Below are 58,992 nucleotides of genomic sequence, written 5' to 3' on the forward strand. Positions count from 1 at the left end.
TAAGTGTATTTTTAATGGCACTAAAATATATACAAAACTGAATCTGAATATCATTCAGCCTTAAGAAGGAATGAAATTCTGGCGTGTGCTATGATATGGGTTAAATGTGAAGATATTATGCTAAGTGAGATAAGCCAGACCCAGAAGATCAAATATTTAATAGTCCTGCTTATATGAAGTACCTATAGCAGTCAAATTTGTGGAGCTAAAATGTGGTTTTGTCTATCAGAACAGTGTTGTCAGGGGCTGAGGGGAATGGGGATTTGTTGCTCAACAGATACAGTTTCAGTATTTGTTGTTGTTGTTCAGCCGCTCAGCTGACTCTTTGTGACCCCATGGACTGCAGCATGCCAGGCTTCCCTGTCCATCACCATCTCCCGGAGCTTGCTCAAAGTCATGTTCATTGAGTCAGTGATGCCATCCAACCGTCTCCTCTGTTGACCCCTTCTCCTCCAGCTTCAATCTTTCCCAGCATCAGGGTCTTTTCTAGTGAGTCAACTCTTTGCATCAGGTGGCCAAGTATTGGAACTTCAGCATTAGTCCTTCCAATGAATGTTTAGGATTGATATCCTGTAAGATTGACTGCGTTGATCTTCTTGCTGTCTAAGGGACTCTCAAGAGTCTTCTCCAACATCGCAGTTCAAAAGCATCAGTTCTTTGGAGCCCAGCCTTCTTTATGGTCCAACACTCGCATCCATCCTTGACTACTGGAAAAACCATAGCTTTGACTAGACAGACCTTTGTTGGCAAAGTAATGTCTCTGCTTTTTAATATGCTGTCTAGGTTTGTCATAGCTTTTAGTTCTAGAGATGAGCAGTGGTGATAGTTTCACAATAATGTGAGTTTACTCAATGCCACTGAACCTTACACTTAAAAATGATTAAAGTGCTAATTTTTATGTAATATAGATTTTTCCACAGGGAAAAAAATTTAACCTGCATGTTTCCATATTTGTATTTTTTTCTACCCTCAAAAAGTTTCCTTACTTTTGTTTCTCATGGCTTTCCAGAGAGTTTACATCTCTTGTTGAACTCTCAACAAGAGGCACAACCCTCTGTCTCTAAAATCCTAATGTGTTCCAGTGGCTCACAAAAAAATGGGCATCAAAATATTCAGTCTTGAGATTTGATGAAATAAAGTTCCTATTTTAAGACAAGAAAACTGCTTGGGAATTCCCCGATGGTACAGTGGTTAGGATTGTGTGCTTTCACTGCCAAGGACCTGGGTTTAATCCCTGGCCTAGGAACTAAGATCCCGAAAGTATTTTTTTGTCCACATCTCATGGCTTGCCAGATTTTAGTTCCCTGTTAGTGTTGTTACTCAGTCATTCTTTGTGACTCCATGGTCTAAAGCACAGGCTCCTCTGTCCTTCACTATTTCCTGGAATTTGCTCAAATTCATGTCCATTGAGTTGGTGATGCTATTTAACCATCTCATCTTCTGCCGCCCCCTTCTCCTTTTGTGTTCAGTCTTTTTCAGCATCAGGATCTTGTCCAATGAGTTAGCTCTTTGCATCAGGCAGCCAAAGTATTGGAGCTTTGATTTTAGCATCAGTCCTTACAATGAATATTCAAGGTTGATTTCCTTTAGGATGGACTGGTTTGATCTCTTTGCAGTCTAAAGGACTCTCAGGAGTCTTTTCCAGTACTACAATTACAAAACATCTTTTCTTCAGCACTCAACCTTCTTTATGGTCCAACTCTTACAGCCATGTGCTTCCCATGTGCTGCTGCTGCTGCTGCTGCTAAGTCGTTTCAGTCGTGTCCGACTCTGTGCTACCCTATAGACGGCAGCCCACCAGGCTCCCCCGTCCCTGGGATTCTCCAGGCGAGGACACTGGAGTGGGTTTCCATTTCCTTCTCCAATGCATGAAAGTGAAAAGTGAAAGTGAAGTTGCTCAGTTGTGTCCTACTCTTAGCGACCCCATGGACTGCAGCCCACCAAGCTCCTCCGTCCATGCGAGTACTGGAGTGGGGTGCCATTGCCTTCTCCCCCAGGTGGTGCTAGTGGTAAAGAATCTGCCTGCCAATACAGGAGATGTAGGATCCATGGGTTTGATCCCTGGGTCAAGAAGATCCCTGGAGGAGGGAATGACTACCCACTCCAGTATTCTTGACTGGAGAATTCCATGGACATAGAGGAGCCTGGCAGGCTACAGTCCATGGGGTTCTAAAGAGTTGGACATGACTGAGCAACTAACACTTTCACTTTAGTTCTCTGACCAGGGATCAAACCTGTACCCTCTGCAGTGGAAGCACAAAGTCTTAACTGCAGGACACCAGGGAAGTCCCGGGGGCCTCTTCTCTTCCCTCTTGTGTTCAGTGTGTGTCTGCATTATGAGTTAACCAGATCATTCCAATGTCAGAAATAGCTGCTCAACCATAAATTTTTCTTCTTCTGACACCAGCCTTGTAACTCCTTACAAGATTACATTTCTTTCTCATTTCTGTAAGGCATCAGATGACTCACCACTCACCTTGTACGTGCAGATATCTTTGGTAAACTTTATGTACAATACCAATATATCATTCCCTTGAAGATAGCAATTGCTGCAGGACAGACTAAGTCAGATGACCTGTAGAGATACCTAATGAAAGTTCTTAGCTTAAATGCTTACTTATGACCTAATTAATATTACTAGCTATCTTACTTGTATTCTGCCTATTTTACAAGATTACTGTTTCTTCCATTACCAAATGTGTGACTAAGCTGCCAATAAAAATAGTGACAACTAAAAACAAAAAAATAGTGACAATTGGGCAACTTGAAGCAATTGACCAAATGTATAGTTCTATAAGATAAAAAATTATAAAAAATAAATAAATAAAAAATTGTATAGCATAACTCTAGATATGAAAGAAACAAGAGGGAAACATTATCCAGGCCATAACAGACTAGTAAGACAGGTGGTCCAGAGGCTTTGGATACTGTTAACAGGGGCCTAGTCCAGTAACAGCTTCTTGAATGGCCCATCAATGAATTCCTTGCCTGACCTGGGAATGAATAGCCTTCTTTATGGTCCGACTCTAACATCCATACATGACTACTGAAAAACCATAACTATACGCACCTTTATAGAGGACTGGAAAATAAAGGATGTTGCCCACTACCCAGTTCTATAAGAATCAAGTCATTAGCCACTGTGGTCAGTGATCTACAGTACATCCAGAAAGGAATTCAGGATAAGGATGAGGTATTTTGTGCTCTGGGAAAACTGGGAGAACTGCTCCTTAGTTCCATATTTTTCAGGAGAAAATTTTATGAACTCAGTTTCTTGCATCTTCCCATAGTTAGACAAGCACTAAAACTGTACCCCTTTGTCAAAAATCACATAAGTTCAAGCCTTCCCCCTGAGCTTTTTGGAACAGTCCTCAGAGCTTTCTGAAAGACTGTCTCCAGCTTACAATTCCTAGAGAGGTTCGAATAAAATTTTCCCGTTCTTTCTTGGATTGACCATTGATTAATTTTTTTCACTGACAACTTCATCCTCAGGAATAAAGGTGTTTAAATCATTGTGGGAGAGTGGTGGTCAGCAGCTACAAACCTGAGACCCAAACCATGGCAACTTTTAAAACCTAGTACACTTTTTGTTGTTCTTTGCGTTTGTTTCTCTGTATTGTTCCCTTTAGTGGTTAGAGGTAAAACTCTCAGGAGAGGCTGGGGTCTTATTTTGGGAGTAAGCGGCAAAGAAGTGGGTAGCTAGGGCAACAGCCGGCTTTCAGTAAAGGAAGCCCAGGGGATAAAGCAGTGTGTGTGTTGAAGAGGAAAGGAAAAAAGGTCAAGTCCTTGGGTCCTGTGCTGGGGACAGAGAACAGGGACTGGCCTTGGCTGGAAAAGAGGTGGATGGCCCATGTCTAGACAGGAAGCCCCCAAATTAGGCCACAGTCCTTTCAGCTACCTCTTCAAAGTAATGTCGCCAGATTTAGAAAACAAAACAAAAAACTCTGGGACACTAGGTAAATTAGAATTTCAGATAAACAACAAATAAATTTTTTAATATAACTATCTTATCTAGTAATTCTACTTCAAAGGCTGGTTCTCTGAGGAAAATCACTCTGTATTTTGTTTTTATGCTTTCTTTTTCACTCCTTATCTCTTGAGTTAGCAATTTTTTTTTTTTTTTTCAGTTAGCTCTTATATCTCATGAGGACATTGTATCAGCCTCCTGACTGATCTTCTTGCTTCTAGTCTCTCTATCTTCTAGGTCAGCCTGCATTCTAAAATATCAGTCAGATTACATAATAACCCTGCTCAGAGAAAATAAGTGCTGAAAGGGACTTGAGAATCCATGTTTTCTTGATTCCTTGGACAGCTCTGTGAAGGAGACTGGGCAAGGGTCTTCCAGAAACCCTGAAGTTTGATAACAGGTTGAAAGCTGGTGCTGGTTCAATTATTCATCCTCTAAACACTTGTCAGATTCCAGGGATAGTGGCACACAGCTCTCACCACAAACCCCACTCCTCCCCGCCTGTGCCCATATCACAGAGCGGTGATCTCCTAGTCCTTGGCTTTCCCCCAGAGGCTGAAGGAAATGAGAGTCATAAAAACTCCCTGTTTCTTCTGTTCCTGAGCTCCCCAGCCCCTTGTTGTTTTTCAGTTGCTTAGTCGTGTCTGACTCTTTGTGACCCCATGGACTGCAGCACACCAGGCTTCCTGTCCTTCACCATCTCCTGGAGCTTGCTCAGATTCATGTCCATTGAGTCAGTGATGCTATCTAACCATCTCATCCTTTGTTGTCCCCTTCTCCTCCTGTCTTCAATCTTTCCCAGCATCAGGGTCTTTTCCAATGAGTCAGCTCTTTGCATCAGGTGGCCAAAGTATTGGAGTGTCCATTTCAGCATCAGTCCTTCCAATGAATATTCAGGGTTGATTTCCTTTAGGATTGGCTTGAATCCTAAAGAACTGACTTTCCTTTAGGATTGGTTTGAACTTGCATCCCTGGACAGTGCTTAGGTTGACTTGTCCCCTCTTGCCGGATACCTGCAGATGGTTCTGGGGGTACGTCCACGAGAAATCTCTGCACCGGGCTATGCTGGGTGCCGCTGTGGCTCAGGCAGCACAGCTGTGGTCAAATCCAAGTTTCTGTGCCTGATGAAGAGTGAGGCTGAAACTTCACACATTTGGGAGCAGAGAAAGGTTTACTTCAGGGCCATGCAAGAAGAATGGGATGTTCATTTCAGTTCAGTTCAGTCGCTCAGCTGTGTCCGACTCTTTGTGATCCCATGAATCGCAGCACGCCAGGCCTCCATGTCCATCACCAACTCCCGGAGTTCACTCAAACTCATGTCATTCTCAAAAGACCTGAACTCCCCAAAGGGTCTCAGGGAAGAGTTTTTAAGGAGAAAGTGAGTGAGGGGAGTTGCAGGTTGTGCACAGTTCTCTGACTGGTTGATCATAAGGTAATAGGGTAGTGTCTCAGGGGTTAACATATCAAGTCATCATGGTCTAGTTGGTCTGGCGACTACAGTCTCATAGTCATCAAGTAATTAATTTTTTCCATTTGGTGGGAATTTTGGCATCTGTAAAACAGCTCAGGAAATTTCCATCAGATACTTTTATCTAGGCATTTTAGGGGGAAACTTAAGATTCTGTGATTACCATATGGCTGATTTACTGTTTAAATTCTTACCAGCTCTCCTGGCCCAGCTCCCGTATTTTGTCCCTACATGTTCACATCTTTTCACTCTTTTTTTTTTTTTTTAATGTTTAGAGTTGTTGTACTGTTTATTTATTTACTTTGGCCATGCTACATGGATTGCAAGATCTTAGTTCCCTCACCAGGGATTGAACTTGTGCCCTTGTCATTAAAAGCACAGAGTCCTAAGGAATTGCCTGCCAGGAAATTCCTTCACTCAATTCTTGAGCCAGGATTTTGTGACCCAGAGGAGGCCTGGGAGACTACAACTTTTACAAGGAAGAGGCAGGCAGAGGAACTAGGGGGAGGGGTATGTCAGGAGCAGATCCTACAGGCAGGGTCTTGTTTTTTTGTTCAGTACAGTGTCCTCTTCTGGCAGGCTCAGGCTTCAGTAGCTGTGGAACCTGGGCTATAGAACCCAGGACACCTGCATGTAAATCAAATGTTTTTCTATCATAGGCATTGTGGTATGCTAGTTTTAAAAATCAATCCAGTTGTTGGGTGGGTGGTCAGTTACCTTCCCAGGTGGTTCAGTAGGTAAGGAATCCGCCTGCAATGCAGTAGGCTTGGGTTCAATCCCTGGGTCAGGGAAGATTCCCAGGAGGAGGGCATGGCAACCCATTCCAGTATTCTTGCCTGGAGAATCCCATGGAGCGAGGAGCCTGGCAGAATACAACCCAGAGGGATGCAAAGAATCACACATGAGTGGTGACTGAGCACAAGCATGGGCTCCAGAGCACAGGCTCAGTAGCTGTCATCTGCACGGGCTTAGTTGCCCTGCAGCAGGTGGGATCTTCTTGGACCAGGGATCGAACCTGTGTCTCCTGCATTGGCAGGCGGATTCTTTACTACTGAGCCACCAGGGAAGCCCTAGCACTTTTCTGTGTATGGGAAGAAGCAAGAGTCTGGGCTTATTGAAATAATTCCTTTGAGGGACTTTCCAGCAGTCTAGTGGCTAAGACTCTGCACTTCCACTGCGGGGAGCGTGGGTTCCATTCCTGGTGGGGAACTAAGATACCACAGGGCAGGAGGGCAGTCAAAAAACAAAAAAAAGGTGGAAACTACTCCCATGCTCCTTAGTTATCAAAGGATAGGGCAGATATCCTGTTTTTCTCCATCCCGAATCCCCTCACAGTGCATCCTTGGGGCAGCTGAAGTGGCTGAGAGATGCTTGATGGCTAGCCTCACCATCACTTGCTTACTGAAAAGGCAGGGCATTCTTGGTCCACAGCAGGTTAAGGGCTGTCCTATAACTGCCACCAGCAACCCCCACCCAAATCTTTCCACTTTAGACACCAGCCTCTAGGCTAGCTCAGGTTTACCTGTACTTTTGACAGACTGGCTCTAAGAGATTCCCACGACCCCCTCCTGGCGGAACTCAGGTTTGGCTGCTTGCCACTCAAAAGCCAATATTGGAGACAAATGATGGTAGGAACGGAAGGCTTGCTTTATTTTGGTGGCTGGCAGCATGGGGAGATGGTGAACTCGCATCCAAAAACTAACTCTGAGGATTCTGGTTTGACCATGAAGGTTTTTAAAGGGAGAATCATTTGGGGAGGTGTTCGGAGTCTACATTCTGCTGTGTGCAGACTTTCTTCTAATCGCTTGGTGGTGATAGTGCGGTGTTCCTAGAATCTTGTGCTCAGCCTGAAGTCCCCATTCTCCACTTGGGTGGGGGCCTTAGTTCCTGTCGAAGAACTCAAGCGTATTTTGTTGGAAAGAGTGTGACGCTTCCATGCCCTCTTCAGGCATGACATTCTCCCCAAATCTCCATGTGCTCATCAGCTGTAAACTCTTAGAACCAAGAGCGCTTCTGGTTTTTAGGAAATTTTCAGTACATACACATGAATCATCGCCCTTTGGTGATGAATAGGCAACCTCCAGCCCTTTTCCCCTCCATGGAGGTTGGGGAGTGGGACTGAAAGTTCCATCCCTCTAATTACCAGGCTGGTTCTCCTGGCAACCAATCACTATCCTTTCGTTGTTGTTGTTCAGTCGCTCAGTTGTATCTGGCTCTTTTCTACCTCATGGACTGCAGCACGTCTGGCTTCCCTGTCCAGTCCAAACCACTTCATTAACAAAACTCAATCTCCAAATCGGGAAAGAAGTACATCAAGGCTATATACTCTCACCCTGTTTATTTAACTTATATGCAGAGTACATCATGTGAAATGCCGGGCTGGATGAAGCACAAGCTGGAATCAAGGTTGCTTGGAAAAATATCAATAACCTCAGATATGCAGGGGGCTTCCCTGGTAGCTCAGATGGTAAAGCATCTGCCTACAATGCTGGAGACCCGGGTTCGATCCCTGCGTCGGGAACATCCCCTGGAGAAGGAAATGGCAACCCACTCCAGTATTCTTGCCTGGAAAATCCCATGGGCTGAGGAGCCTTGTAGGCTACAGTCCATGGGGTTGCAAAGATTTGGACACAACTGAGCAACTTCACTTCACTTCATTTCAGATATGAAGATGACACCACCCTTATGGCAGAAATTGAAGAAGAACTAAAGAACCTCTTGATGAAAGTGAAAGAGGAGAGTGAAAAAGTTGGCTTAAAACTCAATATTTAAAAAACGAAGATCATGGCCTCTGGTTCATGGCTAATAGTTGTGGAAAAAATAGAAACAGTGAGAGACTTTATTTTCTTAGGCTCCAAAATCACTGCAGATGGTAACTGCAGCCATGAAATTAAAAGACACTGGCTCCTTGGAAGAAAAGCTGTGACCTACCTAGACAGCCTATTAAAAAGCAGAGACATCACTTTGCTGACAAAGGTCCATCTAGTCAAAGCTATGGTTTTTCCAGTAGTCATGTATGGATGTGAGATTTGGACTATACTTGAGAGTCCATTGGACAGCAAGTAGATCCAACCAGTCAATCCTAAAGGAAATCAGTCCTGAATATTCATTGGAAGGACTGATGCTGAAGCTGAAACTCCAATACTTTGACCACCTGTTGTGAAGAACTGACTCATTGGAAAAGACCTTGATGCTGGGATAAGATTGAAGGCAGGAGAAGGGGATGACAGAGGAAGAGATGTTTGGATGGTATCACTGATTCAATGGACATGAGTTTGAGCAAGCTCCGGGAGTTGGTGATGGACAAGGGAGGCCTGGCATGCTGCAGTCCTTGGGGTCGCAGAGTTGGACAGGACTGAGCGACTGAACTGAAGGTCAAATTATGTCTCTAGGAGCCAAACAAAGGCCCTTTAGTACAGTCAGGCAGAAGGGCAGGGTCCTTTGAGGCAAGCTATTACGTATGATTGTGACAACAAAAGCAATGGAAAGGAAGTCAAAGAAGCACTTCCCAACTTGGAGTCAGAATTGGCTTTCTCTCTGCAGCACCCCCTACCATACCACCTGTTTCAAAGGATCAATTCTGACTCCATGTTGCAACTATTTCTTTGACTTGCTTTTTGTTTCTGTTGTCATTATAGTCATACACAGGGTCATGCCTCAGAGGATCCTGCTCCTCTGCCTGTTAAAAGTGCCTTTGTTCAGCTCATAGAGAGATAATCTGACCCTGCTCACCTGTGAATGGCTAAAAAAAGAAGAGATTAACACACCCCTTCCAAAGCCTGGCCCTTCTGGGAGATGCTTTGCAAGACTGAAGACCTGTCTTACTTTACTTCCTCAGTGCCTCTCCCTCTCTATTCTGCCTTTTGACTTTAGCTCCTCACAACTTCCATCTTTGGTTCTGTAAAAGCCTGGCATCCAGACCCTGACAAGATGATCATTTTGAGACATTAATCTACCATTTTCTTGGTCGGCCAACTTTCTGATTGAAGTAATACTCCTTGCCTCAACACCTTGTCTCTTGGATTTGTTGGCTTGTTGTGTGGCGAGCAGAGTGAGTTTGGACTTGGTAACACATAGATGTTTTTAAATCTTAAACTGATAATCACCTTACACTAAAAGGTAAAGAAATCAAACCAAGACTAAATGGGGAATCAAGAGAATCCTTTAAAGAGGTTTCCTGGTGCCATAGATACCCCAGGTCTACTGGTCTGCTCACACAGTAAGAGGCCCTGTCTGGTGGTTGGTGGTAGATTGCTGCCACTATCACAAGTCCCAGAACCATCCTGGGTCTCAGACTCTACCCTTGGCGGGGGATGCGGGGGATCATCCTGCCTGGGTGAGTCACTAAAATGGGTGTGGTGAGGTCAGAAAGCCCTTTTAGGCAAGAGTGTAGGGCATCCAGCAGCCCCTGGAACACCTCTCCCCTTGGCGCTACCAGCTAAAAGTTAGAAACAGAACATGAGTTTAGAGATATGGAGATTTCCTAATTAAGAGGCTGGAGGTGTTGCCTGGAGAAGGTCCAGGATTAGAAAGGAGATGATATGCCCCTACTGTGACACCTGTGTCTATAGGTGAGTGTTTGGGGGGGAAGGAGAGGGAGCAAGAGGTGAGTTCTTAAAGGTCCCCAGGGATCTGGAAGATTGGGTGCCCTTGGCCTTCTTCACATTGCCTGGAGAATCAGTGGGAGAGGTAGTGGGAGGCCTGGGGTTACAAGTAGGGTGGACAGGAGAGGGGACACAGAGGCCAGGCCAGGCCAGACAAGCTCTCCTCCCAGGTCCCAGCCTCTCTGGGCCCCTTGTCCCCTTCTAGGAGTCGCCCACCAGGCCTGCCCCACTTACAGAGCTGGTCTGGGTGCTATTCACTGCTGATGGGTGAGTATTGCTGCCAAAAGCTCGGCCTCCCTCTACACTGGTGCCAGTGAATCAAATCCCAGTGTTTTGGGTGAAGCAGAAAAGGATAGCTTTATTGCTTTGCCAGGTAAAGTGGCCAGTGGGCTTCTGTGTCTCCCCTTGAGAGACCTTGATGAGGGGTTTAATAACTGGTTCAAAGGTAGGGCCTCTGACAATATTAGAGTGTGTGTAGGGCTTGTACTCTCAGGTGGTCGTCTAATCTTGAGTTTTTCTGGTCCCTTTAATCTTGTGCGCGCTCAGTCGGGCTCAGTCTCTTTTTGTGACCCCATGGACTATAGCCTGCTAGGCTCTTTCTAGCCATTGGATTATTCCAGCAAGAATACTGGAGTGGGTTGCCATGTCCTCCTCCAGGTCTTCCTGACCCAGGGATTGAACTCGTGTCTCCTGCCTTGGCAGGTGGATCCTTTACCACTGAGCCACCTGGAAAGCCCCTCTCCCCTCAACTTTAATTACGACTCAGGTGATTTCTTGGCTGTTCCTCCCTTCGTTAACTGTTCGAATATGCCCTTTGGAACGCAAGGGAGGTCATGGAGTCTTGCCTGTGGAATGGACAGAAATGCCTCCATGCCTGGGAGCCCCACAGGTCCCTACTTCAGTACACCTGATAAGGCTCCAGGGGACCTGGGGACAGGAGAAAGGGGCTGCCACTTGGGCTTATGGGGGCTGGAGCCCTGTCCTCTGCTAGCCCCTCTTGCCTGAATGCTTAGTTCTTTCCAGGGTATGAGGCCAAGGGGAGTGGGTACCTGTGGTGAAGCTTGGGTTGGGCAGCAGCGCTTCCACTGGCTTTACATCAGGCATGGTGTCACCACATGAGGGCGCTAGGGAGACAGAGCAAGAGCAGGCCAGGGAGACGAGTTACGTCTCATTCCTACCCTCTGTGGTAGCTCAGGTCACCCCTGACTCCTCTCTCATGTGACAGGAATCCCAGACATCAGATGGCGAGATAACTGCTGAGGACGTGGCTGGTCCAGCTTCAGGCCAGCTTTTTTTTTCTGACTAACCCATCAGTTCCCTAGACTTCATGGTCTTCCTCCCTTTAGCCCATTTTCCTGTTCCACCATTCTGTGTAAATCACCCCATGGCACTCTCCTGCTTAAACTCAATGACTCCCCATCACCCAAATCATAAAGCCAAAGGTATTCAGCAAGACAATTAGGCTCCAAGCTACTCAATCTGGTCAGTTGTGTCTCCCATCCTAATATGAAGGACTGCTGAATGCTTTCCGCGGCATACATCTGAGACCTCTGTACCTTTTCGTATTGTTCTCTCCTTCAAATATTCTTCCCCCTTCTCTGTAAAACTTTCCCTTGACTTTAATGATCCATCATCAATCTCTTCTCTGTACTCCCAATGCCTGACAAATGATGTGTTTGTGTCTGTAAGTCCTTGGCAGATGGTGGATGAATGAGTAAAAGGCTGACCCGGGAGCTAGGCTGACTCTTTATCACACTCCACTCCACCTGGGCACTCATTAAAGACTGAGTCTGGCAGAAGTGGGACTAAGTCTCAAGGAGATTTGGAACTGCAGAGAGCAACAGGTGGGACTGCAGGGCCCATGACTGGTGGGGAAGTTCCTTTGCTCACACTGGAAATTCTTTCAAGGGGTAAGAGAAAAAATGGGGTGGTGGTGGTCAGAGGGATATAGAGGAAGAGAGGGAAGGGGGCTTAAGATCCAGTGGTCACCTCACTGCCCAGCTTCACTGGGACCCACAAAGCAGCCCTTCACCCCCGGGATGCCTCTGTGCCTCTTTCACCCCTTTTCTTACAGAAGATCTCAGTGGCTCACAGAGGACGGCACCCAAGATACACACTTAAAAATATCCTGAAGAACACATACCTGTTAGTCATCTTCTGCTAAGTTCAAAGTATTTGGGAAGGACAGTGGTGAGGGATCTGAGAGATTGGGTCATACCAAACTGCGTGGCTGAAGAGGGTAAAGGAACCCACTCACCCTGCAGCTCCCTCCTCCTCCCAAACATGTCCAGGAAGCCCTGAATGTGAAGATCTCAAGGGGTAGCCTGCCCACTGCCAATCAGTACCTCTGCAACAAAACAGTCTTGGGGGAGTCAGAGTTCTAATGAGCTATCTTTAAGATTAGCCTTGCCCACACAAACATCTTTTTTACTCTTTCCAATTTAAGGTTATTAACATTTGTCTGGGCTAAATATCTTTAGTCCCACGTTCCATTTAGTTGTAACACTGGGTCAGGTTGGTTATGTCAACATGACTCTCTCCCAACCCCATGTGGTCTTTAAAAACTCTCCCTTTCTACCACTAGACTACTTGCTTCCCCACCTAGAGGTTAAATAGGCAAGGTCATATAGAAAGGATTCAAATTCAGGACTTCCCAAACAAAATTTCCTTCCCAGTCTGCAAGGACACACAACCTCCCCAACAGCTTAGGGTACTAAGTAGCTCAAAGGTAACTGGTTTGGTTGGAGGTGGTTAGGTTCTTCTTTTCCCTTAAACAGCACTGGGGAAAAGGGAAACCAGTTCTGGAGTACCAGATACTGCCTTTTGAGACTTTAATGCCTTTGAGCTTTCTATGCACCAAATGAGTTAGTACTTTACTTCATATGGTTAATCTTGCCTTGGGGATTATTCAAAAGAGGAGAAATTGTTCACTTTCTGCCCCAAACTCACACCCTCCCCACCCTGAATTTTAGTACAACTATGAAAGACTCACAACTCTACAGGGGTATACTGAAATATTGTTATAGTGGCCATAGCATTTCAAAGAGCCCAACAAATAAAGAGAAAGTCCTGGCTGATTTGAGAGAACAATTTCTTGTTATGATGAACCAGAAACAAAAGATTCTACTGAAACTGAAGAGCTGACAGACTATGGCTGAACTTAAACCTTCATAGGGAGTAAGAAGAGGGTCAACAAAGTCAACGAATGGAGAAGCCCAAGATTGGTCTGGGGTAAACAAACAGCACTTTAGCAAGGTTATCTTCTGACCTCTTCCACCAGGTATCGGTCATCAATTTTCAGCCCTTTCCCTTCAGCCAAACCAAAAGGCTTTCTCCTCTTTTGTAGGATGTTAAGCCAACCCAAAAACATCCCTTAGAGCAGGATGCAAAACCAAGAGGAAAAGTTTATCTCATTCCAGGGTAGAAAGTGCACATATCCAACTCAGCACGATGGTTATGTGGTACAAATGTACACGGTAATAACTTTAATTAAATCAGAACTGCTAGCACATGTAACGTGTTAAGTGGCCCTGTAGCTATGTCAATGTTCCCAATTTACTAAAATATCAATGTGGCAGAATGCATTTATGAGCTCCAGATTTTCCGAACATTTTAAAGAGGCTATTAAAAATGACGTAAAACAGAATTCTACCTCAGAAACTTAGACATTAAGGTGAACACTGGTGGGCTTTCTGGGACTTTTTCATGGGGCACCAAAATGAGCAGAGGAAATGTTGAGACTGTCAAAGCATGTGACAGATGAGTGGAGGCAGATGGGGGAAGAAGGTGTACTAGCCACAAGGCCAACACATTCATGTTCAAAGAAAAGTCTGGGTGAAGGAAACCCCTCCCCACCAAATAACAAACCAAAACCCCACTCAGAGGGGAAAAAAAGGGTTTCATACAACATAGTATCAAAAAGTAAAAGGAACACACTAAACACACAAACTTGTGGCAAGTCAGTCCACAGCCTATTATGATAGGTCCTTTCAGTATCCTTCAGCTTTCTTCTCATCTGTTATCTTAAGGTTATTTACAGATGTGTGACTTGAACAAGAGTCTTGAACAAGAGGGTGGGCAGGCTTCAATCATTGGTTTCTGGATCTGTCTGAGCCATGTAAGCATCCAACTCAGCATCCAGGTGTCCTTTTGTTTTCGACATGTACGCATCCAACTGGTTGTCCAGCTGCTCCTTGGTCAGTACCGGGCGAGCAAGGGCACCTCTCCCTCGTCCACGGCCTCGGCCTCTGCCGCCAAAGCCCCCTCTTCCCCGACCTATCATACCCCGACCTGGCCCAAAGGAAAAAGAAGAAAACAGTTACAAGTATGTTTAATGGGTACTATAGTAAATGCCCCTCAGAGCAGCGGGGCCTAGCTGAGAAAGGCTGAAGGGCAGGGCAAAGAGGAGAAATCTGGAAAAACAGGAAACACACTGGGTAGAAAGCAACACATGGAAAGCACACATAATGAATCCCTTCTTACATGCTCATTTCTATATGCTAATTTTTTTATTCTATCAAAGGGAAAATAACTGATAATTAAAAATTTTTTAATCTCTCTCAAAATGGAGAAACTAAAAAATTTGAGACTCACTATAAGTTTATAATTAAAATGCAAATAATTATAGATAACTCCATTTAGTAAGATAGGGAGGAAGTAAAAAGGGCACAGAGAAACAGGGATGTGAAGCTAGACAGTTTTAAAATTAAACTTTATTGGCGATCCTTCAGAAAAATTAGCTCATCTCTCCTCAAATTTATCAAACCTAAGGAGCTGGCTGATCCTATGTCAGGAGACTGAGGAGTTATTCTGACATAGGAACAATTAAGGGAGTTGGGAAAAAACACTTGGAGTAGTTCCAGCCATTTCTGTCTCCTGATTCTATTCACGTTGTAACAATTATGGTTATCTGAGAGGTGGTTTCAACTCACTTAACAAAACATACCCAGCTTTCTAAAAAGCTACTTTAGACTCCTCCCCACAAAATCCTTGTGATGTCTCTCTCAGAAACCAAGTCAAGATAATTTGAACATGCTATTTCATCCTGAAACCCAAACTAGCTTGCACTTCACTCAATAAGCCAAGCAACATATAATGCGAGAGAAGAAAACAAGCCATCAAGTTATCAAATGTCCTTTCTCAACAGTTATTATCCCCTGACTACTTCAAGGTCATAAATTATGGAAGACCCACCACACACTTTAAAAGGACCAAAGCAAATATACACAGGGGCTACAAGAATGTATGTATTTTTTCCTGGACAGGTGTTGTTGGGAGTTTTCCACTAAGCTCTAAGCCAGAAAACTCCCATGAGATTTGTTATTAACAGCAGCAACACCATTAAAAATTCTTTTCCAATCTGGGCCATGAGGTCACAAGACAAGTATCACTAAGTCTCGAGGTAAGATTATCAACAAGAGTCAGTTAATTAACTGACACAATAACATCTTGCTTTTTCTACTTTGATGGAAAAATCTCTGGTTTTGCATAGACACAAACTGAGTCAATACCTAGCTTCAAGTCTACCATCTTCTTTAACTCTGCTTTACTTTTGTTCATCCCCCTCTTCTCAATTATTAGACTCAAAGTGGGGTTTTGAGCTATGAGGTGGGCTGTGTGGTGGTGGGGTAGGGACAGAAAAAGATAAACCCTTAACTGACCATCTTGTCATTTTAATAATGCAATTTAAATTTGCAAGAGCCTGAAAGAAGACTGCATATAATCTGGTTCTGTAACACATATCTGACTATTCGTGGAAAACCCATGACAGACTTTCACACTACCAGCATGTATATTTAGAAAATAAGCCAGTTTCATAAAACAAACAAGACAAACAAATAAGCCTGCCTATGACTTGAAGCTGTGCAGAAAGGTGGCTCTGAGTTTTGAAGGGAGAGAAATAAGGGGAAGCTAGTCTCTGAAGTTGGTAGCTGACTAACCTCTACCACCGATTCCGCCACGACCCATAGCTCCACGCCCTAGGCCCCCTCTCCCAGGACCTCCACGACCTCGAACACCACCTCTTCTTAAGCCCATTCGGGGAGCTACGGCTCGTCCACCTCGGAGCAGGTTTTGACCTTGGAGAGGAGGCATACAATGTATATGCAGGTAAATCCAAGAGAGACAAAGTAGATTCTAACCAAAGGAAGGCGGTGAGGGTTAAATGAGAGTTAATTCAGTTAATTTTTAGGTTGGGTGGGGCAAGCTGCACACTGAGTATGAACAGATTAAGCTGCTCTTTATTCAATCAATGCAACAAGTCTGACCACAAATCCATTTTTGGAAGTTGGCAGTTAAGTCAATTAGTAAGTATACACATTAATAAGTATCTACTGAATAATCACAGAGAGGTGCCTAGCATTATGATAAGATTTAAAAATAAATGATATGATTCCTGCTCTCAGTACATTTTTGCAGGGGACAAGAACTATACAGGGAACAGTATAACAGTGCCCAAAATGTAACATATAATTAAGACCTATGGGTCAACTTGCCCTCTTTTTTTTCCCCCCAGGTTTAACAGTGTTTCACTAGAATAGAACCAGGAACAAATGATTAGTTAAGATATAGGCCAAAAGACCCATAGACTTCTTAATTTGACTTATTTCTAGAACTTGAATGTGCTCTGATTCAAGCAGCAGCAGGGTGTTTTAAGATGGAATGGAGATGACATGAATTACCTGTTGTTACGCAGGTCATAGCCTCTCACCATTGCACATTATCAGAAAAGGAATGGTATCGATAAAAGACATGCAGCACTATTAAAAATACGTGATTTCAAAAGTTATTAATTATATTAATACAAATTCAGGCTTAAAGATGTTAAACAAATGTGTCCATAGCAGCCCAAGAGAAAAGGGAAGGGGGTGGGTCCCGAACAATTGTCAGGTACTCAGCACTGACCTCGGAGCGACATCCCGCCCCTAAGCAGGGTTCTTGTGGCACGTCCCCCACGAAGTCCTCCTCTGGGCAAGCCTCTCTGGATAATGGGCAGGCCTCTTCCTCCGATTGCTCCCCTGGCCAAGGCCCCTATGGGTCGGCCTAACCGTGCCTGGATGTTACTCTTACCCAGGCGCTGCTTTAAGCTCTTCTGGAAGAAAAGGTGTTAGGGAATTGAGATCAAAAAAGCAATCCAATGGGATTTAGCAACTAAAAGTGCAGAGAAAAAGAAGCAAGATGTCTGTGTGGTGGGAAATAAACCTGCACTTGCTGTCAAGGATCCCAAACCAGAAGCAAGCCTTTGCCTCAGAACACAGTATAAGAAAAGCAGAATTTTGATCCAGAGCTTCTAAGAAGCTTGAGTATGGTTCCATGAAATTGGCATCACCACAAATTATCTCACTAGTTTGACTATAGAAGTCATATACCACTACTTGGAATGTAAATTTTAATAAGAACACTACATTTCAGATCGTGGATTCTGCGGATTTTGAACCACCAGTTGACAATGATATGACTTGATTCATACCTGCCCAAGGACTACCACTCTCTTCAAAGGCTTACTCAAACACCAAAGAAGTTCATCACACTCTGGGCAAAATTTAAATTATAAGTTCATTTGAATTCTTGTGACACAAGAACAAGTTTGATTTCTCAGTCAAAGAGGCCAGTGTGTCCATTTTTCCTCTGAGTATCTATCTCCAGACGGTCCACTTTTTACCTTAAGATGTAAATAAACACAAAAAAGTCAAATCTCCTTTCCTTACATATCTTAAATAGTGATAATTCCTTTGCAAACAGCTCCATTAAGTCAGTATAATGACCTTTAATTTATAATAAACATATAACTCAAATATATCTCCATAGAAATCCAGCCAAACCTGCATTAGAATTGAGTTGAGCTATAATCATAAAACTCAGGGTCACATGTGAGAACAAGGATAGACCATAGAGATTTTTCAATAATCTGTCCCTCAAAGAGAAACCATGAAAACGAGATCTCAATTAAATTCCTTCAAAGGAATGGGTGACTGTGTAGCCGTGAACACCAAAGCCCTAGCAAACCTGCTCTCCTAAAAAGCCATAAGTCAATATGAATGAAAATAAATTATGTATTCTCAGGCTTCACACACAAGTTACTACAAATGATTTTCACTGCAACCATGTGCTGTGAATTATTATTATTAGCATGAGATTATAAACTGCTTATCAGAGGGATAGGCTCTGAATGACACAAGGTCAAGACTTCATTCTACATGTCTGTTGTGTTTGGTCATTCCAAGTATATCCTCTCAAGATCTGTGCTTTAAGGGGAGACTATACAGTACTTAGAAGTTCTTCTCCCTTCCCAGTCCTGACTTGCCACCAACCCTATTCTCTAACTTAACAAGAGGCTGAAGTATGTCAGCTGTACCATCCAGTTTCCACTCTAGAGCTGTGCTTGCTATAGGCTAAGGTATCCACTAGCCACATGTGGCTATTAAATTACAAGTAAAAAAAAGTTAATAAATAAATAAAAAATTTAAGCCCCTCAATCACACTAGTCATATTTTGAGTGCTCAACAGTCATGTGGCTACTGTATTGGAGAGCACAGATATAGATAGAGCATTTCCATCATCGCAGAAAGTTCTACGGGACACCACTGCTCTAGAGGCTACTTTCTGCACGGACTGTATTTAAAGCTTGTTAAAATGTCCTTTGGAATATGTCAGACTTGTCTTCAGCAATTTTTAATATTTACTCTTAGAGAACAGTGGTGCCTTGTACTGCTTTCCTGAGTCAGGGATGAATGCAGCCACTCCAAGGCTTAAGGTAGCTGAAGCAGAAGGCCTTGTTTATTTTTGGTCAATGAGCCCAATGGTTCAGGGTGGGGGTGGAAGGGTGTTATATTTAACTGCTGATTTTATGCACAGCCATGCAGTGCTACCAGTTAAAGTCCTTACAGTTGCATGGCACCGCCCTCCAGACGCCCAGCCACAGCTTGGACATATCCTTCCACAGCCACTGTCCGGACTTGCATATAAAGTCTATGAATAATAAAGAGCAGGTTTTATTTCAGATCTGAATAGGATTATTTCTTAATGGAAATTTGAAAGAGAACCCACTAACTCTTAAATTACTCAGTGCTGTTCTATTTTACTGACAAGACTTTAGGTGCTGTGGAGATGAGGGTCACCCTACTCTTTCCACTGTTTAGCACTGAAAACCTTTGACTAAGAGGACTTTCAGATTCCCTGTACTAGGGAAGAAAGAATATAGTCATTTTCCTAAATTGTAAATAATTTAATGGGGACTATAGGACTTTTGAAGATCATCTAACACAGAAACTAAAATTCTCTGTGGAAAAGCCAGTGGATCTATTCTTAAGGGCAAAGGATCAGAAAACAAGAGATTAATACTCATTGATAACATAGAAACAGGCCACATTGATGGCAAACTCCCTAAAAGAGAAAGACAACAAAAAGTTACTTATTGGTACCTGCCCAAAGGGGAATCCTCTGAGCTTCTCTCTCCTCCAGAGAAGTTCAGCTTTTGCCCTGAGCCACCTCATCATTATCCATCATGTCCTGACAGCCTCAGAGGACTGCCTGACAGAGATCAGCTGCTTCTGGAGCATTAAGACTCATTCTCTCACCTGCTTAAGTTTTAATGCTGCCTGGACAGAGGGTCTATTCTCCATCTGCTGGGCCAGTCTTCTGTTTCTGGCACTGGCTAGCTGCTGCTGTTGCTGCATCGAAGCCCGAATATTCACTGGCATCGGCTGTTTGTTCTTCAGCATATTAGTAAAGCTTCAAGGTCGAACAAAATGGATGTTTAAATAAAAGCTTTATTACAAAACATTTATTGGCATTTTCATGGCTTGCTAGACCAGGAGCTCCAGATCCCACGAACTTAAAAGTGGTACACTTAGATCAATGCTGATGTGGGTTCAAGACTCCTCTGCTTCCACAAACTTGCAAGAATCAGAAACTCAGAAATGCAGCTAAGTGTAGCACATTCAATCAAAAGTGATAACAAGGGCTCAGGTAACTGCTTTTAGAGGTGGAAAGCATGAGAAACACGCAATAAGCAGATATGATGACAAGAGACAGAAGATGTAGTTTCAAAGACAGACAAAGCAAGCCAAAACCTCAGGAGACCGGAGGGTGCTATTTTACGGGCAAATACATGGAAGGACAAGAGCACCTTCAAAGCCCATGGAAATGATATATCCACATAAACTGTAAAAGCATATCACATTTTCTCATGTATTTGGTCACTTAGTAATATGCAAATATGGAGAATCAGAGTAACATACCCTAAGAGATAAAGAGAAGTACATATGCTTCAGAAAAGACAAACAAACATAAGTAAATCATTTAGTGGTCTAATACCAACTTAATAAAGTCACTAGTCAAAGGCACTCAATGAACAAAGCTCTCAGACAAAAAGTGCCTTTAAATACTGTAACTTTTTTTAGTATCAAATGATTTTTTTCCGATTCCAAGTGATAACTTCTGAAAAGGTTAGTTCAATCATCTAAGAGCTTGTGAAGACACTCTTCTATTACTCCTGTTAAGTTTAATGGGATGAAAGAGAACACTCAACTGTAAAAGAACTGAAAACAAAAACAAACTAAAAGCAGAATGGAAAGAAAGTGAAATGGAGCAAAGCAAGTGCCTCTTACAAGGCCCAAGAATGACATTCAAGGGCCTTTGGACATATTCTTAGCTTGCTACCTGCCTCTTACAGGCCAGACACAACACTGCTGGCCTTGGACTGGGCAGCAAGCCTACTGCAGCCAGGGTCATGCTACCGAGCTGCACCATCCCTGTATCAACGTAAAAATATGTGAAGAAAAGGGAGGGTGTGAGGAGTCTTTTCAAAATACATCCCACCAGACAAATATTTCAGATAGCATAATATAAAAATCTACTGAAAAGGTGTTTTGAAACAACCGCCCAATTTGTTTTGTGTACCACATACGATGCAACTAAGAACAGAGGTCTGTAGCCTTCTGTTGGTATTTAGTTTAAAACAGACTTTTGTGCATTGGACCCTAGCGCCAATTTAAGTAATGTTTTCTTATGAACGAGCTGAAGTTGCTGTTGGCTGCCTCACCGCTCATTTAGAGACATCTTGGTGGTGCTTTTTAGCACAACTTTCGGCGCAGACTGTGCAGCCATCTTCAAATCCCGAGAATCTACAAAGGACAATGGGCAGAATGAGCAAACCAGAATGACGACTATCTCTTTTCAACAAAACCCAAAGACCCAAAAATGAATGAAGAGGCTTGTATCGATGATTCTCAACCATCACACCAAAACTCATTTCAGGTATTTAAACAGAAGGTAGTTACTTCAGACTAATAAACTCTTGGGTCTTCCCAAATGGCACAGTAGTAGAGAATTCTCCTGCCAATGCAGGAGACACGGGTTCTATCCCAGGGTCGGGAGAATCTCCTAAAGTAGGAAAATGGCAACCCTCTCCAGTATTCTTGCCTGAAAAATTCCATGGACAGAGGAGCCTGGCCGGCTACAGTCTATGGGGTCGCCAAGAGTAGGACACAACTGAGCACCTACACGGTTAAGTTTCAAGGCCGCAGGACAGAAAATACCTGCCCAAGCCTCCAAAAGGGCAGACCCAAAGCAAGTGTCGTTAAGAGTCTGGTTTTTCATCTACAGCCGTCCTTCTCAACCTTGGCGGCAAGGAGCTTTAAAAAAACAACAAAAAGCACTCAGAAGCCTGAGCCCACCCCATTTGAAGCACAATCTCTGATGGTGAGGTCTGGGGATGAGCCATTTATAGCAGGGGAAAATAGGTCTGCCTCGCTGCTTCTCACGTGCAGCTAAAACTGAGAACTACTGATCTAAAGAGATGACACAGGTATACCAATTTCGCAATCATTAGCAAGGGCCTGGCGACCTGGGGTAAGAAGGGAATAGGAAAGATTTCCTACACCGGCATTCCCTTGGGAGTGCGCTCTCGGAGAGCGCGCCACAAAATTTAACCCTAAAATCGCCATTACTTTCCAACGTTCCTTGAAGTCGTGTAATCCTCCTTTCATCTCAAACCTTTGTCAGGACCGCCAACGTAGCTCAACTCGCCAACGTTCCTTTTTCATCCCTATCAAATTCCAACCTTTTCCATCCATCCCGCGAGTTTTCCAGTTCGGGGTCTCCCCCGCCTCCCTCTCATGGGCTCCGCCCCCTTCGGGGCCTCCAGCTCCCTATTTGCTTCCACATCCCACCAGCTCCTGTTCCGCGTCCGCCGGGCCCCTCGGTTCCCCCAAACTCTTGCCCTCCTCACCACAGACACGTACCGAAGGAAACGGACGCCAGTGCTCCTCCCGGGGCTGCCACCACGGCTGCGGCAGGTGGGCCGGGGGCCGGCCGAACCTGAGTTGACGGTGGAGGGGCTCGGGTTAACTTGGTGGGCGGTTGGTTAGATGTGTTAAGCGGTAGATTGCTAAGTTGGTTCGTGGCTCTTGGCTGGTCGTCCGGTCGGCCGGTCCGCCTGCTCACCCGGCCTGCCCTTTCCTTCCTTTCACCACGGCCGCTGCCGTCAACTCCCGCTCCGTGTGGAAAACAAAATGGCCGCCACGCCCAGGGCGGAATGGGACCGGCTAAAATGGCGTCGACGCAGTTACGTCAAACGTCAGATCCGCCGCATCCCTAGAGGGGCGGGAAAATTTGTGCCACGCCCGTGCGGAGATTAGGGCGGAGCCCCAGGGAGAAGGCGGGACTTTAGCAAAGGCCTCGTCTGTATTACGCGCAGCGCCCCGCCCGGGGAAGGGCGTGGCCAAATGGTTTTGCTCTTGGGTTTTAAGGGGGCTTGCGGATGATTAATTGATTTGCGTCTCGGGGGCTGATTTGGTCTCCGTGAAGGAGTTGTCCGTATTTCTTCGCGCGTTCCTCTACCCCTGAAACTAAGACAGACCAACTAAAATTCTTTATGCGGATGTGCCTCGGTCTCTTGCGGACCACCGGGCTCGGGTAGTTTGCACTCGAGTAGTTGCACTCCCCTTATTTACACCCCGGACCCCTGTCAGAGAATCGTGGATTATAGCAAAAGCCCCAACGGAGGCCAGAGGGCCAGTGCTCAGGCTGGGTTCTGCGCCAGTCACCACCGTCCGTCCATATTTTACTTTTCACTTCTCTCCCCAGCTTGGCCTGATATTGTTAAATCCGTATTTTGTGGGGCGTTTGCGTCTCCCCTCCCGTTTTCGTGTCCGCTCTCGCCATTTTCCATTCATGTGGATTTTGATGCAGATCTATACGAGATTTTTATTATGCCTTGCCACACAATAAAGGGCTCAAATGTTTGAAGAATGAGTGAATGAACACATCTTCACCCCTGCCCCCAATATAGGCGCATCAGATCCTTTCATTTTCCTTCCTAGCATATATCTGTGAGTTTAATGTTTTGGTATCCTTGTTGGGCTTTACCTATGTGACTTTGAGGTTGTGTGTTGTTAGGCTCACTGCTCTGTCCCCAGCTCCCATACGATGTCTAGCACATGGTAGGTCTTCAGTAAATATTCTTTGAAGGTTGAAGGGAAATTCTTCTGCCTTTATAGCTGAGATGCTGGTACACGTATCAGTTTCATACATCCTCCACTTCTAGCTGGAATCTTGAATCCCAGCCTTCCTGGGCCTTCAGCATTCCTTAAACAGGAAGATGCAACAGTCCCTTGACCTATCTCCAAAAACATCTCTCCTCAAATAAGGCAAGTTGTGAGTGAGCAGCCTTCATTTCCCCACCTACTCTATACTGCCCACCTACTCTATGCCGTTACCAAAGGAGACAGACAGCAACTGGCGGCTGGTGAGACAGAAGCCTTTAATGAAAGAGGAGTTGCAGGCCTGGCCCACTAATCTTGCACCCTTGTTGGTGGGGAGGGAAAATTAAAGTGAGGGGGAAGCAGGGTGAAGGAGCAGGTATGGCAGGGTAGAGGGGAAGGGCGCTGCCCGCTGGGGCCGTCTCCTCAACTGTTCTCCCAGAAGAAGTTGTTGCACGCCACTGTGAGGGCAGCCACCAGTACCACATACTCCTGGAAGTCCACCTCTCCATCTCCATTCTCATCTAGCTCCTTCATCACCTTGTCCACAGCATCTGCATCCTTCTGGGCCTGTGGAGGGAGGAGATGGAGAGATAGGTATATAGGGAGATGAATAGCACTGGATCAGGGGCATGGCGGGGAGGGGTGATTGGGGAGAAAAAGGCAGAGATGAGCAAGAGGAAAACTACTTATAATTATGGGACTCTTGTTTCCCTCCTTAAAACTAACAAAACATTTGTGGCTTCCGTTTGCCTACAGAATTAGCTCCCTAACAAGGCAGAATAATTAAAAACAATTACCATATGTTGAGTGCCTACAATGTGACAAGCTCTACACTAGGAGCTTTACAAGCATTCTCATTTAATTCTAGCACAGTTAGTATGAAGTGGGTTTCATTATTACCATTCTAGAGAAGAAACAAATTGACAGTGGTTAAAGAATATGCCCAAAGTCACACAGCTAGAAAGTAGTAGCATCAGAATTTGACCCCAGGTCTCATAAAATCTAAAAGCTGGTACACTTTCTACTGACTTATTTTCTGCATCCTTCAGTTCAGTCAGAACTGCTGAACATATTCCATCTTCTTTCTCCCGTCCTCTTGTTCAGATACTGTGGGTGTGAGGTTGCTTCTGTCGTGTCCAACTTTTTGTGACCCTATGGACTGTAGCCTGTCAGGCTGCTCTGTCCATGGGATTCTCCAGGCAAGAATACTAGAGTGCGTTTCCGTGCCCTCCTCCAGGGGATCTTCCTGACCCAGGGTTGTCTCCTGCGGCTCCTGTATTGAAGTGGATTCTGAGGCTGAGCCACCTGGGAAAGCTTCAGATACTGAACCTCCTCCTAAAATGTCTTTACTTACTCTTAATACTCTTCCAGGGGCTTGAGTGCCACCTCTTTGGAGAGGCTCTCCTGCTTCAGTTAGGTTAATATTTTCCCATAATCCTTTCTGACACCTCTGTTAAGGCCCTGGGTGCTTCCTGGGGTTCAAGGTTTGCTTTCAAGTGTCAGTCTTTTCCTTCTAGACTGTGTGTTTTGTTATTGATGCCTAGCCCTTAACAGGTGATCAGTAAATCAGGGCATTTTGACTTGAACCCAGACGGGTGGGGGTGCGGGTGGGGGTGGAGGAGACTGAAGGTTGGGCTGAGCTGGGGTGGGGAGCTGGCAGAGAGGTGCCTCCTTTGCCCCGCCCCGCCATCCCTCCCGCACTCCACCCTGCGCCCCAGCCCACGCTCACGTCCAGGAAGCCGGAGAGCTCCGTCTGCAGCAGCTCCTTCAGCTCCTTCTTGCTCAGCTTGTACTTGTCGCCCTCTTTGCCCGAGTGGGCGTGGAACACATTGATGAGCGTCTCCATTGCCGTCTCCAGCTCAGAGCCCATCGCGAAGCTCACCTACCCACGTCCCGTCATGGAAGTGAGCTTGGGACCATGCTTAGGGTACCTGGGGTTGGGGTAGGGTCCCACAGCTCAAAGAGCCATGAGATCGGCTCCCCACCACAATTCATCCTTCCTGAGATTTTACACAAGCAGAACTTCTAGACTCATTCTCTGTGCCCTTCAATCCATACCCTAGCCAGAGGGAGTCAGGGCTTTGGGCATGGAGGTAGAGCTCCTGGACCTGGGCTGACTCTCGAGGCCTGCGGTGGACTCTGCTTGGCTCCTGGCTGCCTGGACAGACGCTGAGGAGGGTGGGGCAGGCGGGCAGGCGGGGGTGGTCACAGGACCCAGTCTGGCTTCCTCTGACTCTATTTTTACCCTTGGATTGCCTGCTTCGCACAGCCAGGCTCTGCTATTGGGAATGGTGGGCTGGGCTCCCCTCTATAACCTTGACTCTGCGGCCCACCGTAAACCAGGAGTCAGCCCAGAGCCCTTGGTCAGCTTGGTGGAGAGGGTGGCGGTCCGAGCGGGTGGTCCAAGACTCATGGGGAGGGAGCCTGAACATGTCACTTGGCTTCCCTCTGTTACCTCTGGTTTGGTTCCTCTTACTTCTCTGCAGAATCAGCCCTTCTTCTGGGTAGTAGTGGGAAGGGAGAGAGGGATGTCTGAGTCTCTTCCCTGGAGCCAGGCTCCCAAGGAAGGGGAGAAGATACCTGTGGGATCTTGTCTCTGCTGTTGGCCACTCCTGCCCCCAGGCCAACTTGGGTGATGTTGGGACAGTGGCGGCAGGGAGGATGGGGCTGGTATGTGTTTGGGGAGATAAAGGCTGAACGCATGAGGTTTTCTGAATTCAAGGGGCTGGGAGAGAGGAGGGGAAAAATGGAGGGGTCTGTTGACGAGAGGGGACTACCAAGCCAGGGGGCCTCTTTCCCTTGGCCTTGGGACAGTTGGCCCCTCCACCACCTCCGGGGGCAGCTCAGGTGTCTCAGATCAGGTATCCCCATCCTTCCCCAGGCCTGAGGGGTCAGACAATGGGCCCTGATCAGGTGACATCCTAGCTCTTCAATGGAGCCCTTGTATGTGTCATCTGAACTCCGGACATGAGAAGCGGTTGTCACAGAGACCTGGGGGAGATGGAACCCAAGCTGGGGCTGATAGAGGGGATAAGGAGGAAGAGGGAGGGGTGCTGGTGGCTCAGTTACCAGCCCCATCCAGGAAGGGCACCTAGAGGTTGCCTGGAGACCTCGAGCAGCCTGGGATTGTGCAGAGGGGCCATTCTGAAAGGACCTTGGCAGGGAGGGAGTAGACAGAAAAACAAAGGGAAAGAATGAGAGGAAAGAGGAGCCGAGCAATGGGACAAGAGGAGGAGGAGAGAGGGAGGTCATATGAAAGGATGGTGGGAGTGGGTATAGTTCCCTAGTGCCCCCTCTTCTTGGTATCACATGGTCCATGCTCTGGGAGGGAACCCGGGCAAGGCTGGGTGGGGGGGGGGGGGGGGGCAGATAGACCAAGGCTGCCAGTGGGTGGGTGGGCAGAAGGAGCGGTTCCATCTGCTTTCTTATTCTTATGCCACTGGAAGCAAGGCAAGAGCTGAGTCTGTCCCCCAGCACCTGGGAGATGGAGGGAGCTTTGTGGGGGCTCTTGAGGGCTCTGTGGTAGGAGGGCAGGGTCTCCTGGAAGCTCAGTGGCTGGGATTCCCACTGGCTTCCTCATTCCCCGAGCTCCCAGATTTCTCTCGGACCTTCACTTGCCTCCCCCCCAGCACCTTCCAAACAATGTTTCCCCCAAATCCCAAACTCCTCTCAGACCCCCAGGGCACTGCCATCCTCCTCGGTCTCCTGGAGCCCTGCTGAAGTCCCCCCTTCCCCAGGCTGGCCAGGGCAGGGAGCAGGGCAGATAGGGCAGGATACTCACTGTCAGCCTGGGAGCAGGTTCTGGACAGGCAGACGAGGCTGCAAATGTGGCTCCCGGAGCTGTGCGGGGAGACCTGTCTTCAGTTGTCCTTCCCCCATGACCCCCCCTCTGCACCGGCTCCACCCCTTCACAGACAGACACCCAGTGGGGCGAGGGGCCAGGAGTGGACAGAGGCGCCCTCTGTCTCCTGGGCTGAAACAGGCTGCCCTGTGTCCTCTTCTCCAGCCTTGGATGCCACCCCCACGCGGGGGCCCCAAAAGGCAGGGCCCAGGAGGAAGGGAGGTGGGAAAGGTCCTGGGAAGAAGGAACGCTGAGAGGCCTTCTGGGATCGTCCTCCCACGCTACCCCCCCCCCCCCCCCCCCCCAGTAATGATGGGTGTGCAGCTGGGCAGAGAGGAGGTGCGTGCACCTGACTGAGGGGGCCCATCTTGGAGGGGACTCCTCAGTGAATAATTTAGTCTTGGGAGTCTCCATGAGGGGTTTCAGCCTGACAACCCCACTGAGAGATTTCAATCCAGGGTCTCCTCTGTGTGGGGCACTCAGCCTGGGTCCCCCTCTGTTTGTCGGGCCTCAGTCTGGATCCTCTGAGGAGGTCTTGGGCTGCAGGGTCCTTAGTGGGGGTCTCATTTTGAGAGGCCCTCTGGGGTGTTTCTTAGATGGGCGCTTTCAGTGCTGAGCTCCCCCGGTTGGTTTTTTCAATCTGCAGTGCCTTCTCCCAATGGCAATATGCTGCTGCTGCTGCTAAGTCGCTTCAGTCGTGTCTGACTCTGGGCGACCCCATAGACGGCAGCCCACCAGGCTCCCCCGTCCCTGGGATTCTCCAGGCAAGAACACTGGAGTGAGTTGCCGTTTCCTTCTCCAATGCATGAAAGTGAAAAGTGAAAGTGAAGTCTCCCAGTCCGACTCCCAGAGACCCCATGGACTGCAGCCTACCAGGCTCCTCCATCCATGGGATTTTCCAGGCAAGAGTACTGGAGTGGGGTGCCATTGCCTTCTCCCCAGTGGCAGTGTAATACACCTGATTAGAGAAGGGGGTATGGTGGGCCAGCAGGCTCCCTGTATTGGGAGTGATGGGACGCCAGAATGCCTGCTGAGTGGGATCTGGCCAGGCAGCTCCAGGCGAGTCCCCTCCCTCACCAATTGGAGGCAGGTGGGCTGGGTTGGGGGGGCCAGGGTTCCTGGCCAGATTGCTGGAGTGGGGGTGGGATGCAGTAGGCGTGATTGGGCGGGTCTCCTCTCCACAATCTACGACGGAAACTTGACACCTCCAGGCTTGGGAGGGGCTCTCTCCTCCCTCCTGGACATTTATAAACCACAGCCCTGGGGCTCCTGCTTGCTGCACCCCATCTCCTTGCCCCGGTGAGTCTTTGCCTTTAACCCTGGAGGGAGCCTGGGGAGCATTTTTTTCCGCCTTGGGCTCCCAAGTCCCTCCCCTGGACCTGGCTTAGACTGGGATTCAGGAAATGGCTTTGGGAAATCCAGCAACAATCCTCGCAGAGGGGAGGGGGTGGGCTGGAAAAGGGAGAATGAGTGGGCATGGCCCCAGCCGTCACCCCCCCTCGCCCCCCTCCACCACTGCCTCCGGCTGTGAGTGCCAGTACCAAGCCCAGACTGCCGTTTCTGGGAGACGAGGGCGGGGAGGGCTCTGGGGTCCTGAGCTCCACACTCTGCCCAGCTGCCCCCGAGGGGAGATGCGAGTGGGGCGACAGAGAGGCGGGTTCTGTCCAGACTGAGCCAGCCCTGACCACAGCTGGGCATCTGCCAGACCCCGGCTTCTCTGCTGGGAAGAGCGGCCAGTGTGTGTGTGTGTGTGTGTGGGCGGGTGCAGCGCAGGCGGGTGGAGACCCAGGTCCTTGCACAAACAAGCTTTGGAGACAAACAACCCCATGACCCTTTGAGGCTGGTGAAACTCCAAGAAAGGGTCCTTGGAACTAAACCCCACAGGGGGGCCACACGGGACTGAGAGGAGTCCAAACAAAGACCCCAGTCCGAACGCCTCCTCCCAGACAGAGGGGTCTCCAGATTGAGGGACCAACACACAGGGGTCCCTGAGACACGGACCCAGCGAAAGGATCCCCAGACTTGTGAGACCTAGAGAGGAAGGGGTTTCTGGAAGGGAACATCCCTGCCTCCTCACACTGAGGTACCGTTGCCTGGTCCCTTGCCCCAAGCTCCATCCCCTCATCCCTGTCCCTTCTCTTCTTCCCTGTGAGGCTTCCTCAGGCAGAGGCTTGAGGTGGCCGCGCCAGGGCAGGGGTCCCCTGGCCTGCCCTGACTCCCCCTTCCTCTCCTCCCCCCTCCTGCAGGCCAGCCCCGTGAGCACGTCAGCTCCAGCTGCGGGGTCCTGATGGCGGCCGAGCCACTCACGGAGCTGGAGGCGGCCATTGAGACAGTGGTCACCACCTTCTTCACCTTTGCAGGGCGGGAAGGCCGGAAGGGCAGCCTCAGCGTCAACGAGTTTAAGGAACTGGTCACTCAGCAGTTGCCTCACCTGCTCAAGGTAGGTGGGGGTCTCTGGGCACGCCAGGGACTGTGGGACACCGTGTCTGTGAGGAGACGTTGCTGAGCGTAAGGTGTACTGAGAAGGAGGACGTGGCAGCTGCACGTGTAGATGGTTCTGGGTATTCTTGCCTGGCGTGCGTGTGTGTGTGTGTGTGTGTGTGTGTGTGTGTAACTAGGTAATACTATAAGTGCATATGTGTTGCTGCAAAGGGCTTTGCGCTCCTGTCAGACGATGCTGTTTGGTTCTTGTTGGGTCTCTCTGTGCCTCTCTGGTTTCATCTTCCCAGCACAGGACTGAACCCAGAGCTGGTTTCCGGAAGATTCATAGTCCATCAGAGCTGAAAGGAGATCAAGGGAAAATATGGTCCAAAGTCCTCACTTCACGTGTATAGAAACCGAGGCCCAGCTATGGGAAAGGGTTTGTTAAAAATAAAAACACAGCCAAACTCATAGAGTCGCAGAATCTCAAAGCAGGAGGTTCCTGTAAATGGTTTGTGGTTATTCCCCACACTCTTTGGGACTCCCCTCCGTAATGCAACTGACCGCATCATTCTTTCTGTCCGACTTACAGGATGGGGTAGGGATTTATGTTTCATCTGCATTGGGTTGGCACATCATCCCAGGCTGTTCACAGTTTCATTTACATCCATTCTGAAAATTCACAGGCACACGAAAGTGTGTGAATATGGATTAAAAAAAAAAAATCCCTACAAACTAGTCTCTGAAATTCATAGTCTATCATTTGCAATATCTCCTACATCCTTAAACTTCTCCCTTCCTCTTCTCACAGGAAACGTCAGGCTCTCCCTGAAAATACAGCATTCCCTATAGCCCTGTCAGATAATGACTGGTTTTTCTTCCAAATCTAATTCCTTCTGGGGCTGGAGATGCTTTTCCTTACAACTTCCAAATGATAGTTTCTTCTCCTTCTCCTCCCCCACTCTCCTTCTCCCATCCCTGCTCCCCCCATCTCTTCTTCTTCTTTTTGGCTGCACCTGTGCATCTTGTGGGATTTTTTTTAGTTCCCTGACCAGGGGTCAAACCCAGGCCCTTGGCAGTGAGAGCACAGAGTCCTTACCACTGCACTGCCAGGAAATTCCATCTTCATCAGGAGACACTCAGCTCCTTGGAAGCTCATACATATGCCTGCCATTCTTCTAATTGTACACCTTATAGCTCTCCAGCTTCTGGCTTACTGTTTTTCTTCTCATCATTGCCACTGTCAGAATCCACACAGACAACTCATTCAACACCTGGGCCTTTCGATTTCTTGAATTCCTTACTTTCACAGATGCTGTCTTCCTGCATCTCAGCGTTCTTGCCTCTCTGCCCCACTGCCCTGTTCAAGATCTTCAGATCTTGTCATTACCAGTGCGTCATCTCCACAACCTCAGTCTCAGGCCTCTCTTTATCTACCACCTCCTGTCCTTCCAGTTCTATTCCTCTATCTCATTCCTCCACTCCACCATTCTGACTCCACTGGGACCTTCAGTCTCTTGACCTTAATTAACACTTTTCCATCTTCCATCACCATCCCTCGAGACCTCATTTCCCTTCTTATTCTGCTGGGTTCTAAGGCTCACCACTATAATCACTTGCTCAGCTCCCCTTGATTCTCTTTCTTTCTGTCCTAGTTATTTGGTAAAATCTCAACCCACGTTGGAGAAGGCAATGGCACCCCACTCCAGTACTCTCGCCTGGAAAATCCCATGGACGGAGGAGCCTGATAGGCTGCAGTCCATGGGGTCGCTAAGAGTCGGACACGACTGAGTGACTTCACTTTCACTTTTCCTTTCATGCATCAGAGAAGGAAATGGCAACCCACTCCAATGTTCTTGCCTGGAGAATCCCAGGGACGGGGAAGCCTGGTGGGCTGCTGTCTATGGGGTCGCACAGAGTCGGACACGACTGAAGCAACTTAGCAGCAGCAGCAACCCAAGTTAAATCCAACATTTCAGCTCCATTAGCTTGCTGGTGAAACCCACCATTCTGAGTCCACACAGCTGAATTTGGCTGGAGAAAAACATGCTTCCATGTTGACTTGTCTCACTTTAAATCTATGACCGTTGGCAATGCCTGGTCATTCTCCATTTCCCTACTTGATTCATTCATCAGCCCTTTCAGATGATTATTTCACAACTTTTCCTTTCTCCTCAAACTCCAGTACCTCTTCTCATAGTCTCCTTGTCACTGAGAACTTTTCTCACTGAGAAAATAAAAGCCATCAGGAAACTTCTATGTGCTTCCTCCTCCAAATTTACTAACTGATCAGCACATTTCCTGTCTTCCTTCCTGTTACGGGAATGATCCATCTCTGCTGCTAAGGCCAGTCCCTCTGCTGGTGCGCTAAGTCCTATCCCTTCCCACCTTCTGAAAGACGTTACTCTCCCAATTCTTCCTCTCTTCTCTTGCATCATCAAAACTTCCCTCTGTAGGGACTTCCCTGGTGGTCCAGTGGTTGAGACTTTGCCTTTCAATGCAGGGGACACGGGTTCAATCCCTTGTCAGGGAGCTAAGATCCCATATACCTTGTGGCCAAAAAATCAAAACATAAAGCAGAAGCAATACTGTAACAAATTTAATAAAGCCTTTTAAAATGGTCCACATAAAAAATCTTAAAACTTCCCTCTCTACTAGATTGTTCTAATCAGTTTGCGAACCCACTGTGCTACCTCCCTTCTTAAAAGAAAACCGCCCTTGACCGTGTAATTCCCTCCAGCTATGCCTTACACCTCTGCTCCCCTTTGTAGTAAAACTCCTCAGAAGCAGTGAGTTATTTATACTTACCTTCTCTGCTTTTCCTCTCCTGGTTCAGAATGCTCATCCCCCAGGTATCTGCTCGGCTTATTCCTCATTTGACTCCATGGCAAATCCTCAGCGTGACCTTCCTTAAGCACTGAGTACAGAGATCACCTCTTGGGCTCTGTTCCTTTGTTGTTGTTGAGTCACTCAGCTGTGTTGACACTTTTATGACCTCATGGACTGTGTCCTGCCAGGTTCCTTTGTCCATGGGATTTTCTAGGCAAGAATACTGGAGTGGGTTGCCATTTCCTTCTCCAGGGGAATCTTCCCGACCCAGGGATTGAACTGTCATCTCTGCATCTTCTGCATTGCAGGTGGGTTCTTTACTGCTGAGATACCAGGGAAGCCTAAGACATTAGGACTGATGTGTGCTTAGTCGCTCAGTCGTGTCTGACTCTTTGTGACCCCATGGACTGTAGCCTGCCAGGCTCCTCTGTCCATGGGATTTCCCAGGCAAGAATACTGGAGCCGGTTGCCATTTCCTGCTCCGGGGGATCTTCCCAACCCAGAGATCCAACCTGCGTCTCTTGCGTCTTCTGCAATGGCAGGCGGATTCTTTACCACTGCGCCACCGGGATAGCCTTCGGTCCCTTTACCCTAGAGCTGTTTCGTTTCAGGATAGTTTCTTCACAACAGCCTCCATTACATAATTTTATTTTATTTATTTTTAAGATGTTTATTTACTTATTTGACCGCGCCAAGTCTTAGTTGCAGCATGTGGGATCTAGTTCTCTGCCCAGGGATTGAATCCAGGCCTCCTGCATTGCGGGTGTGGAGTCTTAGCCGTTGGACCACCGGGGAAGTTCCTCCATTATATAATTTTATGTTACCAAGAAGTAACATGTAATTTCCTTCCTTTCCATTGTAGGAAACATTCTTATTTTCATAAAGGTAAGGGATCTGCTCACTGTTTTATTTTCAGCACTTAGAGTAGTGTCTCACTCTTAGTTGTTGTTTAGTTGCTCAGTCTTGTCTGACTTTTTGTGACTTTATAGACTGCAGCATGCCAGGCTTCCCTGCCCGTCACTGTCTCCTAGAGTTTGTTCAAACTCATGTTCATTGAATCAATGATGCCATCCAACCATCTCATCCTCTGTTGCCCCCTTCTCCTCCTGCCCTCAATCTTATCCATGTTTTCTTTCATATCCTTCAGTTCAGTTTTCTTCATAAAAGTTTAATATAGTTCCACATTTTTCCTGAGTGCTTTATTTTTTACTATTTTAAGTGGAACCTTTCATATAACATTTCCAAAATGGTATTTGTTTTTGAGTATTAATGTTGTCACCAGATAACTTTATCATTTCTAATAGTTTTTTGGGGGGAAAGAAATACAGAACTGTGGCTAAGAGCATAAGCTCTGAGTTAGACAACCTAGGTTCAAATACAGGGTCTAGTTTGTCGTCTGTGGTTAGTACTTTAATCTTTCTGAGCCTTAATTTCTCATCTGTGAACTGGACTCATAGTAATACCGTTCTTGTTGGATTGGTCTTGCATTTATTCAGTCAGTATTTATTGAGTGCCTACTATGTTCTGTTCTGACATTGTCCTAGACTTTGGGTTACAGTAGTGAACAAGCCTCTGCTATGTGCCAAACACTTTCCCAGGCATTGGTATTATGGTGGTGGACAAGATGGACAAGGTCCCTGTGCTTGTGGAGCCTTTCATTCTAGCAGGTTATGAAGATTAAATGATGTAAAGCATGTAATATGTTCAGCATAGTGCTTGGAACAGTCAGCACTATTAAATGCTTACACTTGTTGAACTGTTAGCTTTTATTGCTCTTTTGGTTTTTCCTAGGTATACAATTATATGATTGCTAATATAATAAGGGGTGAATCTACATCTTCTTTCTTAACAATTTTACCTTTTATTTCTTTCTCTTGACTCACTGTATGTTTCCCCTTTCCCTCCCAGTGTTACGCTGGACATCTTTGCTTTGCACTGGCAATGCTTTTGGTATTTGACAGTTAAGCGTGATTGTGGCCTTTAAAAAAGTCTGTTGAGCTCTTCTATGAATGAGTTTCGTGCCATCTATAGATCTGGAAAGCCTTCTTAGCCTTCATCCAAACGTTGATTCAAATGTTGGGCATGCGCGGTGCCTGAGGCATCCTTGTCTGGTTTGACATGGATCCATTGTTCAACAGTCAACTTTTCTGTTGTGATTATTCATCTGGCAACAGATCCTTTGATCACGGTGGTCCGACTTAGAATATCCTTAGTTTTCACAGGTCTGCTGGGGGAGACTTTGCCAAGGACCCCCTAGGAAACCGATACCATGTGTCCTTGCCATTCCCCTGATCTACCAGGCTAGAGACCCGGCTGGAAGAATGAGAAGGCAAGCAGGTTATGCAAGCAGGCGGCCAAGTGATGTGAACTCTTCCACCTTTCTGTGGAGGAGGAGGGTGGCCTGAGAAGGCTCTGATGGTGGTCAGAGGGAGTCCATGCCTACAAGGGCTCCCCAAGTGTCCTTGGGCTTATCCTAGGGCTGGTGCAGTGATGTGCTGAAGCCTACAGGTACCTGCAGTTGAAGGCCCATTGTGAGCATCTCTTCCCCACTCTGCGTACAGCGACGTCACATTTATGGGTCACAATCCCCCATGGTGGGTGTATTTAGACCACAGCACACCCTGTAACCAGGTTCCCCACTTCCATCCTTTGCTTCCCCCTGGACTTGGGCACCAGGCAGTGCCATGTTGGGGCTGCAGCTTCGTCCAGAAGGTGTTGGGGTCATCCTAGTGCTCTTTGAGGGAAGGGAATGGTGACTGGCAAGTCTTCCCTGTCTCCCTGTGTCAAAGCAGTCATTTCTAACTCCACTGTTTGCTGTGGTGTCTCCTCAGGATGTGGGCTCCTTAGATGAGAAGATGAAGAGCTTGGATGTGAATCAAGACTCAGAACTCAAGTTCAGCGAGTACTGGCGACTGATTGGGGAGCTGGCAAAGGAGATTAGGAAGGAGAAGGCCCTGGAGGTCCGGAAGAAGTGAAGCCAGCTGGCTGGGATGGGGGCGGGCATGGCATGGCTGGGTTGAACCCCACTCCCCACAAATAAAGCTTTCTCCTTGTAACATGGTTGTTCCTTATTCACACCCATCCTGATTTCTTCTCTTGAGACCAGTGGATGGAAAAGCTCTGCCCCAACCTGAGGGCAAGTCCAAAAATTGTGAGCACCAACATAATTCGTCTTCAAATATTCTGCACCATCAAGTCTTGAATGGGTAGGTGCTCAGGAATACACGGTTGATGAGTGAATATATGAAAGGTAGAGTGAGATCTCTGGGACATGTGAGGGGACTTATATCCCGCCAGCTGCTCTGGGGCTTGGTCTTGGCTTTCACTTTCTTATTCCTGGGGTTTGTGTCCTCGGACGGTAATGATAGCAGTGAACATGTGTTGAGGGCTTGGTCTGTGCCAGGAATGGTGCTGAGCGTTTTCCTGTATTAGTTAATTCTCACAGGCTGTTGAGGTAAGTACTATTTTTAAGTCCTGTATCAAAGATGAGGAAACAGATTTTGGAGAGGTTAAGTCACAAAGACAAGAATAGGTGAAAGTGGAACTTCCCTGGTGGAGTGGCCAAGACTCCGCGTTTCCAATGTGGAGAAATTGGGTTTCATCTCTGGTCAGGGAACTAGATCCCATATGCTGTAACTAAAGATCCTGCACAGTGAAGATCGAAGATCCCGCGTACCATGACTAAGACCCGGTGCAGCCAAATAAATTAAAAAAAAAAAAGAATAGATGAAACTGGGTTGAAATTCCAGAGCCTCTGTGATGAACTGGGATCGTCTCTGAAGGGGTGCTGGGAACACTGGACCCTGTTCCGCTTCTTGGCTGGAGAGGCATGCGGTTTACACTGTCCGCCACCAGGGGGCGCAGGGGTGGGGCGACTCGGCAGGTGCTGCCTCCCGGGGCCTGGCACTGCTCTGCTGTCAGGAGGTTTTCGTCTGAGGCAGCGGAGTCCAGAGGAACGTTTAGTTTAAGACCATCTCCTCATCACACATCATAAAAGGGTCCTAGACTGAGATTTGCCCCGTAAGTACCCCTGGACAGAGACACCTCAGAGGGAACCCCAGGCTGGGACTCTGAGGGTCCATTGGAGACATTCCAGAGTGGCTCCCCCAAGACAGATACCCTAAGAGGGATGCCCAGACTCAGATATTAGAGACCTCAGGCTGAGGCACTCTTGGAGAAACACTGCAATTGAAATACCCTCAGAGGGGTCCCCAGATTGAGACCCTTTCAGAAGAATTCTCAGAATAAGACAACTTTGGGGACTTCCCTGGTGGTCCAGTGGTTAAAACTTCACCTTCCAATGCAGGGGATGTGGGTTCAACCCCTGGTTGGGGAACTAAGGTCCCATATACCTTGGAGTGCGGCCAAAAAAGAATAAGACACTTCTGGAAGGGTCCTGTCATTTGACACAGACACCCCTGTGTGCTTAGTCACTCAGTCATGTCCGGCTCTTTGCAATCCCGTGGACTGTAGCCCATCAAGACTCCTCTGTCCATGAGATTCTCTGCACAAGAATACTGGAGTGGGTTGCCGTGTCTTCCCCCAGGGGATCTTCCCAACCTAGGGATGGAACCCAGGTCTCCTGCATTGCAGTCAGATTCTTTGCTGTCTGAGCCACTGGGGAAGCCCGAGGGCATTGAAGTGGGCAGCCTGTCCCTTCTCCAGGGGATCTTCCTAACCCAGGAATTGAACCAGGGTCTCCTGCGTTGTAGGCAGTTTCTTTACCAGCTGAGCTACCAGGGAAGCCCAATTGAGGGCAAAAGTACAGAGGAACCCTGGAAGGAGACCAGGGCGGGACACTGAGAGGTATGCCTGGATCTCAGAATTTAGGAAAGGAGCCTAGAGACTCTGGCTCTGAGCTTCGCCTGACCACACTGACTCCCCTGTCTTCTCCCTTCTTCCTCCCCATCAGCTGAGGAGGGCCCCTGGGGTTGGGGTGAGTCCCCCCACCTCAGACTACTGTCCAGGCTCCCTGGATGTCGTTGTGGGTGCTGGATTGTGTGTTTGGGGGAAGGGGGGGGGGGGTGCAATGCAGTCTCTGGTTAGGGAAGATATGGAATTCTGAGGGAGGGAGGAGCAGCTAGCCCAACCAGTTTGGAGAGGTTGTTAGCTGACAGATACCCTGCACGCTAGCTGCTGCAGGGAACTGAAAGGAAGTCCCGGACAACACTCAGTCTGCTCCCTCTGCCAGGCTGCCCTTCTCTGGCTCCTTTCTCCTGACCCAAGTCTCTTCCCTCAGGACTGGGGAAGGCTGGGGTCTGGGACCTCAGCAGGCTGGAATGTCACTAACTAAATTGGCCTTGAGGGGAAAGGAGTGTGTGTGTGTGACACATTAAAGGACAGAGAGGTCCCTGGGGACATATTTCAAGCCACGTGTCCTTCATTCCCTCTAGGCCACAAAACCCGGCCTGACCGGCCTCTGCTTCTCCTTCTTTCCTGGTGGTTGACACAGAGCCTCTCAGAGCCCCTCTGCTTCTCTGTCTTACTTTTCCTCCAGGCCTCTCCTCCCAGGCTTCACGCCACTGTGTGTCCAAGTCCTCCCTCTCTCCTTCTGCAGCCTCTCCCCTCCTTTCTTCCCTGGCCTCTGCCTGCTGGTCTGGGGCCAGGGGGATCCCAGACTCAGCTCTCCACGATTCCCTCTTCTTGGCCAGGACGGGGCGGGCTCCCGGAACTGTGGCCAATGGAGGTGGGGCTCTAGGAGGTGGAGCCCCCGCTGCAGGCTCACCGTCCAGGCGGCGGCTAGAGCTGGGTGGCTTTTCGAGGAGGCCCAGCCCCTGCCTCCCCTCCCTCCCCCCAGGTATAAGAGCTGAGCTCAGGTGAGCGGGCTCCTCCAGTCCTGTCTCAGCAGCTGCCAGCGGGTAAGGAGACCCAGGGCTTTTCACCCAAATGGACTGAACCAGGTTCAGAGGGCATGCTTAGCCTATCCTAGCTTAGTCTGGCAGGGGAAGGTCTGGGGGACCAGGCCCTGGAGGCTGGGGTGTGTGTGTGTGTGTGTGTGTGTTTGTGTGTGTGTGTATGTACAGAACAGGGATGGGGGGCTAAGGAGAGGCCTCTAGATAGTAGGCCTAGGGGCTGTGACCTTAGCTCCTGGAGCCTGGGCAGGGAAGGGCAGGAAGGGTGTTGGCTCTGACCCCCTGGGTGAGGCACAGAATATGTGGGGTGTAGTCAAAGGGGATAGCTGAGCAAGAAATGCTGAGTTCTCCCCTTAGCTCAGCCGCCCCTCCCCTCTGAGCAGATCATGAGCCATCAGCTCCTCTGGGGCCGGCTGTAGGACGACAAAACTCTCACCACAGGACCAAACGTGTCGAGCACCATGGGACAGTGTCGGTCAGCCAATGCTGAGGTGGGCCCATTCATTCCTGACCTTTCTGTTCCCGCTCCTCTCCTTCACCCTGAGGGTCTGTGTCCCCCCATTGACTTCTGTCCCCTCACCTTGGCCTTGCTCTGCACTCCATACCCTGCCTGTGAGGTCTGAAGCTCCTCTCTGGTGCCCACACAGGGTGAAGAAGACGGGCCCCCCTGAAGAGGATGCTTGGGCCTCATGCTGGGACCTGCCCTGCCTGGAGGCTGGGGGGAGGCGGGGAGGAAGCCTTGCCCAACCCGTGGCTCAGGGCAGAGGACAGTGGGGGCAAAGGGTGCTGGATGCTGGGTTTTGGGGTGGGCGAGGGCCCATGGGCCTGTCAGCTGTCTTCTACTGTGTGGGTCTGTCGGGCTCCTGGGGAAGCAGGCTGTCATAGGGTGGGTGAGGCCTCCCTAACATGGGCGATGTCCCTTGTCCTCAGGATGCCCAGGAATTCAGTGATGTGGAAAAGGCCATTGAGACCCTGATCAAGAATTTCCACCAGTATTCGGTGGAGGGTGGGAAGGAGACGCTGACTCCCTCCGAGCTCCGGGACCTGGTCACCCAGCAGCTGCCGCACCTCATGCCGGTACTGAGAGAGTGAACCCCACCCTGGGCACTACCCTGACTTCCCAAGCAAGTGCTCCAAGACCCCACCCACGCTGCCACGGCCCCTGGCACTGGCAACCCCTAGCTCTTCCCCTGTCAGTGCCAGGCAGGCTCAGGTCCTGCTTCCTGCCCCTGGGCAGGGTGGGGTGGGAAGGTTGGAAGGTACTGCCTGTCTGAGCTGTGGTGTCTTCCCTCCTTGCAGAGCAACTGTGGGCTGGAAGAGAAAATCGCCAACTTGGGCAACTGTAACGACTCTAAACTGGAGTTCGGGAGCTTCTGGGAGCTGATTGGAGAAGCAGCCAAGAGTGTGAAGATGGAGAATGCTGTCCAGGGGAGCTGAAAACCTCCCCCTGGAATTCTAGATGGGTTGGGTGGGATGCTGGGGAAAGGGGACCTTAAACACCTCTCTCCACCACCCCCACACTATTCCCCAGCCCTTCCTGCCTCACCTCTGCAGGGTTCAGGTTCATAATGACCCTTCTGGGGCCTCTGTGTACCCCATCCCTGTGGAGCTTATGGATCCAGGGGTCCCCACCAAGGGGGAGGCTCGGGGAGCCGTTGGGGCCTGGGACATATATGGAAGGCTGCTGGAGGGTTGAGGATGGTGTAAGGGCCGCGTCATTTAGTAGTGGGGAAGGGCAGAGAGGAGCTGAGCTGTGGGAAATGATTTGGAGGGGGTGGCAATAGGGATGGACATTTGGTACTAAGAAGGGTCTCTATGAAACTACCCCTCCTAATCTCTTCCCCAACCCAAACTGTCCAGTGCTGTCCCTCCCTGTCCCCAGTTCTGCCTCAGCCTCCTCTCAGGACTCTGTCTCCCTGGCTTAGGGCAGGGGAAGAGAGACAGAGCAGGGTCGGGGAGAGGCTGAGGAGGGTGACTTTTGGGAGTGAGAGGACCAGCTGGGTGCTTGGGTATTTACAGGATGATGGTTGTTTTGTATCATTTGATTAATAAAAAAAATGGAAAAAAATGAAAGACGTTGTCTTGATTGGTCTACCTCCCATCCCAAGGGTCCATGGGTAAGAAGGAGTGGGGGTGAATGGCAGAGTCACTGGGTGGTGTGGTATATGTGGAGGTGCAGTGGTCGGCAGCGGAAGTGACTGGGGGGGACTCACACTCTCCCGTGGATTTGGGTTGAGGAGGGCACCAGGCCTAAAAGGTGGGAAACCCGGTCCTTTCTGAGGGACAAGCTGTACTTTGCCAGTGGCCTGGCCCTCTGGCAGGAGAGCGGGGCTTGTATGCACACGTGGGGAAAAGGATGTGAACCCAGGTGTGCTAGAGCCTGCGTGACTAGCAGCAAGGGAACCGTGAGGCTGAGAAACAGGCTGACCGACCTGGGGTTTAATCTCAGCTCTGCCACTTACTATCTTTGGAACTTGGGGGCATCATCTCAGAGTATCAGTTTACTCATCTGTAAAATGGGATCGGACATGTGATGTAACTACTCAGCAGAGAGGCTGACGCAGAGTGAGGAGAGCCCAGGCAGCTGAAGTCTCTGGAATGGGGGATGGGGCCCTTCTGGAGCCAGCTGTTGCCTCCGGGACATCCATGGCCAGCTTCCTATGGTATCTCAGAGAAAGGGATGCAGGGGTTGTTTCCAGAATTCTCTGTTGCACATGAGGTCCTAGGGATGCCTGCCCTGAATGGGGAAGACTAGGAGCCACACTCTGGGTCCTTCTGACTGGAGCCGACAGAAATGGGCATTACTCTTGAAACCCCAAACAGTCATAGTTTCTGTGGCCAGCCAGGCTGGCCTGGAATGCTAACTGAACTTGTCTGTTAGGGGCTGCTGAAACTGGGCTCCCAATGACCCCAGGTGAGTAGGGCAGGTGACTGTCCTTCCCTCCCTTTCTCGAAGTTGTAAATTCTGCTCAGAGCCCGTGGGACTAGGAGGGTGGGGTTGGGGGAGCGCCACCTCTACCACTCCCTCTGGGGTGGGGGCGGAAGGGTGTTAAAAAAGGTGTGTATCCCTTTAACAAGGGCCCAACCCCAGGGCCCAGTCGAGAGGGAGCTCAGTCTCTATACCTCCCCACCGAGCCAGCTCCGCCAGGCAGGGCCGGGAGGGAGTGGGACAGAATCTGGGAGTGCAGCGGGGAGGAGTCCTGGCTGGGCTGAGCGCGGGGAGCTGCTTGGCAGTGCCAGAGCCCAGGCCCCAGAGCCCCGCAGGAGAGGAAGTGGACCGAGAAGGCAGGTGAGCACCCCAGGCCCGTCCTGGGAGGTCTGGGGCTGCCGGAGGGGCCCCCGCAGGCTTGGGAGGCCAGGAAAAGGGGCGGCGAAGGGGGCCTGAGGAGGGGGGCCCTGCAGAGACTGAGCAGGAAGGTTTCGTCAATTGTTAACTTTCCCCAAAGGCCAGTTTGGGAATGGAGGTTTCTGGTGAGGTCGGGGGCTGGAGAGGCCTTCAGAAGGAGTGGATGCAGTGGTGAGACCCCCTTCCCCAGCCCAGCAGCTGCCTGGGATCCTCTCCCCGGGTTGGGCCACCGGGCAAAGTGTTAAGGAGCTTTGCTCTGATTTCCCCCCACAGTTCAGGGCAGATGTGTGTTGGTGGGGGCTGGGGAGAAGCCAGACCCTGGACACAGGCCTCTCTGGGCTCTGAGGGCCGTGTCCTGGGACAGGTGATGAGGTCCAGGAGGAGCCAGCAAGGGCCCAGGGGGTCTGAGAGCAGTCCTCGGAGGGGAGGCAGCACCTGGGTGGCTTCTCTGTACCTCTGACTCCGGCAGGTCCCAGATGTGGCTGGCCCCACGTGCTCTGGGAGCTGTTCCTTGGGAGGGGCCGTGAGACCAGGAGAAACCTGGATGAGGCCCCCTGCAGCCCTAGTTCTAGGAGAGGGGCTGGGAAACTGGGCAGCTTCTCCTCTACCTAAGGACCCAGGCAGGTTCTGGCTTGACTCGCTTTGCTCGGTGGAGCCACCTGCCCTACGGAGCATTCCCCTCCCTGCCCTGTCCAGGAGGGTGGGGGTGAGGGCAGGGATGCTGGGAGATGGAGCCCTGGAGTGCTGGGGAGTGGGGCTCACACTTTCCCCATGTCGACTAGAGAGGCGCCGTCTGGGTGTTGGTGAGGCCAAGTGCAGTAGGGTGTGTGTGTGTCCACACCAAACTCCTCCAGCGTTACTTGTCTGGAAAAAAAAGATTCAGATGAACAGGTTTCTTCCTCCAGCTACACACTCTGAAAGCAGAAGCGTTCGGAAGGTAGATGGGTCACCCAAGCAGAGAGGATCAGAAATGGCAGAATTCCTTGCTTATTATGATTGTGTATATTTGTGTATTAGATGGCTGTGAGTTCTGTGAGGGTGAGGAGGGGTGAGGCAGGGACACTTGTTTGAGATATTAGCTTCTGGGACTGGGGAAAGAGCTAGAGGAGGGGGAACAGAGAGTGGAGTTGTAGAGGTTGGAGAAGTAGTTTGGAACAGCCTTGCATATAGAATAAAGCATTACCAGCCTGGTGTTAGATTGTACCTTCCTGTGCTTTGCAGAGAGCTGGGGCAAATGAGTGAATTAAGAAAGAAATGAATGAGTGAATGAATGAATGAGTAAGCAAATGAATGGTGGATACAGGAGTGAGGTCAATGGAAGGGATGCAGAGAATGCCAAATTTAGGCTTGAGGGTGGACCAGGCTCTAGAAGGGAGATGACTAGGAGCGATAGGAGTCTAGGGACATATCCCAAAGGGATATGGGAACAATTTAAAGACTCCAGAGGTATGTGTGGAGTGGGGAAGAAAAGCTGAGTTTTAGAGGGCGTGGGCTCCATGTGGAAGGGGACTGGGGAGTTAAAAAGATGAGGGGGTGAAGAAGAGGCCCTTGGAGGGGTGGGGCCCAGCGCCTGGGGGTGAGAGGGTGGGGCTGAAGTGACTGAGACCCAGGAAGGTGGTGTCAGGGCAATTTGAGCTTCTGGAGAAGTCAGCAAGCTGGGCTGAGGTGGGCGGGGTGGGGGTGGGGGCCTCTCGGTTGCTCAATGATGAATCAGCCAAGGTAAAGACAATGAGAACTTTGCCGGCGGGTTGGGGGCCCCAGCTGAGAGGGTCCTTTGGAGGATGAGTCCTTCTATTCCTGCTTTTTTGGAAGGCTGTATTGTCCTGTCCACCTCCTCCATCACTCTCAGGATCTGCTTAGAGGAAAGTCAGTGCAGGAGTTACCTCCTGCACCTCCTCCCTTCCCCCCAGCCCCTCGTCTGGGGACCCTCTGGCCTGGTTGGTGGGAGGACTGGATAGGCAGGAGGGTCAGGTGACCTTGGCAGGGGTGTAGTGACGGAGCCTGTCTCCTGGCCCCCAGGGGAGGGAGGTGTGATGACACCTGACTATTAGCCTCTGATATCTTTCCTTCAGAAAAACTTCAGAAGAGCATTTTTTAACTCCAGCATTGTCCAGTTGACTAAAGGTGGGGTGGGGAATTTTGGGGAGCCTGGGATCTGAAGCCCACCTCTCTGGGTGACTGTGTGCTTGACAGTAGGTGCTGAGATGTCTCCTAGGAGCTCACCTATGTCTTGCCAGGAAGAGGCTGAGACATGGTAAAAAGGAAGGGCAGGCTAGGCTCCAAGAAGGCAGGTGGTGGGAGGGGAGTGGGTGACCTGTGGGGGGAGGGACAGAGGCACATTGCCCCAAACCCATTTCTTTCGCTTTGCTCTCCTTTTTTTTTTTAAATTATTTATTTACTTATGGTTGCACTGGGTCTTTGTCGACGTGCATGGGCTTTCTCTAGTTGGGGCGAGTGCAAACTACTTTCTAGTTGTGCTGTTCAGGTTTCCTATTGTGGGGACTTCTCTTGTTATGGAGCTCAGGCTCAAGGCAGGAGAGCTTCCGTAGTTGCGGCTGTCAGGCTCTAGAGCATGCAGGCTCAGTAGTTGTGCTCCCTGGGCTGAGTTGTTCTGCTACAGGTGGAATCTTCTTGGAAGAGTGATCGGACCCATGTCGCTGCATTGGTGGGCGGATTCTCATCCATCCTACCGCCAGGGGAGTCCCTCCCTTTCCTATTCGTATTTCCCACAGGATTCCTCACTTGGGGAACGAGGTCTGGGATGGGTAAAGCCGGGGCTTCTCTGAACTTTCTCCCCACTCCCAAGGCTAGTTGGAAGTAGTTGATAAAATTCTTGCTGACATGAGTGCAGCTTCAGGAATCCTCAGGAATACTGGTCAGAGGCCTGGGCCATTCCCCATCCAGAGGCAGGAAGGCAGACGGTTCATGGACTGAAACATTTTTGTCTTCATTTGTGAATGTTAGAGCGTTTGTATGAAAGTCTTACAAAGGTGTAAACATTGAACCACACAATTACACACAATAAATAAGGAGGACTTCCCTGGTGGCTCAGATAGAAAAGAATCTGCCTGCAGTGTGGGAGACCTGGGTCAGGAAGATCCCCTGGAGAAAGGAATGTCAACCCACTCCAGTATTCTTATTTGGAGAATTCCTTGGACAGAGGAGCCTGGAGGGCTATATATGGTCCAAGGGGGTCGCAAAGAGTTGCATACAGCTGAACGACTAACACTTTCACTGGAAAAAGAGTATGGTTTCCTACAGTTCTGGTTCCATTTTTCATCCTCTGGCCACAGACCAGATGGTCAGGTAGATGAGGCAGGGGAGAGAAGGGGAGAATTCCTGGTCAGAGTTGCCTCAGCCTGACCCCTCTCCCTCTCAACTCTCCTTCCTTCCTGCATCCTGGCTTTGTCCGTCTGAATCTCACCCTTCCTTTAGAAGCAGTTTCATAGAAGAGACGTCTTAGAAGGATGGTCAGGGACCTTGGATACCTGGTGTCAGGGCTGGAAGAAGGTGGAATATTTATAGAACCTCTACCTTGAGCAAGGCATTGACCAGGTCATGTGGGCGAGGGGAGATGCAGAGATTAAAAGCAGGGTGGTTGTATATCTTGAATTTTAAAAAGTGGTCCCAAAGTCTCCGTGCCCTACTGTTTGGTTCAGGAAACACAATGACTGCATGTAAGAAACACCATCCTTGCTTCAAGGAATGTCTGGTGTCTGAGGAGAGAAGATCCTAGAAGAGATTGCAGCCACACTAGCTTGTGGGCCCAGCCAACATCGGCTGAGAGTCTGTGGGAGTCAGGGGAGGGGAGTACTGAAGGCAAGGTTCAGGGCAACCTTCCCCAGGAGGTGCGGTTTGGGCAGGCTTCAGCTAGGTGGAGAGGGCAGGGTAAAGGGCACAGGAAGAGGGATGGATGGCCAAGAGGGGATTAGAGAGCAGGTGGCAGGGGTAGGAGCTGTGGTGGGGCCCGGGGAAGCAGACCTCCCTTCCAAAGCAAACCATGGGATGCCCCGATAACGGTGTCCACCTTCCAGAGCCTGGACCAATGGGCAAGGCGGCTGCAACTCATCCTTGGCTTGGGGGTGGGAGGGAAGGCTCATTTGCCAGGGTTCACTTGGGGGGGCTCTGGGCATAGGCGGTGACTCACAGAGTAGATCCGCCTGCTCCCCTCATATCCTGTTATTCTGTTGGCTGTATCCGCTCGGAATGTGAGTGCCTTTTGTCCTGGGGCGAGGGGGTGACGTGTGTAGCCTCTGGCTGGCTGCGGAGGCTCCATCTCCAGCTGTCTCCAGCTGGGGCAGGACCAGGCCTGGCTCCTCCTTAGGTAAAGGGGTGGCGGGGGTGCGGGGGGGTACATCCTTGGATCCTGCTGTATATTTCAAGGTGGGTATGAGGGAGGTTAGGCTAGCCGGAGGTGGCTGGGGGCCTGCACAAAGCCTGACCTGGTGGATCAGGACCTTGTTTAACCAGAGAAGGACAGCCATGGCCTGAGACCCTGAACGTACTATCCTGGAGCCCAGCTGAAGGGTTAGGGAGATCCTAGGTCCACGCCTCCTGCTTTGTTGCCTGGGGCCAGGTCTCGGGCCACCCGGGGAGTGGCGGACATGGCTCCTGTCCCTCCCCAGCCCCCTTGGCCTATCCTACCAATTTCTACCTGTAGTTGTTCCCGGGGCAGGGACCCTGGGTAGGCCGGGTATGGATAGGGCAGAGGGATGGGCGCTGGCACTCACTGTCTTCCCACGGATCCTCTCTTCTCTCTGGGGCTCTGACAAGCCCAGTGCCTGGGGCTGGGGAAGGGCCTGGAAAACCTGCTGAGGCGGTTGAGCCGGAGATCACCTGGATGAGAGGAGACACATAGTTCTCATTCCAGGCCCACCTCCACGTCCACCCTTGGTTCTTGGGTTCTCCTTTCTCTGCCTCCTCCCTCCTCCCGAGGTCCGGGGTCTGGCTGGCCAGCATGGGGGGCCAGGGTTCCAGGGTGTGGGCCCAGCGGGAGGACAGGGGCTGGGAGACCTAGGCAGAGCTGTGGTCTGTGAGGTGTCCTCACTCCCCCTCATCCTGGCACCCAGGCCCTGTGAGGCGTGAGGCAGTGAGATGGCAGACTCATACACGGAGCTGGAGAAGGCGGTGGTCATCCTGGTGGAAAACTTCTACAAATACGTCTCCAAGCACAGCCTGGTCAAGAACAAGATCAGCAAGAGCAGCTTCCGGAAGATGCTTCAGAAAGAGCTCAACCATATGCTGACGGTGAGGTTCCCCCCACCCAAGGGCCTGGACTTCCTCACCCCCACCCCTCCTCAGCCCCCAAAGCCCTGTCCTCTCTGGGTATCCTTCCCCACTGCTTTCTCGGTCCTTTCAGAGTTACCCCCCACCACAAACCAGGGTCTCAACTCCACCCAGGCCTCTGTCTTCAGCGTGCCCAGGCCTGAGCCAGTGAGGGATCTGTTCCCATTTTCCAAAGGCCTGGGGTCCTTCCTGGGGCTGCTGTAGCCCCACATTAGCACTGCTGATCCTTGATTCTCCCCCAGGACACGGGGAACCGAAAGGCTGCTGACAAGCTCATCCAGAACCTGGATGCCAACCACGACGGACGCATCAGCTTTGACGAGTACTGGACCTTGATAGGCGGCATCACTAGTCCTATCGCCAACCTTATCCGCCAGCAGGAGCAGCAGAACAGCAGCTAGAAGCCCCCTCCCGCCGTCCCTGCCCCCCATGCCCTTCCTACGCTCCCTCCTTAGGCTCCTCTGCCCACCCAGGCCCCTGTCCTCTCTTCTCCCTCTAGACCCTCTTCGGACCTTAGCCGAACAGGGTAAGGGGAAACGTCAGGGCCCCTCTGTGAGTGTCTCAGCCTGGGGGTGCCTCTCTGTGGGTCTCAGTCCCTGGAGCCAGCGGACCCTGGGGCCCCTCTGTGACAATGCTGTATGGGGACCCATGAGTTTCCCTACCTGTTCAGTCCGTCTACCCTTCTGACTTCCGATGTTCCCGCCTGATTCCGGGCCTCTCCTGACCTCAGAGGTCAGCTTGCTGCTTCAGGTCTCTGGGTTCCTGGCAGCACCAGCAAGGACTTCTCTCTTGCTCTCCCCTCAGCCCCTCTGCTGGGTAGAGGAGACTTCCAGGGATTGTCCTCCAGCTGCCTCTGCGTCTGGGAACAGGGTCGAGCCCCCTCCCTCCTCTTCAGCCACTGAAATGGGAAAAAGGCTGGATCTAGAGTTTTCCTCCCCCTCACCCAGTCCCTTTGTCATGTTTATTAAAGCCTTTCTACTCCTTGGAACCTCCTTCTGTTTTGGTGATCTTTGCCAGGGGGCCCTAAGGCAAGGGGCCCTAAGGCAAGGGAGCGGCAAGGGGGAATCTCATGAGAAACCCCAAGGGCAGAGGAAGAAAGAAGGACTCTGGGACCCTGCAGGTGCGGTCAGCAACTTCTTCCCTCCTCCGTGAAGGGCCAAGGTCACATGTCATTACCTCTAGGCCCTCACAGCTCACATTCAACTTCTGGGCACACAGTGCGTCCCATTTAGTCCTCACTGCAATTCCAGGAGAGAGGGGCCACGATTCTCATGTTGAGTCATGAGTAGGACTGAGATACTGAATTCTCATCAATAGATTATTCTAATACACAGAGAAGTTTATGGGATGAGGAAGTGGGGTGCAAAGAAAGAGGGGTGTGGGAGGCCAGAGTTGGGTCTTAACCTGATGTGGGGGACAATGACAGCTTTTGTGTTTCTTCCCTGCCGTGGGAAGACAGCACATGCCCCCAGGAGAAATAGGGCAGGAGGTCCAGCCTGCAGGGCTCTGGATCAGTGGTTTTCAACCCCAGGAAGTGTACCCCAAGGTTTAAGATTTTTTAAAAGATGCACAGTCATAAACAGTTTTACAGTTTTATTGGAATCCATTACAGATCCTCAACCTCCTAAAAGTGACCTGCCTTATATGAGCTTGTGGTCAAACTATATGTTTAATATGGTGCCATTTGTCTATTTGTTACTTGTTTTTCTTTTTTTGCTTTTTGTTACTTTTTTTTGGTGTCATCAGTTCAGTTCAATTTAGTCGCTTGGTTGTGTCTGACTCTTTGCGACCCCATGGACTGCAGCATGCCAGACTTCCCTGTCCATCACCAACTCCCTGAGCTTGCTCAAACTCACGTCCATGGAGTCGGTGATGCCATTCAACCATCTCATCCTCTGTGGTCCCCTTCTCCTCCCGCCTTCAATCTTTCTCAGCATCAGAGTCTTTTTCAATGAGTCAGTTCTTTCTATCAGGTGGCCAAAGTATTTGATGTCAAGGAATATTTGCTTGTTACAATGTCATGAGGATGTCTCCCTAAGTTTTCTTCTATGAGTTTTATAGTTTCAGATCTATGTTTAGGTTCCCATTTGAGTTAATTTTTGTATATGGTGTAAGGTAAGGGTCCAAATTCATTCCTTTGTGTATGAATATCCAGTTTTCCTAGTACCATTTGTTGGAGAGACTATCACTTTCCCATTGTGTGGTGTTGATATCCTTAATGAAAATCATTCAATCAAATATGTGAGGGTGTAGTTTTGGGCTCTCCATTCCGGCCCATTGGCCTGTATGTCTGTCTTTTTGCCAGTTCATACTGTTTGGATTACTGTAGCTTTGTAATGTGTTCTGAAATCAGGATGTATGAGGCCTCCAGCTTTATTCTTCTTTCTCAAGATTGTTTTGACTACTTGGGGTCCTTTGAGATTCCATATGAATTTTAGGATAGTTTTTTTTCTATTTCTGAAAAAAATGCCATTGAGATTTTGATAGGGATTTCATTTAATCTCTAGTTCACTTTGGATAGTATGAACATTAAGCTATATTAAGTCTTCCAATCCATGAATTTTGGATGTCTTTCCCTTTATTTGTGACTTCCTTAATTTCTTTCAGCAATCTTTTGTAGTTTTCTGTGTACAAGATTTTGCCAAGGACTTGATGTGGTAGTTCTTTAAAGCCTAAGGTGTGAGGATGCCACCATGAAAGATCCCGGAGGCAACTCAGAATAGAGCTCCCTTCACCGCCCCTGGTTTGTGCCTGGGGACCAACACTTTACCCATCAAGAGTTTAGAACAGCAGGTGGGAAATGAGCAGATGTGTGACCCCAGTTAGTGGCTTATTTCTAGAGGGTTCTGAGTGTAACCCTAGAGGACTGGAGATGATGCTGAACTTCAGTGGAGGTCAGAGAAACTTACCAACAGTCACTGCTTGGGCTCCAGGGCCTGGAGCCAGAAAGGCCCCACAGGAACAAAAGCAGCCGCTTCGAGGTCAGGCAGCTCAGCTGGAGGCCTCCCTGGGGAGTGTTGGGTCAGCAAAGGGCCAGGCTTTCTCCCTCACCCAGGAGTCCAGGGACCAGATGGCCTGAGCAGGGCCTGAGCAGAGCAGGACGGGGGCCAGAAACAGGTCCCTGTGGGGGTCCCACAGTGGAGCTGAGAAGGGTCCCTCTGTCTGGGGTCTCACACTGGCCTGGCCTAGTGTCTAAACTATTGGGACTAAGGAGGTGGGTACCCAATACATTGTGCCCATCAAATCCATCTGACACCAGGTTTGTCATTCTACAGGGTGAGAACCTGGCTTGTCTTGCCACATTAGGGGAAGAACACCAAAATCACCTGGGTCAGCTTTTGTATTTCCTATACATTTTGGTTTTCCTTTCCATTTGTATTCCTAGTAAAGTCCCTTTCAGAAAACAAAACAATCCTTTCTGTAAGTCCAGTGTTAAAAGTTTAAAAAAACTTTTCTCATCCAAGGCTCTTGTGGTCCTCCTGGCAGCCCTATGAGACAGGAATCATAATCCATGTTTTACAGATGAAGATATCGAGGCTCAGAGAAGTGACGTGACTTAGTTAAAGACACACTGCTGATCTGACCAGCCGACCTGCCGCTCAGGCCCCTGCTATTACTAACTCTGTGTGGCCTGCCCAAAGGGCAGAGGCTCTGGTCTGTGTCTTGGCCCCAGTGATTATGAAGCATTTAAGCCCCTTATAGGCCCTGGATGGTGGTCGTGGTTGCTTCTGCTGAGGACACATTCATTTATTTATTCATTCACTCATTCAGAGCATAGCACTTAAGGGTCTTCCCTGGTCCAGTTGTTAAGAATTCGAACTTCCACTCTAAGGAGGGTAAGGAGCGTGTGTTCCATCCCAGCAGTGTGGGCAAAAAAAATAAATAAAAATTAAAAAAAAAAAAGAATATAGTACTTGTATGTGCCAGACACAGTAGATAGTGCAGTAAAAAGAGAAGGAAAAATATGATTCCTGATTTTATGGGACTTTCAGTTTAGAGAAGACAACAAATAACCATGCAATCACACAAACAAGTGGATGATTACAAACTGAGGTCAACTGCCAAGGGATCATATTTACAGCAATTTTTTTTTTTTTTTTCCTACATCAGGCCTCTTGTGGGATCTTAGTTCCTCGATCAGGGATCAAACCTGGGTCATGATAGTGAAAGCACTGAGTCCTAAACACTGGACCACTAGGGAATTCCCTGTAGTATTTTTAAACAAAGAAACTTGATTTAGTCTGGGAGTGGGGAGTGTCCTTATGGAAGTGACTCTTGAGATTTAAGAAATGAGCAAAAGTTATCCAGGCAAGGGGAAGACTGTGAGAATAAAGTTGAGGGGAAGAAGTGCTACCCAAATAGAAAGACCATCATATGCAAAGGTTCTGTGGCAGAAAGCTCCTTTTTACTGAGGGGAAGTGAGTGTGGCTAAAGCCCAATAACAAGATGAGGCTGGAGAGTTCCCTCAGGGACATGTTAAGGATTGGCAGCCACTGAATGGTTTTTTTCAGCAATGTGAGCGTGTGTGTGTGTGCACTTGGGTGTGTGATGTGCTCATATTTGCATTTTGAAAAATTTCACTTATTTTGCCACATGGAAAAGATTAAGAGGGGGTAAAGTAGGGGCAGGGAGACCAGCGAAGAGATATTTTAACAAATAATAGTTAATTGTTACTGAGTACTTTCCCTATATGAGGTTTCTCTGGTGCCTGTCTGGTTTTCTCCAGTGAAGGACAAGAAAGCCTGGCATGCTGCAATTCATGGGGTCACAAAGAGTCAGACACAACTGAACGACTGAACAACAGCGGGTGACTCAGCGGTTAAGAATCCGTCTGCTAATGTAGCAGATGCGGGTTTGATCCCTGGGTCAGAAAGATCCCTTGGAGAGTGAAATAGCAACTAATTCCCCTGAAATCCCATGGACAGAGGAACCTGGTGGGCTGTGATCCATAGCATCGCAAAGAGTTGGATCAGACATGACTTAGTAACTGAACAAACAAACTTACTCTATAGAGGCACTGTTCTGAGTATTTCACACATATTAAATCCTTAATCCCTAGAACCCACTGAAGTAAATACTTCTGTTATCCCCATTTTACAGGTGAGGAAACCGAGGCACAGAGAAGTTACATAACTTACCAGAGATCATACAACTGATAAGTGGTGGAACCCAGGCAGTCTGATTTGGGAGCTGCGGCTCTTAACTACGATTGTCTCCTGAACTCCGGTAGAGAGAGTTAGAGCGCAGGCTCACTTATCCCAATCAGCATGTGCTTATTTTGTGCTCACTACCTGCCAGGCGGTATTCTATCTCTGCGGAGCTTGGAGTCTAGTCAGGTGGAGATACCTGAGGAGCAAGCGAACAAGGACATCATATGGTGTGTAAAGAAGAATAAAGCAGAGATGAAGAGCAGTGAGTTGTGGGGAGATGGGTGGTGGGGAGATGTGAGAAGCAGATGCATTTGTGAGAGACTTAGAGGGTAAAATCATCAGGTCTTGATGGATTGGACATAATGGACCAGGGAGAGGCAGGTGTCCAGGAGACTGATATTTCTGACTTGTGGAGCCAGATGGGTGGTGGTGCCATTTACTGCCACAGGGAAACCTGGAAGAGGCCTGGATTTGGGGGAGCAGGTGTGTGGATATGGCAAGTTTAGTTTTACCTAGTAATGTCAAAGGAGTTGTGGGATATACATATCCAGAGTTCAGAGGAGAGGGCTGGATTGGCAGGTTGGGAAGCAGAAACATACAGACAGAAACCTAAGCATTGGGCATGGATGAGCTTGCCAAGGGATAGAGTGTGAAATGAGAAGAGAGAAGAGAAGAGGTTCTGTCTAAAGAGCATCTGCAATCTGACACCAACTCCAATTTTAGAGTGTGAGTTTTCCCCCCACGTCACCAAGCAGGGATTCCTAAACTCAGCTCAATTCTGACACTTTTATCTACCAGGAGATAGCATCAGACCTACCAGTTAAGGGCTCAGTCTGACAAAATGTCCCCCCAAACCCTCGCACTTCAGTTACCAATCAAAAGTCTGCCTGTAAAGAGGGGGTTTTACAACCCTTTCTTTCAGTTCAGTTCAGTTCAGTTGCTCAGTCGAGTCCGACTCTCTGTGACCCCACGAACCCCAGCATGCCAGGCCTCCCTGTCCATCACCAACTCCTGGAGTTTACCCAAACCTGTGTCCATTGAGTCGGTGATGCCATCCAACCATCTCATCCTCTGTTATCCCCCTTCTCCTCCTGCCCTCAATCTTTCCCAGCATCAGGGTCTTTTCCAATGAGGCAGCTCTTCTCTTTAGGTGGCCATAGTATTGGAGTTTCAGCTTCAACATCAGTCCTTCCAATGAATACCCAGGACTGATCTCCTTTAGGATGGACTGGTTGGATCTCCTTGCAGTCCAAGGGACTCTCAAGAGTCTTCTCCAAAACCACAGGTCAAAAGCATCGATTCTTCGGTGCTCAGCTTTCTTTATGGTCCAATTCTCACATCCATACATGACTACTGGAAAAACCATAGCCTTGACTAGATGGACCTTTGTTGACAAATTAATGTCTCTGCTTTTTAATATGCTGTCTAGGTTGGTCATAACTTTCCTTCCAAGGAACAAGCATCTTTAATTTCATGGCTGCAATCACCATATGCAGTGATTTTGGAGCCCAGAAAAATAAAGTCAGCCACTGTTTCCACTGTTCCCCATTTGCCATGAAGTGATGGGACCGGATGCCATGATCTTAGTTTTCTGAATGTTGAGCTTTAAGCCAACTTTTTCATTCTCCTCTTTCACTTTCATCAAGAGGCTCTTTAGTTCTTCTTCACTTTCTGCCATAAGGGCGGTGTCATCTGCATATCTGAGGTTATTGATATTTCTCCCGGCAATCTTGATTCCAGCTTGTGCTTCCTCCAGCCCAGCGTTTCTCATGATGTACTCTGCATATAAGTTAAATAAGCAGGGTGACAATATACAGCCTTGATGTACTCTTTTTCCTATTTGGAACCAGTCTGTTGTTCCATGTCCAGTTCTAACTGTTGCTTCCTGACCTGCATACAGGTTTCTCAAGAGGCAGGTCAGGTGGTCTGGTATTCCCATCTCTTTCAGAATTTTCCACAGTTTATTGTGATCCACCCAGTCAAAGGCTTTGGCATAGTCAATAAAGCAGAAATAGATGTTTTTCTGGAATTCTCTTGCTTTTTCATTGATCCAGCGGATGTTGGCAATTTGATCTCTGGCTCCTCTGCCTTTTCTAAAACCAGCTTGAACATCTGGAAGTTCACGGTTCGCGTATTGCTGAAGCCTGGCTTGGAGAATTTTGAGCATTACTTTACCAGCGAGTGAGATGAGTGCAATTGTGCGGTAGTTTGAGCATTCTTTGGCATTGCTTTTCTTTGGGATTGGAATGAAAACTGACCTTTTCCAGTCCTATGGCCACTGCTGAGTTTTCCAAATTTGCTGGCATATTGAGTGCAGCACTTCCACAGCATCATCCTTTAGGATTTGAAATAGCTCAACTGGAATTCCATCACCTCCACTAGCTTTGTTTGTAGTGATGCTTCCTAAGGCCCACTTGACTTCACATTCCAGGATATCTGGCTCTAGGTGAGTGACCACACCATCATGATTATCTGAGTCTTGAAGATCTTTTCAGTACTAGAGCACCATTCTCTTCCCCAGATAGTCACATGGCATCTCCCTCATCTACTTAAGGTCTTTGATCAAATGTCACTCTCTCAATAGAACCTTCCTGATCACTTTATTTAAAATTGAACCTTTCCACAGGCTGGTATACCCTATTCCCACTTCCTGCTTTATTTTTCCTCATGGCACTCATGACCCCTAAAATTCCATGTGTTTTTACTTTTTCTTCATGTTCAAGTCAAATCCAGGAGTCTTCCTGGGTTCTTCCTTATGTCTCACTCCCCACACCTAACTGATCAGCAAGTTCTATTGGTTCTACCTCAAAAATAAATCACAAAATATTCACTTCTTTCTCTCTATAATGCCCTTCCCATCATCTCATTAATTTTTGAATTAAAAATTAAAAAAAATTTTCTTTTGGCCATGTGACATGCAGGATCTTTGTTCCTCAACCAGGGATCAAACCTGTGTCCCATGCAATGAAAGCACAGAGTCTTAACCATTGAACCACCAGGACCACCCTTCCCATCATTTCAAAGCCATCACTATCTCCCTGTCACTGCAAGGGCCAGTTCTCTCTGCTTCCCACAAATCCTGCTTCAATTCATTCTTGAAATAACTGCCAAGGTCATCTTTTGTCCTTCTAAAGGAATGCCCATGACCCATATCCGTCAGTAGCAGCAATAAGAACAATAAATTGAGCAGCAAGGTACAGAGAAGAAAGAAAAAAATTAATCACTATCCCACTGCCCAGAAATAAGCATTAACCATTTCTTGAATACCATTTGGCTATCAGTACAGACAGCTAGAGAGACTGATAGACAGATTACAGAAGAAAAAGTTATAAAAATGGAACCACAGTACATGTTATATATAATAAAAGAAGCTATTTAAGTTTTGTTTGTAGATAAAAGGGAAAAATAGCAGAGGGAAAATGAACAAATTACTGAATTTCAAGTAATTTATTTTTCATCATGAGAAATATTAATGTGTAAAAGAGTCAGAGATAAAAAACAACTCCTCATCACCTACCAGAAGGATGAGGAAAACAGTATCTTTATGCTTACTTCCATTTCCCCTCTCCCAATCTACCAATTGCTGAGAGTTATATTAGTTAATTTTAAAATGTTGACATATACAATATTTACATTCTGTTTTGTAACCACAATTTCCAAGGCAAGTTTAGTTTTAGTTCTATGAATTCAGCACTCACAAACAGACCTTTTAGCCTGGCTTCATTTCAGCATCCTTTATGTGAGTAATTATTTGGTTGATTGGATTTCAAAGGGCTCTTGGCTTCTGTATTTCCTGAGATCTTTCAGCTTGAGACTTGCTGCTTGGCAGCGCATAAAATTCTCAGGTCCTACATTCTTTCTCTCTGTACCCTGTAGACATGGCTCCTCCATTTGCTGCCAATGTGAATTCCATGGGAAAATCTCAGGCTAAACAATTTTTCCTACCTTGTCTATGGCTTACTTTCCCTTCGTGGACGCTCTCTCCATTCATATTCTTTTTCAACTATTTTAATGATGAAATATTTCATGTATATAGAAAAGTACAGAAAATAGCACATCATCCAATCATAATCTTTTCTGAATTTAAACATTAAAAAGTATTTGCTTTAGGTCCCTTAAAACAAACAAAACTTACAGATCTAGGTGAAGGCCTCCACGTGCAAACCTTTATTGCCCTGACCTTCTCCACAGCTGTAGCCAGTGTTGGGGAGGAAGAAATTTTCCTCTGCCCTCCTAGGTTCTTCTGGCTGGTATAAGATTTAAATTGACATGAGACCAATTAACAGGAGAAAATAAAATAAAAGTTTAATAATACGTATATGTGGGAGAGACCCAGGAAAACTGCATATTAGTATCTCACCAGAATGGTCAAAACCCTCACTTTAAGTACCATCTTCAGCTAAAGACAAAAGAGGAATTTGGGGGGCAGTGGTTTGGAACTTCAGAGGGAAGGAAGATAATTCAGTCGGAGATGGAAAAGCAAATATTTGGTAAATAAATGTTTGCTGGGCCATGACGGGACAATGGGACACTAGTGGACTCTGATCTTGCCCTACCACACCTAGTATAGATTCTTTGCAGGTATCTTTGGTGATAGCTTTGTTTTGACTTTTATCTAAATTCTTTAGGCAGGGCTTCCCTGGTGGGGCACTGGATAAGAATCCACCTGCCAGTGCAGGGGGACATGGATTTGATCCTTGGTTCCAGAAGATTCCACATGCTGTGGAGCAGCTAAGCCCATGCGCCACAACTACTGAGTCTCTGTGCCGAAACTGCTGCAGCCCAGGCACCTAAAGCCTGTTCTCTGCAACAGGAAAAGCCAGGGAACGGCGAGGAGGAGTCGACCCCTCCCTCCTTGCTCCCCCACCACTGCTGGCTGCAGCTAGAGAAAACCCACGCAAAGCGACAAATATCCAGCTCAACCAAAATAGAAATATATGTATTTTTTGGCAGCTAAGGGGGAGGTAAAGAGATGCATAGATCTGGTTCATTGGAAAAGACCCTGATGCTGGGAAATATTGAAGGCAAAAGGAGAAGGGGGTGGCACAGGATGAGATGGTTAGATAGTATCATTGACTCAATGGACATGAATTTTAAACAAACTAAAGGGGATAGTGGAGGACAGAGGAGCCTGGCATGCTGCAGATCATGGGATCTCAAGGAGTTGAACACGACCTAGTGACTGAAGAAGAACTACAAAAAAGAAAGACTTACTGAATCTTATGTTTCTTAAAGTTAAATGAATCTTCAAGCCAAAGGGACACATTTCGGGGTGGCAAAGTTTGCTCTCATATATCACCATCCCCAATTATGTGTTTATGATTCTCTTCGCTAAAAAAGATAATTTTGATCACATATGTACATATTCCTAAGCAATATGTTATTTAGTATTGCATGTTCTTGCACTTAAAATAAATAGTACCATAATGCGGAGAGTCTTTTGGGACTTCCTCTTTTTTCTTTATCCATATTGATGGAGTTGATTTGTTTTCATTACTGTATCATATGTTGTTGTTTAAGTATGCTCTAATTTATTTATCTATACTGTTGATGAACACTAGGGCCCTTTTCATTTTTTTCTATTTCTTTTAAAACTATTTTATTATGTATTAATTAAAATTTTTGTTGTATTATAATAAGGAAACATAATTATAACCTGTGTAATAATGATTCTTTGGAACTTATTGAGACTTCTTTTGCATCCTAGAGTTTATTCAATATTACATGATCCACATGTGCTAGGAAAAAAATGTTTATTTTCTTTTTGTTGAGTGTAGAATTTATATATATATATACTAATAGTATGAATTTACCAATAACATCATTCAGCTATTTTATATTTCTGTTTATTTTTTGTCTCCTTAATCAGTTTCTGAGAAGAGTGTATTACAATTTCTAACCATAATTTGTTTATTTATTTCTTCCAGAAGTTTTGTTAGCTGTTGCTTTATATAGTTTGAAGCTATATTACTGGTATATTACTGTTCATGATGTTTGTATTTTCTTGTATTATGTTCCTCTTGTTTCTTATATTTTTTTCAACTTGAATTCTCTTTCATCAAACATCAAAATTACTTCCCTGATATTTCTTAAAAAAAAAAACAACAGCAACTATTTATTTATTTATTTGGCTGCAGTCAGTCTTAGTTGCAGCATGTTGGACCTAGTTCCCTGACTGGGGATGGAACCTGGGCACCCTGCATTGGGAGCACAGAGTCTCAGCCATTGGACCACCAGAGAAGTCCCCCTGATATTTCTTATGCTTTATATTTACCTGGTATATTTTCACCTGTTTTTTTAAATTTTATTTTGTTGTTGTTGTCCAGTCACTAAGTCGTGTCTGACTCTGCAACCCCATGAACTGCAGCATGGCAGGCTTCCCTGTCCTTTACTATCTCCCAGAGTTTGCTCGAACTCATGTCCATTGAGTTGGCGATGCCATCCAACCATCTCATCCTCTGTCCTTCCCTTCTCCTTCTGCCCTCAATCTATCCCAGCAACAAGGTCTTTTCCAATGAGTCAGCTCTTGGCATCAGGTGACCAAAGTATTGGAACTTCAGCTTTAGTGTCAGTCCTTCCAATGAATATTTGGGGTTGATTTCCTTTAAGATTGACTGGTTTTATTTCCTTGCTGTCCAAGGGACTCTGAAGCATCTTCCCCAGCACCACATTCTGTTGTTTTTTTTTTTAATATTTTAAATTTAATGTTTTTTTTTTTTAACATAAAAACATTTTGTATTGGGG

General features: G+C 48.0%; 5 protein-coding genes across 14 annotated transcripts; 3 read left to right on the forward strand and 2 right to left on the reverse strand.

Annotated features, from left to right (window-relative positions):
- Nucleotides 1–13,493: 13,493 nt before the first annotated feature.
- CHTOP (chromatin target of PRMT1) lies at nt 13,494–22,574 on the reverse strand. 5 transcript variants are annotated; one of them, XM_061120772.1, is made up of 6 exons: nt 22,282–22,570; nt 21,081–21,162; nt 19,615–19,768; nt 16,943–17,126; nt 15,979–16,116; nt 13,494–14,329 (listed from the first exon to the last, which is right to left on the reverse strand). In XM_061120772.1, the coding sequence occupies exons 2-6, from the start codon at nt 21,143–21,145 to the stop codon at nt 14,124–14,126; spliced, it is 747 nt and encodes a 248-aa protein (XP_060976755.1). In that variant the 5' UTR covers nt 21,146–21,162; nt 22,282–22,570; the 3' UTR covers nt 13,494–14,123. The 5 variants fall into 5 exon arrangements, with proteins under 5 accessions (XP_060976755.1, XP_060976754.1, XP_060976757.1 ...); XM_061120771.1 differs by having other exon boundaries at nt 16,943–17,129; nt 22,282–22,569; XM_061120774.1 differs by lacking the exon at nt 15,979–16,116 and having other exon boundaries at nt 22,282–22,572.
- A 1,208-nt stretch (nt 22,575–23,782) lies between these two features.
- Nucleotides 23,783–25,393, reverse strand: S100A1 (S100 calcium binding protein A1). Its single transcript, XM_061120781.1, has 2 exons — nt 25,253–25,393; nt 23,783–24,090 (listed from the first exon to the last, which is right to left on the reverse strand). Exons 1-2 carry the CDS (start codon nt 25,391–25,393, stop codon nt 23,947–23,949), a joined length of 285 nt encoding a protein of 94 aa, XP_060976764.1. The 3' UTR covers nt 23,783–23,946.
- Nucleotides 25,303–35,670, forward strand: S100A13 (S100 calcium binding protein A13). Of its 5 annotated transcripts, none has more exons than XM_061120780.1 (3): nt 25,303–25,427; nt 29,611–29,804; nt 35,446–35,670. In XM_061120780.1, exons 2-3 carry the CDS (start codon nt 29,652–29,654, stop codon nt 35,587–35,589), a joined length of 297 nt encoding a protein of 98 aa, XP_060976763.1. In that variant the 5' UTR covers nt 25,303–25,427; nt 29,611–29,651; the 3' UTR covers nt 35,590–35,670. The 5 variants fall into 5 exon arrangements, with proteins under 5 accessions (XP_060976763.1, XP_060976762.1, XP_060976761.1 ...); XM_061120779.1 differs by lacking the exon at nt 25,303–25,427 and adding an exon at nt 28,174–28,266; XM_061120778.1 differs by lacking the exon at nt 25,303–25,427 and adding an exon at nt 28,510–28,663.
- Nucleotides 35,671–38,332: 2,662 nt separating this feature from the next.
- S100A14 (S100 calcium binding protein A14) lies at nt 38,333–40,539 on the forward strand. The gene is made up of 4 exons (XM_061119872.1): nt 38,333–38,472; nt 38,850–38,957; nt 39,397–39,543; nt 39,766–40,539. The coding sequence occupies exons 2-4, from the start codon at nt 38,928–38,930 to the stop codon at nt 39,901–39,903; spliced, it is 315 nt and encodes a 104-aa protein (XP_060975855.1). The 5' UTR covers nt 38,333–38,472; nt 38,850–38,927; the 3' UTR covers nt 39,904–40,539.
- Nucleotides 40,540–41,560: 1,021 nt separating this feature from the next.
- On the forward strand, nt 41,561–48,086 carry S100A16 (S100 calcium binding protein A16). 2 transcript variants are annotated; one of them, XM_061120782.1, is made up of 3 exons: nt 41,561–41,755; nt 46,882–47,059; nt 47,341–48,086. In XM_061120782.1, the coding sequence occupies exons 2-3, from the start codon at nt 46,907–46,909 to the stop codon at nt 47,497–47,499; spliced, it is 312 nt and encodes a 103-aa protein (XP_060976765.1). In that variant the 5' UTR covers nt 41,561–41,755; nt 46,882–46,906; the 3' UTR covers nt 47,500–48,086. The 2 variants fall into 2 exon arrangements, with proteins under 2 accessions (XP_060976765.1, XP_060976766.1); XM_061120783.1 differs by lacking the exon at nt 41,561–41,755 and adding an exon at nt 46,003–46,136.
- Nucleotides 48,087–58,992: the final 10,906 nt, after the last annotated feature.

Source organism: Dama dama, chromosome 20 (genome assembly GCF_033118175.1).
Source record: "Dama dama isolate Ldn47 chromosome 20, ASM3311817v1, whole genome shotgun sequence".
NCBI classification, from domain to species: Eukaryota; Metazoa; Chordata; class Mammalia; order Artiodactyla; family Cervidae; genus Dama; species Dama dama.

Excerpts from the sequence above, each read along its gene's own strand:
- S100A13 (XM_061120776.1), top strand. The coding sequence starts at position 28,831 with ATGAGTGGGCATGGCCCCAGCCGTCACCCCCCCTCGCCCCCCTCCACC. Across the intron at positions 28,892-29,610 it reads CTCCACCACTGCCTCCGGCT|GCCAGCCCCGTGAGCACGTC; the intron begins GTGAGTGCCAGT and ends CCCCTCCTGCAG. Across the intron at positions 29,805-35,445 it reads AGTTGCCTCACCTGCTCAAG|GATGTGGGCTCCTTAGATGA; the intron begins GTAGGTGGGGGT and ends GTGTCTCCTCAG.
- S100A14 (XM_061119872.1), top strand. The coding sequence starts at position 38,928 with ATGGGACAGTGTCGGTCAGCCAATGCTGAG. Across the intron at positions 38,958-39,396 it reads GTCGGTCAGCCAATGCTGAG|GATGCCCAGGAATTCAGTGA; the intron begins GTGGGCCCATTC and ends CCTTGTCCTCAG. Across the intron at positions 39,544-39,765 it reads AGCTGCCGCACCTCATGCCG|AGCAACTGTGGGCTGGAAGA; the intron begins GTACTGAGAGAG and ends CCCTCCTTGCAG.
- S100A16 (XM_061120782.1), top strand. The coding sequence starts at position 46,907 with ATGGCAGACTCATACACGGAGCTGGAGAAGGCGGTGGTCATCCTGGTG. Across the intron at positions 47,060-47,340 it reads AGCTCAACCATATGCTGACG|GACACGGGGAACCGAAAGGC; the intron begins GTGAGGTTCCCC and ends ATTCTCCCCCAG.
- S100A1 (XM_061120781.1), bottom strand. The coding sequence starts at position 25,393 with ATGGGCTCTGAGCTGGAGACGGCAATGGAGACGCTCATCAATGTGTTC. Across the intron at positions 24,091-25,252 it reads AGCTCTCCGGCTTCCTGGAC|GCCCAGAAGGATGCAGATGC; the intron begins GTGAGCGTGGGC and ends CTCCCTCCACAG.
- CHTOP (XM_061120771.1), bottom strand. The coding sequence starts at position 21,145 with ATGGCTGCACAGTCTGCGCCGAAAGTTGTGCTAAAAAGCACCACCAAG. Across the intron at positions 19,769-21,080 it reads AAGATGTCTCTAAATGAGCG|CTTTACTAATATGCTGAAGA; the intron begins GTGAGGCAGCCA and ends TCGACCTTGAAG. Across the intron at positions 16,117-16,942 it reads GGGCGGGATGTCGCTCCGAG|GTCAAAACCTGCTCCGAGGT; the intron begins GTCAGTGCTGAG and ends CTCCTCTCCAAG.